This window comes from Phaseolus vulgaris, chromosome 11 (assembly GCF_000499845.2).
Source record: "Phaseolus vulgaris cultivar G19833 chromosome 11, P. vulgaris v2.0, whole genome shotgun sequence".
Lineage (NCBI taxonomy): Eukaryota > Viridiplantae > Streptophyta > Magnoliopsida > Fabales > Fabaceae > Phaseolus > Phaseolus vulgaris.
Genome location: NC_023749.2, coordinates 5,807,214 through 5,868,161, shown reverse-complemented (window position 1 = coordinate 5,868,161; position 60,948 = coordinate 5,807,214). Strand labels below are relative to the sequence as shown.

Below are 60,948 nucleotides of genomic sequence, written 5' to 3'. Positions count from 1 at the left end.
ATACCTTTTCTTTTGGTCAATATCTAGATAAATCATAGTGAGGTTATAAAATTACGTATTCCTAGTTTAGGATTACCCAAGAACAAATCGGGAGAATGTTCACCATTAAGAGCACTTTCTTCGCTATTCATGTATTATCAATCAACCAAATTCAACCAATCAGAACTGAACTTCTTAAGAGCCAAGTACTGGCCAGTGCAAAATCAACAATCACAATAGGGAGAAGCAGAACCTAAACTGAAATATAAACCCCTTTTAGATTTGAAATCCAAATATAAACTTCTGCAAATGAACAAAGTAAATTTTCAATAAAGAAGTCAAAAGACCGGCCAGAGCACTTAGAATACAGTTTGTTTTCCAAGTTATGACAAATGGCCATGCACAGAACATGGGACTGAAGAAAGGAGGAATATGGACAAGTTCCAATGCCATTCTTATACGCAGCAACAGTAACAGGTGAACCAATCCATTACACATTATATGTCCTCCAGTTCACAAAACCAGTATGAAGGGTCGCCAACAAATCACAACATTTCTTGTGACTTCCTTACACATCGGCTCACCTTTTTCTTGAAATCATCTCTCCTATCTCTCCACTCCTTCTGCAATACCATATCATACAGATCAGAACAAACTCAACAGAAATCCACACTATATATCAAGATGACAGGAAAAAAACACCACAAATAAAGAATTTGGTTGCCCCACGCAAAGCATTTCTACCAGAAAACATATTGGCAATGGTAATGTGAAATTCCCAGAACAAAAACGACTAAGAATAGTGCAGAAATACATGCTAGCTTTTATAGTAAAAAAAAGATATCACGAAAACCATCATAACAGGGTAAATACAAAACCAAATATGGAAAATGATTGAAATTGATATCCCAATTATTAATGTGGAAAACATAACAATTGCATACTAAACTATGAGAAACACTCAGATTTTATTGGCTTCTGAGCTTCACAGGTCTGAACATCAAGATTAAGGATTTTGCTTGGACCAGAGGGATAACTAACCTATTAAACCTTCATATTTAGCCATTGTACTTAATAAGAAAATGGAGACCATGCCTTGTCACGAGTTACATAGTTTAAATATCTTAGTCCATCAATCATACAATACAAAACAGTTCAGAATTTTTCTCAGATCAGAACAATTAGAGGGATGACTTCCACACATTCAATCTTAACATGTGGCCACTGTACTTATTAACTACTGGAAATTGGAGATCCCCCCTTGTCACAAGGTACATAGTTTAAATATCTCGGGTCAATTATACAAAACAATGGAGATGAAGATGGATGAAAAACCTAAGTGTTTTATGTGACTAAAAAAGTGCTGCTTCAGCTTAAACGTTTACAATGTTGGGTGAAAGTCAACAAGAGAATAAACTCAATGTAACAAAGATGAGAATGTTGCTTTTGGACAGATAGACATTACTATAATGCCTTGGGGGGTAGTTAGAATACCACATCTATTGAAGAAAATATGGAAGAATCTCACCTAGACCATCTGAAAATGTGCTTAGAAGACAGATAGCAATCCCAATTAGGAGAGTTGATCCTGTGGTTGTTAACCCTATTTCTTGAGGTAGACAAATACAAGATTTGGTGGCTGTTATTTAGTAACTTGTGGAAGTTGTTCATACTTAGAGAAGAAAACTCTTTCTTTAGGTCATTTCTGCTTAATAATTGGAGGACTATATCCTATTCAATTTCTAACTCGGTATCTCATCACTTACACCAACTAGCAATCAAGCTCAAGTATCTAGGAGAACATTTATCAAAGACGCTTCAATCAATACCTACTCAAATAATTATAGCATATACAGGATCAGAAGTAAACTAAGGCAATTGGTTTACAGTCCATAATAATATGGAAATAACTAACTATAAAAGGCAATTTACCAGTTAACTGTGCTTCGGCAGCATCTAATGAAATTCATACTAACATTTTCTTTACTAGGATACAAATAAGATGATGGGAAAAGACGAGTAGGTTACAGTAAAACAATCTAGTAAATAAGAAACGGTGGTCAAACTTACTGCAGCTTCAACATTTGCAGGAGATTCATCATTAGGGCTGGAAAGCATTGATATGATACTCAACACTATACTCTCTACCTGCAAGATAACAAATATATTGAAATATTAATACATTTGATTTAAAAAAACTTAAAACTTCACGAGTGACAAGTACATAAATTTGCTAATGGTCAACAAAATGCAATACCATTTTGAATGGACATCCAACAAAGTTATGAATAAGTTCTGACACATTTAATATTTGACATATGTACAAACATTTAGTTATTTCGTTTGATACATTTTTAGCTGAAAAGCTCTTGACTCAATCTTGGTCTTTCACTTCATAGTTATTCAAGCAATCCCAAACTTTGAATACTCTAATATTCAGCAGAGACTAATGATAAACATGAAAGATGCAACTCCAAACACAAGAGTTTGTGCATGGCTTCACTGTGGTTTCCAAACTGTTAATACGATTTCACCACCCATACGTTTCAACCCAATGCTTACCCAACTATTGTTCTCACCATAGCAATAGTGATGAGAAAAGTTGAAAAGCCTCAATAAGCTCCTCCACCAAGGTGAGATTGGTCTAGAAGATGGAAATTTATGCTAGTATTTCCACTTCCAAATGTAGGACTCGATCCTTCATTTGTAAGTTCTGGATTCTTCTCCCTCAATCATCCAGGTGGAGTTCATCATTTCTCCGAAATCCCTTGCCAAATGCAACTCCATTTTTTCCTTCACTTCCTCCCTCGGCACATTAAGAAAATGCCCATGAGCTATTGTACTAGATCAATACCTCTCAATGGTCCCACATAAAACTCAAACTTCTACTTAAAATATTTCATGGTAGTTGTTTGCTTCAAACCAAAAAGGTTGCTTCAAATGGATTTTGCATTATTGAAGAAGTCAAGAACCTTCTATTAATAAGTCCTTATGACTATAATGTTCTATTACCACTCTTCCTTCCTACTAACACAATAATCCTAGTGTCTCCATTAATCTTAATACTACACTAATCCCCAACATTAAGAATGTTATATTGGAACTTTTATCATCTAGATTCTCCATTTATGGAATGAAAGCTTAGAAAAATTATCCTTTCAGAATCTTCATGTTGCACTTTATTTGACAATTGATGGTATTAATATTATCTCCCTCTCTTTTTTCACGATGGGGAAGGAAGGTGAAGAGAGGGGAGGAAAGACGTATGGAGAGCTCCATTTTATGACAACTACTTAAACAGCGATTTAGCCCGTAATGCCAATGTCGCAATACAAAATTGATATGCAAACTCCCCAGCAATAAGCATAATAATATGAACGTCGGCAAACCCCAAGGAGAAAAACAACACAATTGATTTGCATCATACCAGTTTTTCCAATCTGGAAAGTGTTTACACGTTTTAGTTTTAACTATATCATTAAACAAGAGCATGCTGGACTTGAATGTAATCAAGATAAGGGGTATCAAATTTTAATTTAACCACTGAGTTGATTCATAGTCGTCAATATCCAAAACAAGTCATTGATGTAAAAAGGATAAGTAATTTATATTTTTCACATACTGTATGAACAGGTGTCCAACGTTCACTTGCAAGCTCATAACCATTTGGATCCTCACCAGGAGGATGAAGAATCGATATGCAAACCCGACCATCAGGATATACTGCAAATTGAAAGGCTTTCATGTAGTTTGTATCAAGGTAAAATAACATATTTAAAAAAAATTAAAGCACTCAACTCACCATTGGGATGCCATATCTCTGAGGAGAACTTCACTGAAGGTGGACTATTTGGATAATTGGATGGAAAACTCATAATAGCATTGAAAAAGCCCCCCTCGCTGTAATAAATTCAACCAATTGACAACAGGGAAAAAGGTTAGTAGAATTCCAACACTGAATAAGGGAAAGCAAACCCATGACATCAAAGAATATTTTGCAGGTACAATGAAAAGATAAATCCCAGTAGTAAATAGCAATTAAAAATTAAAAAAAAACACAATGAATTTCAGCAATTAGAGTAGGCAAGGAACAAGAAACGAAGTCATTAAATCAACAAAACAATCCAAGTGCGAATCAAATAAACAATTAAAAAAACCATCTTCGGGCAGAGAAAAAAAAAAAAACCTGCCCAGTAACCAAACCCCAAAGAAAAGACAGAGCAGAACCCAAATATCCAAACTTGGAATAGAAAATCTAGAAACAATTGCTTGAGAGAGTCTCAAGAGCAAAGGCATACTACAAAAATCAAAAGGAGATTGCTTACTATAGAGTATCTGGCGGTCCAATTATGGTGACACTCCATTCAAAAATGTTGATTTCGTCCACCAAACCGGCGGAGAAGCCGTCGACGGGGTTTTTGCAAAGATCTGCGAGGAAAGGGCAATCAGAACATCGCGGAGAATCCACGCCAAACAGGGCCCTATTACTGCGTGGGGATTCACAAAAGAAAAATGGAAAACCATGAGAGAGATAGAAATATACCTTTGAGCTGCTTTTGAAGGAGAAGGCTGGCCTGAGATGCCATGGAAGGAGAAGGCAAGAAGAGAAGAGAAAAAGATTGTGTAATCTTTTCAAAACCGACACCTCTTGATTGATTTGAAATTATTTATAACTATGAATGAATATGAATGAATGGGGGTTCAGGTCTTTCCAGGATTACACTGCCTGCGATCATTAGAACTCACCACCACCCATCTATACTTTGCTTAACCCAACCCGGCCCAAATGCCTCTTTCAACTGTTACAATCTTTTTGGTTCAAAAGAAAAAAATGGAGAAAGACACATTTCTCATTTTACCTTGGAGCAAATCTGGGAGGGAAACAAAACATTCTATTTTATTTTATTGATCTCAGAAATTCTCTACTTTAGTTATTCTAATTCAACAAAAGATTGGAGTGTCATCAAGGCAAAATGCTATGTTGCAAAATCTACCATTTCTAAACAATATAAAAAAAACTCAAAATGTTTGTGCCAAAAAAGAAATGATGGCTGAAAATGTTTGTTACAAAAAATAGAAAACTGATTTTTTTTCTGTTTTATATATTAGAAAAATATATTATTATTTTTGTGAAATAACATTTTAAATAATTTAAACAAAAATACCTATTGTTAAAGTAGACAGTCAATTGGATCGAGTTTGTGCTTTTTTTTTATTAGATTTAACTTAATCTGACTTAGTTTTAGTTGGATTGAATTGGAATGGAGTGATAGGTTTTTTAAAAAAAACTCTACTATATAATTTCAAAAACAACTTTTTTTTATATTTTTAGAATTATTTTTAAAATAATATACTCTTTTTTTAATAATTGAACACTTAAATATTTAAAAATACACGTTTAATTAATAAAATATTATTACTATTTAATTAATTAATAATTTTCATTAAATTATATTGAATTTTGATTTATTTTATAAATCCCTTCACCACCTATTAGATCGGATTATTTTAGGTTGAGTCTGGTTTAATTTTATCATAATTATAAGTTTTAATTAAATTTGCTACGGTTGGATTGTTACTCAGCTATAAAAAAAACATTATATATATATATATATTATTTTGAAATGATAGTTATTAAGGTTATTATTAAAGAAATATTTTGTATATAATATCAAATAAAACAAGTAAACAATTTGATATTTTTTAATTCATTAGGATTATATTACTCACTTAAATGTAATAAAAACATGTCATTCCTTAATGAAATTACTATCTATTTTATGGAATAAATGTTTACATTTTTTAATACTTGTATACAATTAAAAATAAGTCTATCAAAGATTAATTTAAATTTCTATCATGTTTTTGACACACACTAATCTATAATACATGTCTTGTTTATAATACGTACAAATTCATCCCCATTTAAAGAAAAGTTTTGTCAAATGTCACTTTTTCTAGTATTTTTTCAGGATACACTACCTTAACTATTTAATTATAGAAAGTTATCTATCTCATCACTTTTCAATTTAAATTCTGCATTTTTTATAATGTGAGAATTAGATTTTCCAAAACTGGTTACAATAAGTGAATAATGACTTACTGCAATTATAACAATTTTGATATTTTTGAGGTCATGTGTTACATAAAAAAAAAAACAAGAACATTAAATTCAAACAGAAAGGCAAAATCAATCTTTTGATATGTTCTTAAAATAATTAACCCTGCCACACCTTCTGGTAATTAACTCTTTCCATACATATATACCTTTTTTAAATTTAAATTGTATTGATACAAATTTAATTAATAACATGTTTAGTAGAACAATAATTTTTTTAGAAAACCTTTTAGACAGATTTTTATATTAACTTTGCATCACAAACTTCTCGATTATAAATATTAGAGATGGGTAAATTCTTCATCTATGTTTTAAAACATGAATAAAATGATTTTCTAATATGTAGATGAACACTATGCTTTGTATAGACCTTTTAAATTATAATAGGAACTTGTTTGGTGATATTAAAAATCATAAACTAACAAACAAACTCTTAAGAATAATGAATTCATAATAAGAGAATAGAGAAAAATGAGTGAAAGTATTTTAAAAAAAAAATAAAAAACATTTATTAAAGAAAGTAAAGATTTAAGTATTACAGTAAAGAAGTGAAGGCAAATTGCTAAATAAGGGAAACCAACATTCATAACAAAAGATAAAAAAAAAATAGTAAAAATAACCTAAACTTCTTTATCACATAAAGAGAAAATCAATAAGAATCATGAACCCTTTAAAAAGTATATAAACTAAATAACTAAATCATATGAGAGTATATGTCACAATCACAATAAGTCTTTCCTTCAATGTGCATGTTATCTTGATGTGGTTGGTGTCTAACAAAAAGAGTTTTTATCAAATGGGAATGGAATGATGTTGCAACATGAGAAGATATTTATTCACATCTAATATTTTTAAATTATCAAATATGTATTATATGGTTCAGATGGATAAGGTCACATTCAATATATGATAACATAATATAAATTTGGTAACAACCCAGATAACATAAATTTAACACGATTAATTAGTATTTGATGTTATGTTAATATAAAATTTAATAGCAATATTCATATTAAGTTCATTAATCTAATTATCTAATATCACTTTGTTTTGGGGAAAGACTTTTTTTTTTTTAGTTATGACGAGTACGATAATTTTTTTTACTTTTCATCCTTTAATATATATAAATAAATCTTTTAAATTTCAATATTTTTTATTTTTAATAATTTTGTTTTATAAATGATTTGAGTTTGGAAAACTTTTATAATAGAGAAAACAAATTTGTCATATTGTAGAAATCGGTTCTCTCTTTTGCTAAAGTCATTTATTAAAAAATTATTATTCCGTAAATATAATCAAGAAAATATAACGTCTCTTTAGTATTAATATTTCGAATATATTATTGTCATTTCAAAGTAATTACTGTTCATTACTAAAAATACATTTCAATTATCCTAATCTCAATTATAAGTAAATAGTCATACTAAAGAAAAAAAAAATCTCAATTATATTGATAATTTAAAAAATATTTAGAAGGAGTGTGAAATTAAATTTCATCCGATTCGAAATTAAGATTATTAGTTTATTTATGTGAGACCGAATTTTATCTCAAATTTCACTAAGAAATCATACAGACCAATAACTAATCATATATAAGGAAATAGATAAATCACTTCCAAATAAGTCAATCAAATACTTTTATTATAAGAATGAATAGTGAATGTCATAATAGAACAAATTGTCCACCTCCACGATAATAGAATACAAACTCTTAATACTATTTTTCTGCATTATATTTAAATTATATTAATATTGGTTTAAGCAATTTAAATTTTAATACAATTATTTTTATAAAAAATTATTATAACTTCAAATTAAAATTAATTAATATGACTCTAAACCGACTTTTTTTTTCTTATAATAAACCAATGTTATTCTTTAGAGTCTCAATATATTTACATAGTCAAACCTTAGGTCCTGTTGACAATATCTAGCATGACAACAATAATATTATAAATAACTTAATTTAATATTTTAATATTATATATAATTGTTAAATAGATGTAAGTAAAAATATAGTGTAGAAAATAGTTTTTTTCTTTCTAAATAAGGACACGCTAACACTCATAACAGTGCTCTATATTATTTTACACCTAAATAAAATATTTTATTATAATATAATATTTTAATATTTTATTTATAGAAAAAAACAGGACATATGTTTAATTTTGAATAATGGTGGCGGCCAAACTTTTTTTTATTTTGGGAGCTGACTGTAAAAAACTTCTTTATAAGTGTTGGAAGATATTTAAAGTGAAAAAGTTTCCCGAGACAAAAATAAAATAAAAATGGTTACAATTAAAGTTTAAGTTTTCGTTTAACATTCTTCATTTTATCTTTTCTATTAAAGTTTCTTGTTTACTTTTAAGATTTTAAATATAAAATATTACCAACTTATTTTTTTATTATGAATTAAATCTACTTTAATCAATTTTTTAAAATAATTAACATATTATTTTATATTACTTTTTAATTTTAACAATAAAAAAATATATTAAAATTATTATATATTATAACTTGACATATTACATCTCAACTAATAACAATCATTTATCATAGAAAAAAATATTATTAAAAAGGAAAAAAAAAATATAAAAAAATGACCAAAATCCATAACAAAAACATATGAGACTCAAATCAGATTATTAGTTTACATGAGACCGAATTTTATTTATTATATATATATTATTTTATATATGAATGTATATTATAATATAGAAAACGTAATATATATTATTTTTTTATAATATAAGAAAGGTGAAATAAGATTTTCAGATTTCAATGAAATCTTATTTGGCAAATGCGATTTTATTTTTTAAATATATTAAAATATATTATAATATTAAAAAAAGCAGATGAGATGTTTATTTTTTTATTTTTTTAATATAATAATAAATGATGATTGGTGTTTGAAGTGTCTGAGATATCAAATTGAAAACTTTTATAAAAAAATGTTCTTTTTAAATATATTTAATATATATATCTATTATTATTTTTTAAAATTCGTGTTATTTTTATTTATTTCATATTCCATATTGACAATTTATCCATCTTGAGAGAAAAAAAATCATTTTGGGAAAATAAAAAAATTGAACAAGTTTTGGTGAAAAACCTCCAGCGACACAAATCAACAAATAGGTATCTCAAGTCGACACCAAAAAAATTGACCTATCAAAGATATTGAGGACCAGACAAAATCCTCAGTGCTGTTCTGTTTTGATGCAGAATTTTTTTTTATTACATGTGATGAAATGGATGACATCTGTTGGTGATCCAATTTGCTAAAATAATGTTGTTGAAGAGTAATTTCACTTTTTCAATAATTTCTATAAATAATATTAACTGCATCATTGATTTACAATATCATATCATTCTATAAATGGTATGAAGTTGTTCTTTAGCCTAGTTAGCTTCATGAAATATTGAAATCAATAAAAGGTGGTAAATAGCTAATCTGACACGTGTTTAAACTTTCTAGTCAAGTTTCACTATTTTATTATGAAGATATTTACTGTGAGAAAAATTAATTATAACCCAACTTTTTAAATGAATTGAATTTGTGCTTTAGGTAAAGTTGACACGCACATTAAAAAAAAAAAGAGTTCCTAAACACATCATTATTCAGTAGGTCCAAATTTGGTGACACTACAAAATTTCACCAATTACGAAACACTGCATTGGATTAAACAATTCAAACTTATCGGAAAGTACACTCCAAATTTCCAAGTAACTTAATCCAACCCTTTCAAATGACATCTTTTAATATAAATAAAACCAGTAATTCAAATCAGTTCAAATTCATATTTCAACTAAATTTATCAGTTCAAAACTAACTGAAAAATAAATCATGAATTAATCATGTTGCTGACACGCCCCGTGCTTCTATCCAAAGAACAAAACTCTACCCACCTTTCCTTATCGTCGAATCATACGTGTATCACCTACTTGTTTTCAGCAAACAATAACCAAAACACAGAAAATAACAATCAAAACGTGGTAAAGGTAAAACCAGTTCGATTTGTCAGAAGTAAAAGAAAAAAGGACCGAAATCACGTGTTATACCAGGTACCTTTTGTTTTCTCCCATTAAAAAGAATCAAAATCTCGAGATATGGGCCAATTACGTGGATCGGTCTCTTTCTTTTCACATTGTACAATCATCACACTCTTACCACTATCATCAAACCAGTAGCGTCTACCACAGCAAGAGCAAGGAGAAGTTTAAAGATGCACAAACAAAGCTCAAGCTCTAGTCTTTAACCACACAACATAAATGTTACAACTTTTTAAGATAATGATTAACAAAACACTGCAACTACATTGAAGAAATTACAAGCATATTTTTTTTCTTATTTCATTTTGCCAACTTTCGTTACGAAGGAGACAAGGGTCGAGTCACCAAACAATGACCCAAACCTTAACAAAAGACTTTGGTCACTTTCAGTGGCAAAAGATGACCTTAAGTTCATGCGGGGAGGAACACTGGTGCAAGAGAGAGGGGTTGTCGTGCGCGTAGGTGAACGTGTTGGGGCACGCGTGCTTGAAGAAGGTGGAGTACACGGACTCACGGCACGTGTGGGGGCTGTTGAAGTGGTTCCTACAGCAGAGCTCGTCGGTGTGAAAAGCCTCGCACCCGCTCTTGCACGCCACGACGGGTCCGTGAACGGCGGGGACACGGTGCTGCAGCACGGAGGGACACGTGGCCAGCAACTCGGCGCGGCAACCAACCACCGGGCACACGCCTTTGCCCTCGTGCGGGGTCACGGTCATGGGGACGTTAAAACCGTCCACGAGGCTCACGCTGTAGGAGACGTAGTCGCCGTTGCCGTGGTGGGCCTCCACCTGCGCCAAGGAGGCGGGGGCGGCGCCACCAGCACCGTTGCACTGGAGACGGCCGCCGCAGTCTCCGCTGGAGCAGGAAAAGGCGGTGCCGGAGTAGGTGCAGCCGGTACGGGCCCAGACCCGGCCCGACCAGTGGACGTCGGGGACGGGGATGGATTGGTGGGTGAGGGTGTGGAGGGTGAAGCCACCGCCGGCGAGGACTGGGTGGCCGGCGTTGGGTTGAATGGCTGGCCAGACGGTGTAGTTGCAGTTGTTAACAAGGGTTAAGATAAGTGCAGCTGTGGGTGAGGTAAGGGTGGTGACAGCGAGGATGAAGAATGTGCATAGAAACAATGAAGAAGCCATGATTTAATTAGTAACTATGAAAATGGAAGCATGTAGAAGAAGTTATTTATAGAGTGTTTAGATGAAGGGAGTTGGTGGGTGTGTTACAGAGGGTTATATTTTTAGTCTGTGGGACGGAATTGCCCTTTCCCTCTGCATTTGAGTGCCTTTGAAGTTTCGAATTTTGAATTTGGAACGATGGAGAATAGGGGCAAAATTGATATACCAGGAAAGTGGGGAGGGTTTGGTTTTTGGGTGAATATTTTTGTGAAATTTTCCTCCGTACTAGTGAAAGTGGAAAATTTTATTTACCTCCCTCCCTCTCCTACAAATTAAAGAAAAAAACTCCCAAAATTTAATTCAATTTTTAACAATTTTTTACTGGAAAACATTTTTCTTTTTCTTATTTTTAAATATAAAAATATTATATGATATTATCTTAACGAATTCGACATTAAAATATTAATATCATAAAAATAAAAAATTAATTTCCTAATTAGAACCTGGTAGAATTTCCTAAATTCTAAAATAAATAATATCTCATATGATAATTTTATGACCATATTAATATTACCTGTCAGAAAATCTTAAAATATTTTAATTCACACAACCAAATTTTATTCCATCCTACGTCCTTTTGTAAATTTGTTCCTCTTACAAACATTTTAAATTTATTATTCTCCATTTTAATTAATTTTTTCAAATTAATTTTCAAAAATGGTTGGAAAGCAGGGATAAGATTGATCAGAGTGGGAATTCAAACTGGTGTTGAAACTAAAACCGAGGGCCTCCAACTTTCCAGCAACACTCCCATAGTCTTCAGTCAAAACTGAATGAATAAAAAAAAACCTTGATTAAAATGCAAATCTTTTTATAACTGTGTAAAAAAGTTAAGTTTAACATATAAATTTTATGTTATGTATTTTTATTTATTTTTTCTTTGTCGGTAATAAAAAATAAATAAATGTAAATCACTTCAGGGTGGTCAAACTCTTATACAAACATAAAATACCTAAGACATTTCATCTCAACACTCACACTGTCGGACGCCTAGAATTACAAAACACTCTCGACTCAACCCAAAAAATATGAGTTAAAAGATAAATCAAAAAATCATCGTCATACAAACCAAAAGTTCGAGACACCACTCGGTAAAGAAGAACAAATCTCCCTTTAACTTAATCCAAAACTAATTATTTATTTTAATATGTCAGTTTCTCATCTTTTAAGCTTGCGGTATATACATAGCTTCTCATTGGTCTAATTATTTTATAACCTCTACAATTAATTATCATAAATTTTTATATTTTATTATTGAATTGGGAAGAATTACAAGAATGTATGATAATATAGCTACGTTTAAATAGTATTTTTGGTCTTTTTGGTTTTGGTTTTTTTTCTTAGTTTAGGCTTTGTTGTTTTTTTGTTTACCAAAGCCCATTATAGTTTTTTTCCTTCCCTTTTGTAATATAAAAAAATATGGCATCAGCACATGCGAAGGGTTAATAAAATCAGATTTTGATTTTCCACTATTCTAATTGGTCTTTGTGCACCGCTTCTCTTCTTCTCCATCTTGCCACTTTTGATCAAGAATGATGCAGAACTTCAAGATGGTATCAGAGCGGGTATAACCCGCTCTGTTCCGCTGCCTCAATTTTTCTTTCTCCTCCTACGAATCTCTCCTCGTTTTCTTTTCCCCTTTCTTGGTTTCGTCTTCCTCATGGCTGCGACACAAGAAGCCAAGAATGATCCAAACAATGCATTCTACCTTCATCCAGGAGAAAGTCCAACGATGGTTTTAGTCACACCGCATCTTGATGGATCTAACTACCATTCTTGGAGTAGAGCAATGAAACGTGCCCTACTTTCAAAGAACAAGTTCAAATTTGTCAACGGGGAGATACCAGAACCTTCAAGTAGTGACAGTCAATACGAAGCGTGGGAGAGGTGCAACGTTATGGTGATCTCATGGATCACGCGAAGTCTAACAACACAGATAGCTCAAAGCACTTTGTATATTGATAGTGCAAAAGAACTGTGGGAAGACCTTAGAGAAAGATTTGCGAAAAGTAACCATTTTCGTGTTTCAGACCTATTACAAGAGATTAATTCCATCAAGCAAGGTGAAAGGAGTATCACAGATTATTACACTGACTCCAAAACTCTGTGGGAGGAGTTGGATTCTTTACGCCCTTTGTCAGCCTGTGTGTGCAAGACGAAGTGTGGTTGCGGGATGATGAAAACCATAGCAAATTATAAGGATTCTGAGCGGGTGATGTGCTTCTTGAAAGGATTGGGAGAAACATACAACACCGTTAAAACCCAAATCTTGCTAACAGAACCTCTACCAAGTATTAATCGTGTCTTTTCTTTAGTTTTACAACAAGAACGACATTTGAATGAGAGCATGGGAATAGACACGAAGGTCTTGATTAATAGCGCTAATCAACAAAGAACAAACAACAAAACCAACAACAGTAATCATGGGTGGCGCAACTATGGAAGAGGAAGAGGAAAAAACTATGGAAAACAATGTTCCTTCTGCAACAAGATGAACCACACCGCAAATGAGTGTTATTCCAAACATGGTTTCCCACCATGGATAAAACAAAGAAGTGTTGCGAACGCTTTTGAGAAGGATGAAGAAAATGAAGCTGAAAAAGGAAAATCTACCCATGAAGAAACTCTTAACGAACAGATTGTCAAAAGCTTTGGAACAGAACAGCTGCAACAACTTGTGGATATGATTCAAAATTCCAGGAATAAAGAGAAAGCGATAACAACACCATAGGAGAATATTCAAAAACGAGCAACAACTCAGGTAAGGAAGGTATAAGTAATTGGATTCTTGATACAGGAGCCACTGATCATGTGTCATGCTCCAATTCTTTCTTTATAAGCTATTACAAAATAAAACCTGTGAGAGTTAAGTTACCCAATAATCATACTGTTACTGCTATGTATGCTGGTACCGTGACTTTGTCAAAGAACATAACTCTACATAATGTCTTGTACATTCCAGAATTTACATTGAATATAATTTCTGTTCAGCGGCTAACAACATCCTTGAGATGCCAACTTGTTTTTTATCATAATATTTGTCAGATACAGGAGAAGCATTCTTTGAAGATGATTGGTCAAGCTGAAATACACAATGGACTCTACCATTTGCAAACAGAAAAAGGAGACGGGTTGATTTGTAGTATGTACAATAATAATGTTTTCAAATCTGATAATAAACTTGACATTTGGCATTGTAGAATGGGTCATCCCTCAAACAGAGTGTTGGATAAATTGGCTAAGAAATATTCTGATGTGCATTTTGATAATATGAATGTTTGTGTTCCTTGTCATTTAGCTAAACAACATAAACTGCCTTTTCCCCTTAGTAAAACTTTTAGTAAGCATGCTTTTGAACTTGTTCATATGGATATTTGGGGCCCTTTCGGTGTTACTTCTGTTCACGGACACAAATATTTTTTAACGATAGTAGATGATTATAGTAGATATACATGGGTTCACTTAATGAAAACCAAAAGTGAAGCTAGGGAATTCTTGCAGAATTTTATCATGTATGTTAGGAATCAATTCAATAAAGGCATAAAGGTTATTAGAACTGATAATGGGAAGGAGTTTTGCTGGAAGGATTTTTATGATTTACATGGTATTTTACATCAAACATCTTGTAATGAAACACCACAACAAAACTCCACTGTTGAAAGGAAGCATCAACATATTCTAAATATCACACATTGTCTTATGTTTCAATCTAACTTGCCTAAGGTTTTTTGGTCATATGCTGTTTTACATTCTGTGCATTTGATAAATTGTTTGCCATCTCCTGTTATACAAAACAAATGTCCTTATGAGCTAATGTATGAATGTATGCCTGACATCTCTGACATGAGAATTTTTGGGTGTTTATGTTTTGCTTCTACTCTTGAACAAAACAGACACAAGCTTGATCCTAGAGCACGAAAGTGCATTTTCCTTGGCTTCAAACAAGGTACTAAGGGGTATGTTGTTTTAGATATTAACTCTAGAGAGATTTTTGTATCAAGAAATGTAGTTTTCTATGAAACTTTCTTTTATAACATAAGTGATAGAGATGAGCAGGAAACTGTCCAAGAAAACAGTGACTTCACAGGACAAATATGTGATGATCTTCCTCTGCAAAATAAAGCTGAAAGATGTACTCAACATGAAGAATTGAGACGTTCAACTAGGATCAGGAAAACACCAGCATTCTTGGAGGATTATCATCACCAGATCATGATGGCACCATGTAGCAAGAAAGTAGAAGAAAACACAAAGGTGCGTTATCCACTTAGCTCTCTTTTATCCTACAAAAATCTTTCAGAAAACCAACTAAACTACTCTTTGTCCATATCCTCACAAACCGAGCCACAAAGTTATGAAGAAGCAAAACAGTTTCCTGAATGGGTAGAAGCCATGAAGGCAGAAATAGAAGCTCTTGAAGTCAACAAAACTTGGGAAATAATGGATCTTCCTCCTAACAAAGTACCCATCGGCTGTAAGTGGGTTTATAAGATTAAACGCAAAGCTGATGGAGAAATTGAGAGGTACAAGGCAAGACTTGTCGCCAAAGGGTATACACAACGTGAAGGCATAGATTACATGGAAACTTATTCACCTGTGGCCAGGCTCACTACTGTTCGAACTATCATTGTTGTAGCTGCTGCCATGGATTGGCACCTTGAACAGTTGGATGTGAATAATGCATTCTTGCATGGTGATTTGCAAGAGGAGGTCTATATGGAGTTGCCCCCTGGTGTAACCAGCAAAAGAACCCAACCAATCTGTCGCCTAACCAAATCCTTATATGGGTTAAAGCAAGCAAGTAAGCAATGGTATGACAAACTCACTACTTTTCTTCTTAGTATTAATTTTGCTTGTTCAAAGGCAGATAATTCTCTTTTTATTAAAGCTGCTGGAACATCCTTTATCGCTCTTCTCATATATGTTGATGATATATTAGTTGCTGGTAACAACATGAAAGATATAGAAGATGTTAAAAATTCCCTAAATACAGCTTTTAAAATAAAAGATCTTAGTCATTCAAAGTTTTTCTTAGGACTAGAAATTGCTAGAACCAAGAATGGCATCCATATCTGTCAGAGGAAATATGCACTCGAAATTTTAGCTGATGCAGGTATGTTGAATGCAAAGCCAGCAGTCACACCCATTACTAAGAAGAATGAAAAGCTTTTTGATCAAAATTCAACCGTGCATGACATTGGTACATACCGAAGGATCATTGGAAGGCTACTATATTTAGTTCATACAAGACCAGATATCAGTTTTTCTGTACAATTCCTAAGTCAGTTTGTTCAAGCACCTTCAAAATTGCATCACCAAGTTGTTCAGAGGATACTCATATATATAAAGGCTTCACCAGCGCAAGGTATTTACTATCCCAAAAATAATAATATTCAAATTAAAGCTTTTTCTGATTCTGACTGGGCCTCATGCATTACAACACGTCGATCCACTACTGGATTCCTTATTTACCTTGGAGAATCATTGCTGTCATGGAGAACCAAGAAGCAAAGTACAATGTCAAGATCTTCTTCTGAAGCTGAATATAGAGCTCTTGCAACTACTTGTTGTGAAGTACAATGGCTCAGCTATCTTCTTGAAGATCTTCATGTGATAACCAGCGACAATGCTAGCCTTTTCTGTGATAGCCAATCTGCACGTCACATTGCACATAACGATAGCTTTCATGAAAGAACTAGACACATAGACATTGATTGTCATGTGGTGAGGGAGAAGCTACAACAAGGTCTCTTCCAGTTACTTCCAATCAGTTCTGAAAATCAACCTGCAGACCTTCTCACAAAAGCACTTGACAAAGAAAGGTTTCATAAGCTACTCTCCAAGCTTGGTGTCTGCAACATTCATCCACCAGCTTGAGGGGGGTTTTAGTGTTTTTGGTCTTTTTGGTTTTGGTTTTTTTTCTTAGTTTGGGCTTTGTTGTTTTTTGTTTACCAAAGCCCATTATAGTTTTTTTCCTTCCCTTTTGTAATATAAAAAAATATGGCATCAGCAGATGCAAAGGGTTAATGAAATCAGATTTTGGTTTTCCACTATTCTAATTGGTCTCTGTGCACCGCTTCTCTTCTTCTCCATCTTGCCACTTTTGATCAAGAATGATGCAGAACTTTAAGATTTAAAGAAATAAGTATATATATTTTTATATATATTGAAGTGATTGATGTACGAAAACTCGAAATATAAAAAGAAATGTAATAAAAAATTAAACGGTAATTCTATTTTAAATAGTGATAATAATAAAATAAGTGATTGTGAAAAAATAATAAATTTCCTTTAGTTTCAAAAAGTGATTAATTTCTAAAAAAAGAAAAAATATTGTGTGAGAAAACTATTGTTTTTATATAGTTGTGAATCATTAAAAAAAATACGTGTATTGTTCAATACAAATTAAAAGTATTTGATGGTATTTGTTAGAAATGTGAAATTTAAATTTGATTAATAGTTATATCGAAGTTTCACCCACTAGTTTGAGGAAAGTTAGCTTATGTCCACTTCGTAATAAGTGTATTTTACTTTTAAATATTTTTGATGTTGTTTAAGTGTGATTTTGTATTAAATTAACAAAAAATTTCAACATAAAAATTCTAAATAGTTATTATTTTTAGTTAAGAAAAATCAACTTGATATAATTAATATAATTCTATATTTTGTATTTAGACTTTATCAAAGTTAAACGAGTATAAAAGTTTGTTGTAAATGTAATAACTGGATATAATGAATTAATTTGAGATCATATATATATTATAATTGTTTGTATAATGTATCTGGTGAAGTATGAAAATAAGAGTATTATGAATTATATGAATTTTATTAAATATTAATATTTTATACTTTTGTATGCTTGAATATAAAAAAATAACGTGGAAAAAAAAGATTGGTCACAGGTGTATATATAAATTGATAGATGGATATATACATGATAAAATTGGCACATGGCAAAAATAACGTTATGTGCAAATTCAACAAATTGATATGAATGACATTATCTTAAACAGCTTGTTCAATAAATATTTTGTGAAAGTTATAATTATAAGATGTCCCGAAAATAATTTAAATTAATTATGATAGTATTTATTCACATAAATGGAATCTCTATATAAATACTTATTAACAATATATTAATAAATAATTATTTTAAAAGATTGCTATTTACATTACTTACTTATAAGTCCAATTGCGTATTATTAGTTATCTAGGTATGTTTCACATGTGTTAGACTTTTTTATTTTATAAAAATTCAACAAACTAACATTATTATTAAATTTCACATTTCTATTAGGCTGACACTTCAAGTAACAACAATCATTTGTTACCACATGAAAAAAATATTATTAAAAGACAAAAGGGAAAGGAAATACAAAAAAATGTAGAAAGACTAAACTAAAACCCATATATTAACAAAAAAGGTACATAGTAATAGATACCTATTAATAAATAACTTAAAAAAAAATATAGATGAAAGCCTATTACAGGTGTTTCACCTATTACAAAACATCCAAGAAACAGTAATTCTAGTAGTAGATGCAACACAAACTAAGGTAGAATTCACATTCAAACCGTAAACTAGTAAGACATATCTTTTGAGTTTGTTCAATAACATATATAACTTCATAAAACTCAGCAATCAAAACAGTCATAACATTAAGAAATCACCAATAAATTTTTGCATATTCCCCCAAAAAATACCACCACAAGTAGTAAGCTTATGAGAACTTCTAAAAGCACCATCAATGTTTATTTTAACTCAACATAGAGAAAGAAATTATCATCTAACACGATTTGACAAATTTAAACTGAACTATAAACTAAATAAGATTGTTTGGTATTAAAAATTTAAATATTCAATTAAATATTTATATGAAAAAAATGGGTACTAGGATTTAAGTTATAAATTTAATTACAAAATGTATTAAAAAGTTAACCTTTATTTTTTTTTTATTATTATAAGTGTTAAGTAGTGTCCTAAGAAAATAATAAATAATAAATTAAAATAATCTGTACTTAAAGTACCTAAGAACATATTACAAGATCATAACAAGTATATTTTTATCAATTTAAATATTTTTTTCTATCTAATAATTCGTTCTTATTTCTCTTTTATTAAAATCCATTTAAAAAATGGAGTATTAACTTTTAAATTTTATTTATTTATTTCCAAATAGGGCTAAATTTGTGGGGATAAAGAAAGGAAGCATGTCATATAAAAGTTTGGTTAGTTGGTAACCACAAAAACGTTTCTCGAGATTGCAATAACAAACTACCTCTGTTTACTACATTACTATATATAGTTCATATTTTATATTTTTAGTCTTTGTTGATAATATAAAAAGTATTAGGTAAGATAATTAAGTAATAAAAATATTTAAATTGTAATATAAGTATACATTATTTAAAAATTATATTATCAATAAAAATTACACGATACCTAAATAACAAAGGAGTACAGAATAATAAAATGGTATTTTCATAAACCCTTTTTAAATTTAGCATTATACTATACTTGTTAAAGGATTATGTATTGGATGAAATGCTAAAGTATTTTTCTAGAAAACATCTATCACTGAATAATATAATGTTAATAGTATACTATGTTTTAAATTTTTATACATTTGAATCTACTTTGAAACAAATTAAGTATGGTTCTGTTTTAATCAATTACTCCTTTAGATCCTGCCATAAACCCCAGCATTTGTTTTTCATTTCTAACAACATGTGTGTATATTGTAAAATATCAAAAGTAATTTTTGAATATATTTTTATTCTTAAAAAACCTATATTGTATTATTCTAGTTGATTAAGATATTTTCATGTGTGTGATGGAACGTAAGAGAAAGTGATATTCTTACTAGAAAAGTGAAAAAATCATTATTTACTACTAAGGGTACACGTCCATATTGTGTATATTCATTTTTTTTTATTCTTATTATTATCATATATTACATAATATATATAAATAAATTTATGATATATATTTATAATATTTTTTTAATTTATATTATCGTAGTATATTTATATATATATATTAAATAGTAAATACACATAAATCTATGATAAAAAAAATATAAATAGACATACATACAAATTATAGTTATTTTTTTATTTAATTTTTTACATCAAGTCTTGTTACTCAAACTCAACATATGGTGGATTTTCAACCATAACACTAATTTCATGTTTATTTTTATGATTTTTTTTATGATAAACCTAATGAAAAGAGTGGAATAAAAGAATTATTTTAAAAACAAACTGTTTCTGTACAAATAATTATATTAACATATTATATAAATATATTTATTAATGAAAAATATATTCAAAATTATTTATAATATTTAAGGTACATTTTTCTAGATTTTTTAAATTTATAAAATATAGTTATATATCAATATATATACTAATTTTAAATTATTATTTTTTTAAGGTAAATAAATACGTTATAAGATTATTTTATTAAAGTGGAATTTAAAAGTTAAAATTATTTATTTTCTTTTGGGCACATACTTATAATTATATTAATTATAATCTTTTATTATTTAAACATTATAATTTAAAATTAATTTTAAAAATAAAAAATCAAATGATAAGAAATTAAGAAGAGATAAAAACTAAGAGATGAAAATATTAGAAAAAAAAACTTCACTTGATAATAACGGTTTCATGTCTAATCCCATGTTTAGTAAACAAATTTATGTATAAAAAAAACAGTTATAATGAAAAATTCCATATAGATATATATTATACTTATAAATTTTATTTTTATTTAATGTATTTTAAAATTTAAACAACATTTCTATAAATAATTAAATATAGTAAAACAGAGGAATTCAATTTTTAATTATAATTTTTTCTAGAAATATAATTACACAAAACAAACATCTTTAAATATGAATCACATAATAAAAATAAATGATAAAATATATTAAATTTATATACCAGTGTGATTAACATGTGAAATTTCACCTTCCATCTTATTACCTCAATAAATTAGATACTTATATTTTCTATTATTTAAGTTAAATTTTTTTGTTTTAACGGATAAAATTAATTACAATAATTAATTACGATAAGGATTTATAAAACATTTTTTTGTTTTGTTTATTGTGCAGAGGAGAGGATCTCCAAACGCCTCTTATTTCTCTGATATTTTTTAATTCTTGATTAATGTTTCAACGTTATGGTGTGAGAGTTTACATGCTATTAAGTCCACTTCTATCACTGTCTCAAAAAATTCAGTATTTCACTCGCTAACCATTTTTGCATAACCCTTCCTGAAATAAATGGATCAGTACAATAAAAATAATTTAACTTTGGGTCTTAAGATAGACCAATTATGACCTACACCTAATCTTCGAAAGAAAATGTTTGTTTTATCTTTACTTTTTTGGATATTTATATCCATAACATAAATAAGAATCTAGACATACAAATCCGTAATTGAAATGTGTCTTCCAGATATGATAATCTGGAACACAATAATGTCTTTCAGATGCTAAAATTTGAAAGTTTTTATTTTATTTTATTTTGAATGTGAAAATCCAGAAAAGATTACAAGGACAATTTGAAATTTAAAAATAATTATGGGTGCAAATCAAAATTGATCTGGGTGCAGGGAGAATTAAGCCTAAAACTATTTGGGTTCCATATATTCATGGCCCTTCAATCATGACGTCAGGGTTTTACATTATGCACCACCATAAATTTAACTGCACCCCTATATAATATGAAAATCTATTTTTACCATTTTAAAATTGTATTTCAGAATATACAGAAATATATATTTTTTAAACTTTTTAATATATTTATATTTATTTGAATTAATTTCAAACATAATTAATTTATTTAAAAGAGTATTTTTTGAGTTTTAAAATAATAATTTATTTAATATAAATACTTTTTTCAATAGGAACAATTTTCACAAAAATAAAGATTCTGAAATGATGATAATATCTCATTTATGATTAAACATATATTATAAAATACACAATCCGTAATATATATTTATTATAGATTGTATGATCTGAAATATATTTTTGGATCTAAAATCATATTATACACAACTCTAAACCATGCAGAACAAAAATACAATATAAACACTTATACTTCAACTATGGTGTACAGTGGTGATCAATGTACTTCCAGCAACCTCTCCCACTCACAACGGAGGAAGAAATTTTGGAAGGGATGTAGAGGGTGCAATGGAGAGTAAAAGAAGAGAGAGAGAAATGACAAGGTAGGTTAAATATAGATATAATCAGGGGTAGTTTGGTCTTTTCACAACGAGTATGAGGCACTTGAAATTTATAGAAGTGCAAAATGTAGAGCCATTAATCATGATATTAATGTAAAAGTGATGAAATAACAAGGCCCAACAAGTTATTGTAATGATCATGGACTCATATGAATGAGGATTCATTATAGGCTGTTTCTTTCTGCACCTCCGTATATTCTTCTCTCACTCTCATAAATTTTTATATTTTCAAAAAATACCCCTATGTAATATTCTGGATTAAGTAATTTGGAAGTCTTTTTTCAAATTCGTAATTAAATTATGGATTACATAATCTATAAGCTTTTTTTCAGATGCATAATTAGTTTTTGGATTATGTAATCTGGAAGTATTTTTTAGCTTATGGATTACATAATCTAAAAGTCTTTTTTTCAAATGCGTATCCGAATTACATAATCCGGAAGCTACTCTATGTAGGTGGCACAAGAAGGATAAAAAGATATTTTCACGTTGTGTATGAGAGTGGCAGAAGAATATGTGGAGGTGCAGGAAGAAACAATCTTCATTATTACAACTGAAGAATAAAAGATTGGAAAATAACATAAACTTTTCTACCACCATTTCAGCGTTACCAAACCATAACTATTAATCAACTCCCATGTATATTTAAAGACATAAACAAGTGTATGGACGATTATAATTAGGAAATACTTAACCAAACGTGCTACATAGCAAATTATTAAGAAGGAATGGTATATAAAGGATATCCATACGAAAACATCGTTATGTTGACACTTAAAACCTCAATAATCATATTTTTTAAAAGGAAACATATATATTAAAGAAAAAGCAAAAAACAAAAAAAAAACATCATGAAAACCTATATACATCAACAAAAATCTAAATTCTAGCAAACCATACCAATTATAAAGAACATAAAGTGATAATATGTGAAACTACATAAAATTATTCTTAGAATGAACACTTATATTTGGTAACTTATTAACACACTTGAAAAATAAGTGATGTTAAAATCAATAACTTAGTCCTAATTGGACAAGAATTTCAATGATTTCTAATATTCAATGAAGTAATAATAATAGGATTTTGAATTTTGAAAAGCTTATAAAACAAGTGTTGAATCACATTCAAAGTCATAGGTTAGTCTAACTCTAATAAATCTTCTTAATTCTATTGAATAGCTGTAGAATTTATTTATTTTACTCTTTTGTCTCTCTACCGCATACAACAGATGCATATATAAACTATTTAAATGTTAAAAGACACATAAATTAATATTATATATATATAATTAATATGATTTTGAGCTTTGTAAATATTAATAAATAGAAATAAAAGTTATTAAAATAGATATTAATGTTCAATTGAAAACTAAAGTTAATTTAGAATTTTTTTAAAAGGTTAAAGCTGAAGTAAGTAATTGAGAAACCAAAAGCTGAAGTCTGGATTAGTTTAACTTAAAATCATCGTCCTAATTTTAAGGGCGACACAACCGTTTGTTTGGTCGCTGCCATAACATTTTTGGCAAATTTGTTTTGGCAGCATTATCGTTCGGTGATTCATTTGATTCAATCACAATTCAAACAATCATCATAAAAACACTTGACTTTGTAACTAAAGATTTTCATCATGTCTCTCATAAGTCCGGTTATCTACCATGCTAATCGCTAGCTATAGCACTTAGTCAACTTCTTTACATAAACTTACAAACGGAATGAGAAAGCATTATATCAGCAAAACTCAATCTAATTCAGGCTAAATTCAGTGAACAAGGAAGAATATTTGCAAGCAGAATACACGTACTGTTAGAAATACAGGGGAGTGAACACTAAGATCAAATAATACCACTTTCACTTGTAGGGGAATACAAAGAAAAAAATTAAAAACTTTGTAGCTTTTTTCTTACTTTTACTGTGTTCAAAATACTCATTATCATCATCATATAGTATAACACTTCTTATTTACACTAGTAACGTAGTAAGATTTAAACCTCTCAATTTTGTTCAATGTTTTTTTACTTAATATTTAGTAAATATGTTAAGTTAGTATTTGTAATTACTCTAGTTGTTGATACGTAATTATCTTGAGTAAATATTTAATATGGGTTAGCTTATCTATTTAAAGTTACCAATTTTGGAGGGTAATATATAGATTTGATACGCTACAATATTGCTGAATTTTTTTAATTATTAGAAAGGATGCGGACATAACGGCGAAGCACTCAAGAGATAAATAATAGCAAGTACTTGTAAAATTATCATGGAAGCAATGATAACAGAGAAATGATAACGGAGAAGAAGTCAAACCACAATGAGGATAAAAACAGATTCTCGATCTTTTATAGTCAGTGCGTAATGGCATAGGATTCCCGGGCATCTTTTACAAACATTCTCACATCAAATTTCAAGTTTCGTCATGATTATATAATACCAAAAAATATAGCATATAAAACCAGCAAAATGCTTGTGACATGCTCATTAAGACTGCAACACTCTTACTCACTCGAAGTATGCCACTGATGAGAAGACAAATCTTCATCCATCTTCTCTTTGCATGGCTTCTGCTCCCAGCTTCTGCACTCAATCACGTCACTCCTGGTGTTCAGGCTACGCAGTCAGGTATTGCATTTGCACCTTCTTCTGCATATAGCTCTGAAACTATTTTCTTCTGTATGTTCGATTGTTCGTCTATTTAGTCAATCACAAACTGATGAGTAATGGTATCCCACGTCATTTTATATTTTTGTACCTAGTCTATTTCAAGTTCAGAACCCCACGGGCTATACCACAGTCGCAAACTAGGCATGCCATTCCTTCATGGGTTAGTAAATGCATGAGTATATTAATCATTTTACTTAATTGGCATGACAAAATTCTGATTTGAACAACCAAAATCACAGGTTAATGAAAAGAATCGTAAGAGTCCATCAGGGCCTAACCCAGTAGGGAATCAACGCCCGCCATCAAAACCATAGAGGTTGGAAACACGGATTCACCATCAGCGTTCAGTAGAGACATCAATAGCTGTTTGAGATCAATGGATTGGTATACACTAGCAACTCTACTGTTGGGAGCATTGTGTATGTACAAAATGGTAATTAATTGAAAATTTGTACTTTATTAGCTACAGCTAATGCATGGACCTCGCATAAAGGAAAGCAATTATCAATTTATTAACTAACCAGCTTTGTGTTAAGTTTATTGAACACTTCCTGACCTAAGCAGTACATGTTGACAAATAAGAAGTGTACACAGACACACAAGGCCTTAACCAAAATCCCTTCCCCGATTTAATAGATCAGTTCTGATTTCGAAAACCTCTCTTGCTCTACAGATCCATATTCCGCTTCATATTATTTTATAACAATGAATTCAGATTCCATTTAACAATATTTTTTCCATATACAAGACTACTGTGCTGTTAACAGTCAGAAGCCTACAATTTTTGTAATGCAAGTTTTTATGCTCCCTAGTTTCCTGGGAAGGGGATCTTGGCTGAAAGAGATTTAACACAACAAAAAAAGATATTATGCTGGAATAAATTACGTATATTTAATCAATTGCCAACCCAAAAATGGTATAATCTCTGGAGATATACAAAACTCACTATAACTACAAACAACCGTATATGGCGGTCCTTTATACAGCACGCTTCCGCTTCGAACGCTTGCTTCTTCTGTCCCTAGAATTAATTTGAACCTCTTCACCAACTTTAGAAGCATAGGCTCCTTCTGCAACTTCCTGTTCCTGTAACAAGGTAACTTAGCATTGGGAATTTTATCTAATAATGAACATTCTAAACAATCTTAAAACAAATATAACAAAGTCATGGTAATTTTCTTCTGAAAAAAAGGACAGCTGTATAATCTCAAGCCCACGTAACAGTTTGGGACGGAAATCAGGGAGGGGATTGGTCAGGTGGTTCTAGGAGAGCAGGGGAGGAATTAAAAAGAGCAGTGCTTTAGATCGTTCTCCTGTAGTTTCCCACCACTTTGTTAAAAGTAAAACAAGACTTCAAGACATCTCCTTTTCAATCTGAGCTACAGGAATTATATTTTAAGGTCGAGCTTCTCTTTTTAACGGGAGACATATCTTTCCACGCTATTGATTTTCAGCAGTTGAGAAATTAGATTTGAGTTCATTTAGTATTTAATCTCTACTCACATTGTGACGTGTAGCAAGGCTTTGGGGTTATGGTGTTGGGTAAGTGAGGGGAGCTGAAAATCCTGGGAAGATCTTCGACAACGGGCTAAGAACCATATATGCAGTCTAAACAGCATGTTAAACTCATAAGCTCAAGGCATGAGGTATATGAGTCTTTGATACTTGTATATTATTATTCAACTTCCACATTCTCAATCCACACTTGAGCCTCACCATAGTATGTAGTGCTAAATAGTTTATGGTTTATCCTCTGAAAACAGAATTACAACTAAAAGGGTAAAATTAGAAAATCCTATAAATGCTACCAGAGATGGCCTAGAGAACTGTTAACAGCCCTTATACCCCCACTCTCAACCTTTCCACCATTTACTTAAATCTTTTTCCCCCGTTTTCATTCTTGTCTTTACTCTACCCCCCAACCCCCTTCTCTCTCCATTCATCCCCAAGTCTTCCATAGGTAGATTCCACCCCATTCACACCCAAACCGTCCAACTTGTTACTCCATCTCGCTCTCCCCCAACTGCATCTCCATCTGATCCTTCCTCGATTCAAATTATTCCAACAATCTTAGCTACACTCTTCCAGCTAGAAATTTGGGTAGAAGGCCCATCAAATGACTAACTTTACTTTCCTTAGTTAACATCACTGTCACTTTATATATACAGCAGAATCAGTACGCGAAAAGACTAAACACTGATCATGTGCAATACAAAATTGAAATAGGTAAAGAAAATTTCAAACTTCAATCTATGGCTGGAGAGTTATTTTTTCACACATGCAGGAAAATGAACAAGATGTTTCATCTTAGAAAAAATTGGAAATCAAGGATAGTTAGACATTGTTCTTTGTATAAAATTGAATTTATAAAGATTCCTGCGCAATATCAAAATCATGTTAATAAACTCCACAAATGAAATACCTTGTTGTCACTTTCTATATCCGAGCCATCATCAGAAGCAGAAACAGAAGCCAGTGGCTGAACATCTTCCACTGGCAGTGCCTTGGTTAACTTGTTCTTCTTTTCCCCTTCTTTTAATTGCTTAAACCTGTAGATCACCAATTTGTTATCCAACAGGAGTTAAAACTCTGCATATGTAAAAGAAAAAATCACTAACCTTTCACCGCCTTTTGCTGGTTGCGAATCTGATCTTTTAGCTCGTCCTGCAGTAATAATCCCACTGGCATTTTCAGTCACAACAGGCTTTGCACCCCCCAATTTGCGCAACCATACTTGTTGAGCTGTGCTCAGGAGATTGTTTATAAACCTAGTAAAAGAAACACAAAACCAATCAGCAAAGAAATTTTCTTTTATTCCCATTAGAACACAAGCGAAGTTGTCAAGACCATCTCCCAATCTAAAATGTAATCATGATATGCTATTATTTCCACCAAAAAGAATTTAAGCTCTCATGCATTTGCTCTCTGTATTTTTTTTTGTTGCATGCATATCAAGGAAATTGTTTCTGAAATAAGAAGAGCGGTACAGATACAATTACTAAAGTTTTCTTACCAAATTGGACATACCTAGATAGTGTAGAAGATAAATATATTTGCAACCAATAATAAATAAACCAAAGAATGTTTGAAGTTATGGCAAAATCATGAAAAATAAAAATATATAGATTGGAAAAGACGGTATCAACATAGTTTTTGAAAAAACTAACCAGTAAATTGTTAATCCTGATGGGACAGATAGTGAAAAGTAGCCGATCATGAGTGGAAGAAACTTTAAAACAAGAAGTTGATTCTTTTGGGAAGGATCTGTCTGTCAAAAGAAATCTTTTAGGCCTGCCTTGTGATAACCAAATAAATGAAACAGACGAGAACTGATGTTGTTTACCTCAGGTGGTTTCATGATTTCCATTGAAACAAATTGAGAAACAACAAGAAGAATGGGTAAAATAAGATATGCTGCAGTATCTTGCCAACCCAAAGGTGGATGCCCATCCTGAATAACAGATGTTTGTTATGATTGTATAAAGATAAAAAAGAGTACAAAATCATTTTTACAAAGTTGCTATTTATTTCCTCTTGATACACAACTTCAACAAGTGAGCAATCCATCTATAACAATGAGAGAACAGTCTTCTGGCTAAAAGATCATATGCCAAACTCATAGGAATTGGGAAAAAAAGGCCAACTACAACTTATTATTTCACCTACAAAGAAAAAGATGTCTTCCTTACCACAAATGGAAAAAGCCAAGAAATTCCAGCTCCACTTTGTCTAGCAGCAATGGTAGTAGGACCAGCCAAAGAGGGTATCCAAAAGAAACCCTCAGTTAATAGTCCCTTCAAAATAAAAGTTTTCCATAATAGCAAAAGAAACATTTTCTGTGAATAATTTGTCCATCAAAATCTCTGCTCAAATAATAAAAGCTTACAGCATTAATTAGTAATTACCTCATTGGCCACATTTGATAATGCTTGGTAGAGACCAATCCAGACTGGAATTGTGGCCAAAGTAGGTAAACAGCCTATACAAATTGATGCCAATGCAGTAGAAGTTGAGTCTATAAGTCAGTAGTTGAATAAAATATGTACAAAATCCAACTAAGATAACATGGCTGTTTGCTGAATATTAAAACAAAGGTCAGGGGCAATATGGATGAACAAAATAAAATCAAATAATTACTGTTGCTATAAGCACTCCTACTTCAAAACCATATATTTGTGGTCATCATACATAAGCAAAGCCGTTTCATTATGATCATAGAAGCTCTATTACCTTCATAATTATTACACAGGACCAATGTTTATTAGCTTCATGAAAGGTATTATTATTCCGAAACACTGTTGAGGAAGATGCACCGAAATTAAGGGCAAAAGTACCTGCCAATGGGTTAACCCCAGCCTGCCGATATAGCCTTGATGTCTCAAGTTGTATTCTTTCCTTAAAAAGAGGTCAACAAAATGAATAGTTTAGAAAGAACAATGTTATAAGATAAGACGAAATCAATACTTACTCAAGATCAAAATGGATGCTTAATAGCCAACACCCCTCACCTGATTGCCAGCATATCTTTCTTGAATAGCCTTAATTTTTGGTTGAAGATTTTGCATAGCCAATGTAGATTCAACCTGTAGATTTAATTAAAATCCACAGTTCTTGTAGTCAAGCAAAACATATGTTAATTGAGAGATCAAATTCATATATAGTTTGTGACTTTTTCAAAATATTTTCATTCAGTATGTCAGGCTTTGAAGAACAAAATATTCCGGTCACTTCAATGTGATGGGAAAAGACTGTTTCAAACAAAGTGATTTACATAATTTAAAGGCTGCAGTAAATTTGCAAATTTATCATGCTTCCTTTGGCCCTAGAAAATGCTTAATTTGTACCAACCTGTTGCTTTGTCAAGGGAAGTGTCGCAGCCTTAACTATAACAGTGAGTAATATGATAGCAAATCCATATGTATAAGGCACATGCACAGCAGAAAGACCATCCTTCAACACCTAAAAACCAGAAAGAAAAAACAAATAAGCATTAAAAACACATAAGTACCTGAATAACAACATGCGAACATTTCATAATAAAATGTTAAATCCATCAAATTATTATAACAAGAGAAGTAACCTAGCTTCCTATTTGTTAGGTAGTTTGTTTTCCTCTTATCTTTTGTTATAAATAACATTAATTGTAAACAAAGGGCCATGCCAAGTGAATTGTGTAGTTCGTAAAATGTCTCGCAGAAATTAGAATACCATTATAAACAAACAGCACTATTTACTATTCCAAATATAGCTTCCCATGAAACAAATAATATATCACAGCGTGAAGCTAAAAAGCAAGCATTGAACACATATCCTGCAAAATATCATCTCAGGAACACAAGTTGCCAGGAATTTAACAATATTAACATCATTCTCTATTCTCTAGGTTCTATTCGAATGAACTTCTCTACAAATTTATTGGGGAAGAATATAAAAAGGTAAAATGAATCGAGGTTTTCCTATTTAACTAAATCACTTTTACACTTAACTTCTATTGAAGTTCTCTCATCTGATTTCTCTAAAAGCTGAGGTGTACAAGTTGATTAAGCATGTGAGAGAAGATGCTAATATTGCAGCATGAAGCTGAAAAGCGAGCATTGAACACATGTCCTGCAAAATATCATCTCAGGAACACAAGTTGCCAGGAATTTAACAATATTAGCATCATTCTCTATTCTCTAGGTTCTATTCGAACGAACTTCCCTAATTTATTGGTGAAGAGTATAAAAAGGTAAAATGTATCGAGGTTTTCCTATTTAACTAAGTAAACTTTTACACTTAACTTCGATTGAAGTTCTCTCATCTGATTTCTCTAAAAGCTGAGGTGTATAAGTTGATTAAGCATGTGAGAGAAGCTTCTTCTTCTATAAGAGAACTTTATCCAAGCAAGAGTCTAGTAAACCTCAGTCTTGGTTAAATAAATAAAGTTCTCAATGAACATTCACATGAGAAGAACATGGTAAAGTTCTCCCGTAAATTAATTAGCTTATGCATGGATTAATCTAAAGAAGCTCATTTCTCCAAAAGTCAATTTTAAGTAATGCATGAACTAATTTTAACTTACACAGAATAAGCTTAATTCATATTTAGCATATTAACTCCTTATTTTCTTCTTACATAGAAGTCTATCCAAACATCACTTAGTTCAACATCAACGATCTCTCTCCTTAGTAAGAACTCAACGACCGAGAGTATCTTAACAACATCTAAGCAAGCCACACAATCTCGAGAAAACAAGTTCGATGAATATCGAGGCTCGTGCTCCGCACGTGAAGCGTCGCACAACTCGTTAAGTCTTAACAAAGGCCAAATAATCCTTACACAGGAAGTTAAAACTAACATACAGGAGTACGAAGTTTACCTTGAGAACGGCCTCCATGGCTTCGGAGATGAAGCCGAACCAGCCTCCGTTCTTCTGCACAGCAACATCAGTGGTGGAAGCGGCCGGGTCCGCTGCAACCGCAGCGTCCGCGAGCGTGTAAAGAAGGCCTTCAGCTCTGGTGGCTATACCGGCGAAATCAATGGAGTGGCTTATGGAGTGGATAGGGGGGATTTGGTGGAGGCTGACATGGACCTTGGTGACAAGCCTGGTGGTGGTGCGGTGGTGGCGATGGAGCGAGGGAAGCGGCGTGCCAAGGAACGAAGGAGACGAAATGAGCGTATTCGCCATGGATGAGAAGCTTTTGAAGGAGATGATTGTACAGAGGATGGTTCAGCTTCTCATAACGGATTAGAGATGATGGAATATTTTCCTAATTATCCCCATTTCCTGCGAGGCAATGACAAGGCGCACGATGGTTAGAGCCAGATTTTCCTCTCCGATTTCAGCCACCGACTGAGTGACACGTCACAAGATTAGGGGTTCTATGGTCATTTTACAGATATTTAATTTCAGCTAATGGAAAATGGCAACTTTTCTCATAATCATTCTACTAGATAAATTTTATTATATTTTTACTTATATAAAAGGAGTGATATTCATTCAAAAACATAAAACTATAGTTTTAAGAAAATTACATTAATAGATAAAACAATTTTAATATATACGATTTTGTGAAAAAAAGGTGATTTAAAATAAAATTGCACGTTTTTTATTTGATTTTTTATGAATTAAAAAGCAAAACAAATTGCATTTTCTTTTAGGTATGTAGATATAATCTTTTTCTTTTGTTAACTATTATTAGGATACGAGTTAGGTGACTCATTTTTAATAAAGGAAACATATACTTATATAGGTAAGTCATCATGTGTTTTTAGTACATTCACAAACAACATATTATTAAGTCATGAACCACAATTTATCATTAATTACATTTAATAATTCATAATTATCATTCTTAAAATACATTCTACATTGTTAATTAAATATTATTTTTTAATTTTTGTATATATTATGTGCAAATATACATAATATTTATCTAATAAAAACATTTTAATTTCATTTTATAAGTTTTTAAATGATACATTCTTGTTACAAAGGAGATTTGTCTCACTTTACCCAAAATCAAAGAGAATAAACTTTAATTTTTACTTGAGAAAAAATTGTCTTGCTCTTATTTTTTATTGATTGAAAACATCATAATACTAAATTAAGCATGAATTTTAACATGCAACTAAAATTCAAATTTCAAATTCTTTTTCTGCAAACATGCTTCATAATTTTATTATAATCTACCATTTCACTCAAAACCCTAGTCTCAGCACCATCAACTCAAATTATAATTGAACTATAAAATTTAAAACCAATATTGATCAATCCATCAATCTCAATTATTTAATCCTACATAAAGGAACTACTCAATTTATTTAAAGTCTGATTAACTTTGTAATAGACAATTTTTCATAATTAATCCAATCTCAACTCAAACTCAACTTCACACCAAATCCAAATCCAAATCAAATAAAAATAAAATAAAATAATCAATTATCTTAAGTATCTTTATCAGGTGGACATTTTCTCTCGAATTACATAAATATCAAGGTTTACTATGATCAGTTTATTCTTAAAAGATCTAAACAGTTAGAAAACACCTAAAATAACAAAACATCAAATGATTTTGATTAAACTAACTTATAAATTCCTTTTAGAAATCTGATCTTCAAAATATATAATAATTAAGTATCGAATTAAGTAAAATCACCAAACTGAATAGAAGAAAACTATTATAAAAAAATCGTCCTTAATTTTTAACCATTTCTTGCGTGAACTTATTTCTTCTTACAAAAACAAAGTGATAAATAATGAGTGAATTTTGAATAGATAACTTGTTGGGTTTTTAATTGTGTATTTGAATCTATAAGATAAGAGTACTTTCTTTTTCTAATTAGTATTTTTTTTGTTAAAAATGTTAAATTAAAAGATTAATTTATTATACTTGAAGAATAAACATGACTTATATGAAGAATATTGGAATTTTTTTTATATAAAAACATTATATTAAAGTTGTTATAATATCAAAATAATATATACATGTTGTTGAGACTTTGATCGGGTGATGATATAAGGACATTCTTGATAATATTTTAATACAAAATTGGATTTTATTGTTGTTGAGGATGACAAACTATATATAAAGTTATAGTAAATTTTAAATCCTCATGTACTGTTTCATGCAGTGTTTCCATGTATGAATTTTGGAAAACTCATTTGAAAATAATATTTGTGGTAGAACTTAGAGAATTTTTTATTGTCATGTATTAATATATTTAATTCATATTTGTTTTAAACTTTGGATATATTATTTACAGTTAATTCTACAAATTAAAATAATATACATGATATTTGATTGAGCCATTTTGAACTATAATAGAGTTTGTATTAATACACTTCATACAAAAAAAAAAAGTGCAAATATAAGTTGAAAGTGTACTAAAAACAAGAACAATAACATATATGAGTTGAATGTGTATATTGAAAAACAACTAAATTGGATGTTGGTATAATATGTATTCGAATCATGTATTTAAATAAAGAAAACTTGTATGGTTAAGTGATTATGTATATAGATTTAATAAATAAAATTCAAATATGGCATAAAGATTTGAATGATTGTATCATTTGAAAAGCAGTGAAATGTTATAAAATAGAAACATGTTGTTGAGTCTAGATTTGAACCCAATAATGATATAGGACATGTTTGATTATCAGTTTAATACAAGATTGAATTTCACTTTTAAAATTCACTCTTGTTAAGAATGCTATTCTTTACATAAAAATCATAATAAAATTTAAATTCTCATGTGGTGTTTACATTATGAATTTTAGAAAACTCCTTTTGAAAGTAACATTTATTGTATAACTATTTTTTTATTGTCCTAAATTGATATTTTTAATCCAGGTTTGCTTTGGACTTTGGAAAAACCACATATAATTAACCATGGTTAAAAGGGCTAAAAGGTTGATTTGGTAAGTACAATCTCACCGAAGCTGATAATTGTTCTTGCCGTTTGTTTATTTTCAATGTAATACTCTAATTATTATATAAATATTGGTTATTTAATAAGAAATTGAGAGTGTCAGAGAGAAGATTAATCACAACGCATAACTTATTACATCTTTATAATTATTCATAATATATTACAAAATCATATAATTTTTTTTACATTAATAACATCAAATTAGAAAACTATCTATATATTTTATATATAATAAGGATATTAAAATTAACATTCTAAAGAATATCTCCTCAAATTTTCCTGAACAATTCTTAGTGGGCAAATTTTGCTTCTACTCATACAACAAAAAAATAAAAAAATAGTGAGGTCTTTCTAAGCCTTAAATATCAATCTTAATAAAGTTAACATACAATACAAACATAAGACTTAATCTCACTTATCAGATATATGGATCCATAATCCACTTTTAATGATCCACTATGAACATAAAAAGTTACTTGGGAAGTGATTAGGTAGTTGAGTATTTTTCATTAAGAATATTAGTACAATTATAATTTTTATCGAGAATATCGATAATTTGTCCTCCCATAAAGAGATATGTTTTCACTACCTAATATTGGTGATGTTGAGCATATATAAGTGAATAGTCTCGAATTTGACCTACGAATATCCTAGTCAATAACGTTATTTTGAACTATACAAATATTCACCTACTTGGTAAATACTTCCTTATACCATACCACGGTCTCTGCCTTTAATCCTATAAGGTACCAAATTATGACTTTCCAAACACAAAAACTCATACATCTCAACCCAAAACAACGAATTTTATTACTCTTTTTCATTTCACTTACTCTTAGAAACTTTCAAAAATCACATGACATGATGAATATTAAGATGCATCTTATTTGTCTTAACCAATAATTTATACACATCATTCAAACAAATACAAAAAGTATAAAAACAATAATAAAGGATATAGGTAACTTTCTTTTATCAAGTTCATTAAATAAATAATAATAATAATTACATTTACTTTTTTATATATATATTTCTTTGAATTATAAAAATATGAAATTTCAAAAAATATAAAATAAAATAAGAATGAAAGCAAAAGGTTTAAATAATTAGGTATGGATTAACATATTATAAAAAAATAAAATAACAAAATACAAACTAATAAATAAGACCAATACATAACTAGATAACTAAAGATAAATTAATCAACATAACCATAAATTGAAAAAGAGGACTAGTACCGAAGATAATTTCAATTTCCTATAGTAGTTTTAAAAAAAAATCAATCTGGTCCCAAGTTTTTTTAAAAAATATGCAATTTGATTCCTTTTGTTAGATTGACATTAATTACATTAAGTGGTGATGAGTTGACAAACAATGTGACACATTTATGCATAGATCGAGTCCACATATTATGCCATGTTTATAATTAATTATATTTATTTTTAACTTTTAAATATTATCTCTCCATATGCATAAACCATAATCCCAACCTCATTAGCAAATATTACTTATTTATCTATACAAACTCTAATCCAAACTCATAAATGAAATCACAACTCTTACAAGTTTAATTTCTTGTGATTTCCGTCTTTTGGTTTATCAAGCAATATGATGTGATGTTCAATACCCATTTATTGTTGTCGTTTTGGACATTGGCGACTAGAAGGGACCAAATTGTATTTTTTTTTTAAATTTGGGACCAAATTGATTTTTTTCAAAAATCAGTGTAGTAAATTGAATATTAACCCTAAATGTAGAGAAAAATAATAATTAAATATAAATTAAACTACATAAATATCAATAAGTAAATAAACAACTGGAGATAATTAAATTACATAAATATAAATAAATAAACAAACCAGTAACTGAAAATAAATTATTTTACACAAATATAAATAAATAATGATTAGTACATAATTAAATATTAAATTAAATATATATAAAAAAACCAAAATATTTATAATTTAAAATAAATAAAAGTTAATAAAACACACATAAATTCATTAAAATTAATATATAAAGAGTTTAACATCAATTCCATACATTTGATTGGAGTGCACACTAAAATTGTTTTTTTTAAAGTCATGATTACATTTATCACTTTTTATCTTTTTTTTTCTTATCTATTAGAAGGTTATCTTAAATAATTTTTTTTAATAATTAATTAAATTTATTATATTTAATTATTATTACTATTTTTATTTTGTTTAGTCACAATTTTTTAAAAAAAATATATGTAATTTATTTTCTAATATTCAAACTTTATTTAGATAAAATATGATATATATATATATTAATTTTTTTTAATTTTCAGAAATAATATTTCAAAATAACATGTTTTAACATTCTTGTTACTATCAATCCATTTTACTTACACAAATCTTTCGCTTAATCCAAGTTTCTTAAAATTATTGAGATATTATCTAACATATTAATTTATTATATTTGAAAGGATTAAATTAAGAATTATCTTAATATACTTTTAAAGGAAAAAACATAGTAGAGAAGGAGGATTGAAAAAAATGGAAAAATTTAACGTTGAGTAATGAGTGGATTTAGTGCAATCCAATTGGTCTGTTATCTAAAAGGCACAGAAGACGTTATTGTCTCGGCCAATAGCGCGGGAGAATGACAAATACAATCTATCCAATAAGTAAGAAAAGGCGACGGCTCCTTGTCAACGGTTAAGAATCTTAGTTTAAGCGCGTGGGATAGAACGCGTGCCACGCCACCGCGGATTCGAAATCGGAAAATTCTGGAACCACCTAGAGGATGTAGGAGATACCCCACACACCCCACGCAATACTTCGCTTTTTCCCAACTCCAATTCCATTAAGAAACCTAATATCCAACCGTCCAAAATTCCTGATCCAACGGTTCACACCTCACAGAACCTTCCAGAATTCGAACTGGTTCTTTAAAACACACCCCTTCCCTCCTTCCTCCTCAATTCATTTCAAATTGCCGTAAGTTTTTGATTCCTTACCCTAGAGTTCGAGTTCAGATTCCGTTAGGAAAACAGTTGTGAGAAGAATATGGCTGGTAAAGGCGAGGGTCCTGCGATCGGAATCGATCTGGGAACCACCTACTCTTGTGTTGGCGTTTGGCAACACGATCGTGTTGAAATCATAGCCAACGATCAGGGTAACAGAACTACCCCATCCTACGTCGCTTTCACCGACTCAGAACGGTTGATCGGCGATGCGGCGAAGAACCAGGTCGCTATGAACCCAATCAACACCGTTTTCGGTAAGCACCTTAAGTCATCCTCTATTACCTTGGTTATCCGCAGTATTCGTCACTTTAATTGATATCTTAGTCAAGTTGTCGTGATTTATATCGATCTAGGTCAAATTCTAAGTTAGTCAGTAATATTGTCATGATTATTTCGTTTTTATTTATTTAAGAAAAATAAAATAGAGAAGTTCGGTTTTTTTAAGGTTGATTTAGCTTATTCACTCCTTAAAAGTGAAGCTGTACATTCTTTTAGTTTTAAGATTTTTCCTTGATAAAAATATCCCGTGCAAAAGAATCTTTGGTTATGCAATTAGGTAGTAGTTGATTTTGGTGGTTGCATGCATGCTAAAAAATTGATTTTTAGGCGTTATACCGATGCTAATCACTTAATTTAACTGGATTCGTTTTTGCATGATTAGATCGAAGCACTTAATTGAACTGTTTTAGATATTGGCTGACAAAAGGACTTACTTGAGCTGTTTTGGGTTTCTGTGATTATTTTTGTTAAATTGAATTACCCATGCAAAACATCCTTGGTTATTATACATTTTTTTTTTTGCGAATCTTTTTCTGATTGTATTGATTTGATTTGGCGCGTGCAGATGCTAAGCGTTTGATTGGTAGGCGTTTTACTGATGCTGCTGTACAGAGTGACATGAAATTGTGGCCGTTCAAAGTGATTGCTGGTCCCGGTGACAAACCTATGATTGTGGTGAATTACAAGGGGGAGGAGAAGCAGTTTTCTGCGGAAGAGATATCTTCCATGGTTCTAATTAAGATGAAGGAGATTGCGGAGGCTTTTCTCGGATCCACAGTGAAGAATGCCGTGGTCACTGTCCCTGCTTACTTCAATGACTCACAGCGTCAAGCTACCAAGGACGCTGGGGTCATTTCAGGGCTCAATGTTATGCGTATTATCAATGAACCTACTGCGGCTGCCATTGCTTACGGGCTTGACAAAAAGGCCACTTCCTCTGGGGAGAAGAACGTTCTCATATTTGACCTTGGTGGTGGGACTTTCGATGTGTCCCTTCTCACCATTGAGGAAGGAATTTTCGAGGTGAAAGCCACCGCTGGTGATACTCACTTGGGAGGTGAAGATTTTGATAACAGAATGGTGAACCATTTTGTCCAGGAATTCAAGAGGAAGAACAAGAAGGATATCAGTGGTAATGCGCGAGCATTGAGGAGGTTGAGAACTGCATGTGAGAGGGCGAAGAGGACTCTCTCTTCCACCGCTCAAACCACCATTGAGATTGATTCCTTGTATGAGGGTATTGACTTCTACACAACCATCACCCGTGCCAGATTTGAAGAGCTGAACATGGATCTCTTCAGGAAATGCATGGAGCCCGTGGAGAAGTGTTTGCGGGATGCAAAGATGGATAAGAACAGCGTCCATGATGTTGTTCTTGTCGGTGGTTCCACTAGGATCCCCAAGGTTCAACAGCTATTGCAGGACTTCTTCAATGGGAAGGAGCTTTGCAAGAGCATCAACCCCGATGAAGCTGTTGCCTATGGTGCTGCAGTGCAGGCTGCTATTCTCAGTGGTGAGGGTAATGAAAAAGTGCAGGATCTTCTGTTGTTGGATGTTAGCCCTCTCTCCCTTGGTTTGGAGACAGCAGGAGGTGTCATGACTGTGTTGATTCCCAGAAACACAACCATTCCCACCAAGAAGGAGCAGGTGTTTTCAACCTACTCCGACAACCAGCCTGGTGTGTTGATTCAGGTCTATGAAGGTGAACGTACGAGGACTCGCGATAACAATTTGCTCGGAAAATTCGAGCTGTCTGGAATTCCTCCTGCCCCCAGAGGTGTTCCCCAAATCAATGTCTGCTTTGACATGGATGCCAACGGTATATTGAACGTGTCTGCAGAGGACAAGACCACTGGACAGAAGAACAAGATAACAATTACCAACGACAAGGGTAGGCTTTCCAAGGAGGAAATTGAAAAGATGGTGCAGGAAGCTGAGAAATACAAGGCAGAGGACGAGGAGCATAAGAAAAAAGTGGAGGCCAAAAATTCGTTGGAAAATTATGCCTATAACATGAGGAACACAATTAAAGATGAGAAGATTGCTTCCAAGCTGCCTGCAGAAGATAAGAAGAAAATTGAAGATGCGATTGATCAAGCTATTCAATGGCTCGATGGGAACCAACTTGGTGAGGCTGATGAATTTGAGGACAAGATGAAGGAGTTGGAGAGCCTTTGCAATCCCATCATCGCTAAGATGTACCAAGGTGCTGGTGGTGAGGCTGGTGGAGCCATGGATGAGGATGGTCCTGCTTCTGGCAGTGGAAGCACTGCTGGACCCAAAATTGAGGAAGTTGATTAAGCGGAACAATTGCCATGGGTTGTTCTTGATTTTGCCAAGACCCTTATATTTTATATGGTGTCAGAATGTTTCTATTAGAATTTTAGTTTACTTTTTCTCCCCTTTTTTTTTTTTGAATGTACTTCTTCCCGTTTCAATTTACACAATGATATGAAGTTTGCTCATTTATAGGGTGGCGCTTCAATATTGGCTTTTAAATGTTAAATGAGTTATTATGATTGCTGGCCAAAGTGAAACTGAGAACATTACAAGTGGTTGGATAATGACTTACTGTGATTATTTGACTTGGGGGCATATGCTGCAGCATCTGCATAAGATATAGAACAGGTCCTTGTGTTCTGAAAATGTTTGTATGAAACTAAAATACTCAAATTATCCCGTCTTTTGAGAGTTTAGAATGTTTTTATGCTGCTTAACTTGTAGATGGAGGTGACCCAATTAATAAATTATACAAATTTAATAAAAATCTTGAGAAACTTCCCTAAACAAACAACCTTATGCTCTAAGTGATTTACTTTGAAGTTACTTTTTCAGCTAATTAATTTTTTTAATTCCTTTATTGTGTTAGTACGGAAATTTAGTTGTATGGCGTGTTTCTGAAAACTTTTTTTAAAATTCTCATACGATTTTCATTTATTGATTAAAATATTTTCAAATAAAAATTCTAAATTATCTTTAAATTTTTTATAATAGAAATAATAGTTAATTATTGTTAGTGAATTTCTTTCACGCTCACATCTAATGATCCTAGAATAATTGTTAAACAAATTATTATTAAAAAAACTTCTTTTTATCTTATCATTAAAAAAACAATTATTTTTTATTTTTTATTCATTATCCCTCATAACTGTTTGGTATAATTGTTTGGTATCCTTGTTTGGTACATGGTATATCTTTATCATTTACTGACAACACCTAACTAAATATACGCAAGTGCATTATAAAAAACACTTTTGTGAATGGATTAATTGTCATTAATATAATATTTATTGTCATAGCTAAAATATTAAACGCTCCATAGTGTTTGGACTAGTAAAAATTATTAGTTTAAAAAAAGTCCACATGAATAGTTTTCTTTAGTGTCAATCATATATGAGAGAAGAAGAAATGAAAAGATAAAATAAACGGAAGAGAAGGTTTTTTTTTTTTTTTATGTTTTAAGCTTAAGATAAAATAAACGGAAGAGAAGTAAAAAAATTATTTATGTTTTAAGTTTTTTTTAGCTTTGTATTTTTAATTATAATAAAATATAATTGTATTTTTCACATTAATTTGTTTCTTTTAATCCTTTTTAAAATACAATAAAATAAATATTTCTGTTGTATATTATTCTAAGATACACAATGGACAGTGTTAAACTTCTTAGCATCAGAAATACGTTTATGTTTTGTGTTAGCTAAAATGTATTTTTATTGTACTAGGAATTATATTTTAAAAATGGGATGAATCATTCAATCAGTTAATATACAGGTTTAAGATTCAGTACAGATTTTTTTAATAATTAAAAGACAGAAATATATTCAAAAGATATAATATTATAATTTTATGATGTTAGAAACTAAAATATATAGGTTAACAATTAAAATATACGTAAAATATGTTTTTTTTATTTAAATTGAAATTTTAATAATATGCATCAATATTATTAATAATAAGTAGAACAAAAAAGGAAATGATATATATTTAGTAGTTTTTTTTTATTTTTTAGGAAAAAAATTTAAAATTATGATTTTTCAATTTTTTTAATCTAGTTTTTTATTAGTGTGACTGGTTAATTTGGTTTGATTTTTATAAAATAGGTTAGGAGTGTTGTCATCCACTCACACCAGAAGCATATTTTCGGTTTCATATTATATAACAAAAACTCGATTCTATTGTGTATGGAAGGAACACTCCTAAGAGAATTGAAACACGTTTTCTTATTGTGTATATAAGAAAACTATGTTTTTATCGAAAGTATTTTAACTTAAAAAGAAAAAGCAAAATATGAAATAAAAATAGTAAAAAATAAGGTGTGAATAAGAAGCCCGCCAAGTAATTGTTATATCGTATAAAATTATTGGCCCAATTTTAACTCTACGCATACCATGTGTTTGAGGACTGTTTCCTTTTGCACCTCTCCATAGCTTCTTCGGTATCCCGTAGGTCAGACAAAATGATCATTTTATTTTAAAAAAAAATATTTTAAATTCTATAATTTAAAAATGTAATTTTATTTATTTATTTATTTACATGTTCCAAATTATAGAATCTAAAAATATTTTCGCCGGATTTAGCAATTTAGAATATTATTTATTTTAAAAAATACATTTTAAATTATAAAATCTGAAAATTTTCTCAAATTCAAAAATACCTTTGTATTCTATAACCAGAATTTCATAATTAAAAGATAGATAAGTAAAATATTAGTACAAAAGAAATAATTTTTTTTTATTTACACCCTAACTATTAGTAGGTACTCAAAATTAAGAAAAATAGGTTAAAAAAATTCTAAAAACATAAACAAACTTGCATAAAACAACACTGTTTTTGCAATTCTAAATCCGTCCAATTTGCTTTGGCGCTCTATAGGAAACTTCCTATACTAAAAAAAACACTATAGTAATAATCTTTTTGAATTTTTTTTTATAAAATTATGATATTTTCAAATTTTAGTTGTTACTGAATCTTTTCATTGTCAAAATTCCAATGACTACATCAACTAGTAAAATTACAATTATAATATAAAAAGCAGTTAGTGAAGAAGAAAAAAGTTGTGAAAGTGAAGAAACATGTTTCGTTAGTGCTATGAAATCAGAACTTACAACATTGGTTACTATAAGAACAAATGTGTATGTGTTCTAGTTAATTATAAAAATGTCATTACATTACTTTTAGAGATAATTTCATTAGAACCAATGTAATATGACATCTTTATTTTTCATTCTTACACTAATGATTATTGTTTATGCTTTTTCGAGAAATAAAAGAATAAAATTTAATGTTTATTTTTTTAAAATGAATTTTAATATCAGTTGTAACAAGAATCAGATGTAATATAATATAATTTTTTTTCACCAATTCTAACATCTAATATAATATATCTAACATGTACTTCCTAATTAAAATAAACATAATCATTAATAAGTTAAAGATATATATTAGTTACTTACAAAATATCTAAAGAGATGGGTTTTACCCAATAAAATATTTAAAATATTCAAAACAACATCTACTTCTAAACTCGTTCTATAAACCACTTTATCTTATAACATCGTATCTTATTGTATACAATATAATTATCATAATTATAAAACTCGTGTAATTTAATTAAGTGGCAAAAACAAAAATATAACTTTTATATTACACCCGTTTACAAAACACAACCATTTCACATTTTATCATACAACAAATTTGTTTATTAATCACATTCTAACTTCAATTTAAGATCTTAAGAAAATATAATTTCAATTTCAAAATTCATATATACCCATGACAATACAAGTAACATTCGGTTTTATTCAAATTAGTTTAGCTTAAGTAAATAAATAAAAAATCTTTACTTTAAGAAAAACACTCTAGAATTATTTCTATAAAAATTTCAACCTACACTAACAAGAAAGTCTAATTAAAAACCCAACCACACCGCTACATACTTAAACTATCAATAATAGAATTAGTTTTTAGTTCAAATCCTTAACTACAAAATACTAACCATCAATATTTGTTGATCTATATGCATTATATTAATGCATGTTGATATATAGTACATTTAAATTTGGATGATTCGGATTAGTTTATTAGGAGGAGTAATGTGCTCATTGAATTATTCTTTTGTAGAAGAGTTTGAAACATCCTCAAATGTTGCTTTTTAATTTAATTATTTTAGCCGTAAAAAAGTGTATAAAAAATGAAATAAAAAATTTAATATACAAGAAAAAATAATTTTTTATATTATATATAAATTTTACAATTTTAATATAATAAGTATCCATTAAACAATCATATTAAGCTTTCTCATCTAATAAAAACAAGTTTGCACACACTACAACAAAATCATTAATAACTAATTTTAGAGATAAAAAAATAATTAATCACTAATTTAGAAACTAAACAAGATATTGATAGTTAAAACCTTAGTAATTAATTAGATACCAATTAAGAAACTAGTTTATAAATTTAGAGACTATTTTAGATATAATTTTTTTAGTCTCTAAAATAATATCTATATTTATCAATAAAGTGATTAATTATTTTTTATTTCTAAATTAATTTGTATTTAATAATTTTCTAGTAATGACACTGTTGAATTCAAAAGTTCAAAGATAATGATAGATTAATGTTAAAATGTTTGAATGATGCTGATAAAAGAATGTTTACAAAATTTATTTGAAGTTTTGTTGATTACTTTAGAAACATAAATATATTTTTATCGTTATTTTTTTTCTAGCAATAAAGAAGGAAATAAAATGAGATTTTAAACATGGCAATTACTTCCTGCACCAAATAATTGCACCCATTTTCAGTGTGAAAAGACGAAAATACCCTTAAATAAATTGATGTTGCATATAAAAATATATTCCGAACCTCTTTTCCACAATGTTTCGGAGTTTTTTTTTAATGTTTTCTGTTTTTTTTTTTTTTCAAAATGGGATTTTGATTTTGAATTCTATTTTAAATATTCATTTCTAGAACAAATAATCTCTTTCGGATCTATTTTTTTTAATATGTATTATTTTTAATTTTGGATTTTCATGTGGGTGCAAATTTAAAAGGAGTGGGTGTAGGAAGAATTTACCTAAAATTAAGCAAGAAAAGTTTGTATTAGACAATTTATAATTCACCCATATTCAACAACCCTTAATTTGTATTTGTGGCACAATACAAATTTCAATAGCATTTATCACTTTACTATTAAATAATATCTTTATATAATTTCAAATTCCCCAAAGATAACTACTAACCATATACAACTATTTAACAGTTGCATATACTACAGTTGCTCTAAATGTCATTTATGAAGATATACAGTTGCTCTAAATATATATAAAAAAATCTAAGTTTGATTTGTATATATAAAATAGAAATAAATAAAAAATTTAAAAGTAGTTACTCAAATAAATGAATAAATAAAAAAATAAAAAAATTAATGATTGACAAACCTTAACTTAAAAAAAATACACTAATACAAATAATTTAAAAAGATAAGTTGATGAAAATAAAAAGTGCAATAAATTATTTAGAAAAAGTAAGATGAGTATATATTATGATGATGATTATTATTGTTATTGTAGTGTGGGTTGAATGGGTGCATATTCAGAGGTGAGGATGCATGGTTTCACCAATCTGCATCGAATTCCGTGGCCCTGAGGCGAAGGGATTGGTGCTTCAATTCCCTTCGCCCCCGCCTCTGCTTCCGCATTTCACGAGGCCACGCTCGCCACCTATCTACTTCTCCTCATCACACAATCATATCTCATTATCTTTCATTTCAAATTCTCACACAAACACTTTTTCTGCTTAATATCATTTCACATCTTCCTTCTGTATTATAGTAATGTTAATGTCTTTTTAGCAGATTGATGAAATAGGAAAAAATTGAATAGTCCAGTAATAAAATGTGTTACTACTACTAGTATTTACAGGAACCTAACAGTGTGAAAAAGAAGAGAAAAAAGTGAGTATATATGATTATAGTGGAAAAGTGAAAAGTCAGAGCAGTGATCACAAATAGTAGTACTAGAACAACAATATAGTCAGCGCAAAAGCCAGTTATTATGCAGGAATTGAATTGAGAATTGAATAGCATGATCACTCTCACTCTCTTACCCATCAGCTCCACTTTTTCTCCCTATATATTTTCGTTGACCGTATATGCTAGTAGGATGCAGCAGTAGCAGCAGCAGCATGCAGAGACATTTATGGCACATACGTCCAACCAATATCCATCAACTTGGTGTTTGCGTTATCCTTTCTTTATCTGCATGCGCCAAAACGCACTGCCACCTTAATTCCAGTAATCTATCTCAGCACGCATCTTCATCTTCTCACATGCACCACCACCACCATCCACCACCACCCTTTTCGACCCATTGCTCTCTTTCAATGTTCAAACCCTTTATCTGGTTACATCTACGTTTCTGCTCCTGCTTTTTCTGCTTTCTAATATCCATGCTCTATTTTATTCTCATATATATCTCCTCTGTTCTTCTTTTGTTTTCCTTCTTTTAAGGATTTGGTTTTCAACTTTTTGGTGCCTACTTATCTAGCAAAAAGAACATTCCGCCAAATATATAAAATCAAATCTTAGGCCAATTACCTTTTCCAAGGTAGACTATGATTTTTTTTCTTTCTCACCCATGCCTTTTGAGATTACAGAACGATTCCATTCCATGGTAGTCTAATTGTTTAGACTACAGATCATTTGAGAATACCATAAGGAAATAGTAGAAACATGTCTAAACAAAAAATATGAGAAATACTATAGTGTATCTGTAGCATGTTAAAATATTCCATATCTAACTTTTCGTCATCAACTTCAATATAAAAAAAAGATACTACGGATCCCAGAAGTTTGACAAGACCCGTTCTCTCTTTTCTGTTGATTTTGACATACGGGTAATATATTGATTCCTAAACGTGGATATTTCTTTGGCTCCGCAAGACTCGTAAAAGAAAAATGCAGCATAAATACATAATGTAATCCACCTTCTGACACTCCGTTTCTCTATGCAGTATACTTTTTTATCGAGTGAAAAATTTACGTGCATTCAACTTAATTACGTTTTTCAGATTACCAAAATCACATAAATTTTAACTGAAGAGCGAAAATATTAAAACGATGCTCAAAAAACGAGAGTGCATTATAAAAGAAGCCTGACTTACTATCTTCTACTAATAATTTACACACAAAGAACCCTTTTTTTGAAAAAGTTAGTGTATTAGCATCGTCTCATTTATGCTCGGTTCTTCATGTGTATAACTTGGAATTTGAATTCGGCGGTTGTTTCACTTTCTTTTTCTTCATATGCATGTTGACCTGTTAGAAGGTTCAGGCACTCGATGTTTCTTCTTGCACTAGTTTGGGTTATTATCCACGCTGTACGAGTGCTTTGGATTTTACAAAACTAGTTCTATTTCCCCACATATAAAGTGGTAATCCAAATTATATTTGATGCGATTTTTTGGGAAAAAAGAACTGTGCTGGTGGAAAGCAATGCTGTGCCCACTGTAATCACGTTGAATGAGTTGTTACAGTGAAATAAAACACATTAACAGCTAATGAAGCACTATTACTCCTAGCTGGTGCATGCAAAATGACAAAAAATCTTCACGCCAGAACTGTTTTTCTTGACAACCCAATGCAAACTAATATTTAACTGGTATCCCATACGTTAGTCCTATGCATGACAATTTTTTGGTCTTGGGGGGTCATAAGCATAATCATGCCAATTGCATGACAGTTTGGAGAAAAAAAAGAGAATGTAGATGAAATTGGACCACAAGTGGTGGGCATGTTAGGAATTGAAACGCTAAGAAGGGTGGTCCAATTGGGGCACTATAGCAGACAAAAAAAGGCATGAGAACACACAGTGGCAAACAATGGTTTTATAGAATACTAGTAATAATTAAGATGATGTAGTAATATTGTGACCACTAAAAGATGGGAAGTTCACAGTTTCACAGTCACCTTCATACTCGTTCTGAGTGAGGCTAGATAGCTAGACGTTTGAACCTCATTCATTCATTCATTCATCTCTCTCCTCTGAGCCTATCTGCTCTCACTTCAATTCCCAAAGCCTAGCCTTCACCTACACCTTACAACCCAACCGGCTGTCTTTTTCCATCAATGACTTTTATGCCCTTCCTTTCCTTCAATGGCGTAACCTACGTTCTTCTCTCTCTTTCTCTCCATCTATCTATCTGTCATTCCCGAGATACAAGACATTATGGGCTTAGGAAAGAGAGAGAGGTAGTAGTAGAAATCAACGTTAATCTTAAACAGCGTCGTTAAATCTGCTATGTATGCACCAAAATCAATGGCACGAAGGGGGGCCGTTTGGGCAATTATTGTCTTCTCGTAAGAATTCTACACGTCTTGGAACGAAGACGACGAAACCTAAGCCTCTCTCTGTGCCGCTAACCGCCATGTTTTCAGAGATGTTCTGCACCAAAAACAATACGCATGTTAATCCTCTCTCTCAACTCTCAACCATTTTGTTTCTCCCTACCTACTCTATAAAAAGAGCGATTCACAAGCCATGAGAATAAGAGGAGCACCCAGTGGTGTGGTGTGGTGTAGTAGAGTACTAGTAATTTTAGTAGTGGAGTAGTAGCACTAATAATCAAATCAAAACAACCCTTTAATTACCTCTCCTACTATAATACTATCCAAACCCCATTAGCATTGATTCATATTATTATTTGGTGAAGAGAGAAAGAACTTGAGATGGAGAGTGAAAATGAGGAGTTGGAGATGGGAGGGTCTAACGGGGTTGCAGCCAGTTCACGGTGGAACCCTACAAAAGAGCAAATAAGCATGCTAGAGAACCTGTATAAGCAGGGAATAAAGACTCCCAGTGCTGAGGAGATACAGCAGATAACTGCTAGGCTTAGGGCGTATGGTCACATCGAAGGAAAGAATGTCTTCTACTGGTTTCAAAATCACAAAGCTAGGCAGAGACAGAAGCAGAAGCAAGAAACCATCGCTTACTTCAATCGCTTTCTTCATACTCCCCAGCCCTTTTTTTCTCCGCCAATTTGCCCAAATGGTTCCTTCATTTCCTTTCTCATCATTCATTATTTTATTCAATCATGCAAACTATACACATTCCCTTTTTATCTTTATATCTTCACTCATCTCTTTCTGCCTTTGCCTTTTAATTGATTAAATACTGTTTGATTGTTAAGTCACCAATTCGTCTCTTCATGCAAATGTGCTTGGTGTATGTGTGTTAAGTAAAAAAAAGTAACAAAACTAAAAACTCTCAGAATACTATTGAGTAGAAGATTATGTGTATTCTTTAAAGATAAATCCTCTTCTAACCAGGTTATATCTCTGAATCATATCAGCTGAGATCTACATACTGCGGTTCTTTTCAATAGTATTTATTTCTCAAGAAGCACTGAAATCATCTTAAAAGTCACTGTCTCCACTTTTATGTGTATAGCCAAATCATGATAGAAGGACAGCTGTTTCTTTTGCTTTCTGTTTTTTCTTTTGTTTTTTTTTTCCAAAAGGCCTTTTTTCACACATATATATAGTTTTTCAAAATTCAAACTGTTACATCTCTTTGTGATTAGTGAGTTATTTATTTTACATAAGCTTGGTAATTGAGGGTGCTTTTGGTTTTCAGGCCTGTGCCCTCCATATTGTGTACCTCAGGCGCAGAGTGAAAATGGTTTTTACCCCCCACATCCAAAGGTGCTTGTACCAGTAGGTTTTAGGAGAAGCCCGTCTGAGATATTTGTGCCCACAGACATGTCAAACATGATCAGCAATGGCCCTCTGGCATACGAAGCCATGCAACAGAGAATCTCGGATTGTAACTTCAGCTACAGTAACCAAGAAACCTTGGATCTCTTTCCTCTGCACCCAACTGGTATTTTGGAAGGGAAAACAACATACCAGGTGTCTTCTCTGGCTTCAGTTTCTGCTGATAGTTCCAGTGATACACCTCCTGCTCCTTCTCCTGATATCAATGAAGATGATCCTTCCCCACTTAACCAACCCTTCTTTGATTTTTTTACTACTTCTGGTCAAGGTTCTTAAGAGACTTCTTTTATGTCATTGGCTTGAACTTTTAATTCCCATGGCTCATCACTGAAATGGGTTTATTATGCCTTTCAGTTTATTGAATGAGATTGGTGTCTCATTTTTCTTCTCTTTTTAATATATTACTATTAATAACTTACATATCCTTGTCAACCTCTCGTATATGTTGCTGTCATATTTACTGTCACCGTTTCACTCATGAAATGATTCTTTTTGCTGACTGTTAATTAAAAGCAAATGAAATTGGTCTTTAACGTCTCTGTTTTGGGAGTTTTTATATTATTATCTATCTTCATAGATTTGAAAGATTTAAATAGGACAAGGAACAATGATTTTTTTTTAGAAAAATGAAAGATAAAAACAACTCGAATATTAAATGACTCATAAATGATATCTAATAAGAGAAAAATAAAATAAAAATCATCAATATATGATAGGTAAAAAGAGAGATAAAGAAAAATTACAGGGATTTAAAAATAAAAGGTGTTCATCAATTATTGGTTTTTAAGATTTCTGTTTTCGGATCTATCCTATGTTTCTCGGCTAAAATATTTCTTACTGACTTTTTTTGGTCTATTCTATAACCATACAAAGTTTCACAGACACGATTCTGTGTTCTTTTAATACTTTTTCGAATTCTTTTTTAGTCTATATTTTCCAGGTCAAATTTTGAAGACACGTGGTTTTTTTATTTGGGTAAAAAAATTGAACATGTTTAGAAATTAATTTTAACATACCTAAGGTAAATTAAATTATCACTTACCATTATAATGGTCAAAGAAATTGGATATCCATATTTAGGATACTAGTTAGAGTTGAATATTTAAGAGGCTAATGAATTGAAAGAATTTCCGTTGTGACTAGACACTTTAACTCAATTTGTCCAGAGACTATGTGCATAATAACAGTTTTTAATTTTTATTGTGTGGGAATATTCTGAAATAATTATAATTGCAAGTTAGTATTTGATTCAATGAGTTGAGATACTCTTTAACACGACAATAAAAATAATTCAAGAAGGTAATATTTTGAATAAATAGTTTCTATTTTAGTTATTTCCAAAAGAAAAGTAAGCAATAGACAAAGAAAAACTTAGTACATATTTGGTTGTAATTATTTTTGAATTTTTTAAAAATCTCTTTCCTTAGTGAAAAAAAAAAAAAGTAAATGATTTTTGCTCGAAATATACTAAAACGACCAAAACACTTAGAACAAAAAAACAGTTGAAGTTGTGCTTGTTCAAAAATCGCAATTCTGAATCCAATTTTTGTTCTAAGGCAATAAAAAGAATTGGTAGCTAAAGCTATGGTTGAAGAACTTGAGTTGGTGGTCCCAAACCTACACTCCTTCTGAAAAGAGACAATGTCACCCTACTGCTACTATATACTAAATATTCATCTATTCCTAGTTCCAAACGAATCCAAACCTTTTCTTTCCAATTGCATATATAACATTTTCTCCAACCACTCTCATCACTAACAATAAATAAATAAAGATTTATTATTCATAATTTATAATTCAATCTCATAAAATCGGCTTATAAGATGAGGTTTGCATTTACTTATATCCAATGAAATGTACTAATATCTAATCGATATGTGATCTCCAACACACCCTTCTCACGCCAAGACTACCAACTCATGCGTGATGAAACTATATATTATATAGATAATTCAATGATTGTCTGATGACTGTCTGATAGCGGATGAGTGATACGATAAACCCAACAAACAATCATTAAAATAAACTCGAAATGATTTTGATAGTATATTAAGTTGAATTTTAAACTTAACTTAACCCTATACAACCCACTTATAAAGTGAAGTTTTTACTCATTTATAATTTTGTTTAATAATGTCAAAATTGTAGGTTAAACTCTTATGGTTTGTATGAGCAGGGAAATTTGAGTAGAAGCACATGTGCAGAGAGTGATGATCATATGCTTTAGAGAATGTGCAGTAAATGGGTGTGTGGATGGTTTATTAGGAGGCTCACGGGCTAGCTTTTTGTGGATAAACTACCACACGTTATGTACTGTTGTGTATGCCCATGTTGAAGCTTAAGAGGATGATTCTAGTTTTACGAAGATATATTAATTACTTTTTATGATAAATTTTAAACTTAATTTAATTTTATAAAATTAATTTATAATGTGAAATTTATATTCTTTTATATACTATAATATGATAATATTTTTAGTTGATATAACCCATCTCCTAATATTAAAAATAAAACATCTATATTAGGATTTAATTTTATTTTTAATTGATATAAAAAATTTAATATTTTTTTTACAATAAAAATTTATATTGTCAGTAAATATATAATAATATTTATAGTAAGATTTGGAAGATAACGGTGGTTAAGTTATTTTTTTTCATAAATTGGAGGATTTTAGTAAAATTGAGTTGTAAACTATTTATTTGTTTGCATCCCACAATCAATTCTTTCTCAACTATAGTAATATAGATGAATTTACAAAATGTTTATTTCCATCCTACAAAATCATGTCATTTATTGGTATATTGCTTTACACAAAACTATACAACACTTTGAAAACATGATTTGATTATAGAATGGATTAGAGGTTGTCTCAAATCAAAATCTATTTCAGTCATAGTTAATGATAGTTCAATTGAAAAATATTCTAAAATTTTTTTTAGGCTAGGTGATTCGTTAGTATCTGATGACTTGTTATAGCAAATGTACCGTATTGTCAGAACGGACACTACAAAAAAAAAATCAATATTATTTATGGATTTTTATCCACGAACCTGAATCCGTAGATAAATTAAGCATTACTTACGGATATTACCTACAAACAACATTACCTACGAACATTACCCTCAAATTATGAATTCGTACGTAAATTCAGTATTACGTACCAACTATTACACACAAATCTTATTACTTACCAACTTTTACCTACGAATCTCTATTACCTATCAACTATTATCTACGAATTTCTATTACTTACGAACTATCACCCACGAATCTCTATTACCTACAAACTATTATCATAATAATTATATACATAATATTAAAAATATTATTATAATATGAATAGTTATAAAATCATAATTAATATTCATAAATAATAATAATCATAACTAATAAGTATACATATTATTAATATTATTAATATTATAAAATTAATAAAATTAATAATATTGATAATAATAATAATAATAATAATAATAATAATGATATTAAAAATATGAATAATGTTATTAATTATATTAATAATAATAATAATAATAATAATAATAATATAATAAAACTTGATTGGTGTAGGTTTAAAGCTTCTTTGTCCATTTCTACATTTATAAGAGACTTTGGCTTACAAAGGTTGTAAGGGAAAACATTATAAGAAGGAGTAAAGGTGGGTAAGAGAGAAGTTGATGTGAATACGTTACAATTTGTAGATGTACCAAAGGAAGAAGGGAGTTTATGAGTTAAGCTAAAGAACAAGAAAGTTGGTTCGATAGGAACATAAAAATAGAAGATAGGAATAAATGATAAGGGTAGATTCTCGAGGACAAGTGGTTGAGAGAGGATAATCTCAAAGACAAATGTTATAGATAATATAGTGTCTCCAAGAAGATCACATTAAATCAACTAGGAAGTTGGAAGGGTAGTACTTGGGAATGGAGTTTAAAATGGAGAACACAATTGTTTAAATGAGAGAGGAATCAAGCAGGGGAGTTGGAACAAAAGATAGCTATAAAATCCCTAAATAGGGAATGTGGGGATGTATGGATCTAGAAGGGAGATGAACACCAAGTATTATGTCAAATTTGTGTATAAGTTAATTAGTGAGGGTGCTCAAGGAGAAGAAGAGGAGTTTTTCAAAAGGTCTTGGAAAACAAAAAGCAACACCCTCATCACTTTTTCATGTTTGGAGAGAGTAATATAATACACATTAAGAAAATCATTAACTAAAAACTCATTTTAGAGATTAAAATGATCGATTAAATTAGAGATTATTTTATAAATTAAATAATTATTGGTATTTTAAGTAATTTTTATTTTTAATAAAAAAATTATAAAGTAGTTTCTAAATTAATATCTAATTGTCAAGATTTTAGTTACTAAGTACTATTAATCTTTTAAAGACTAATTTAGAATATAAAATATTAGTATCTAAAACCTTGATAGCTAATTTAGATACCAATATAAAAATTTCTTTACAAATTTTCATTACTAATAGAAATCACTTTAGATATCAACCATTTTGTAATCTCTAAAATAATATATAACTTAATCAATATAGTGACTATTATTTTATTTTTCTAAATTTATTTGTTATTTAATTCAAATCAAAATCAAGTACCAAACAATACAGGGCAGGCATGTTTTTTTTAGAAGAAAGCTATACCATCCTAAAAAAATAAAAATAAAATGTCAAATATTTCTCACAAGTTTAGGAGTTTAATTGATAAGTTTATCATTTCATTATTACTATAGTACCATTTGTAATTCCCACTATAAATATATGCAATATTTGTACAGTGTAGCCTACTTCGTTCGGGCCGGGTCAGAGAATGGGTCAATTGTTTTTTCACCCAATGATTTTGACTTGTATCCAACTATCTTTTAAGAATTATCAATTATTTTAAAATTGGAAATCTGGATTTAAAAAATATGTTTTGAAAAAGAAAATTTGGAATATTTTTTTTTTTCTAAAAATAAAATTTCAGAATAAATAATATATGTCAGTAAAACAAATCTGGAAGACAAATAATATATTCTAGAAAAAGGATTTTTGAAAACAAAATTCCTAGAACATATTCTAGAAAAAATTCCAAAAAAAAAACATAATCTAGAAAGATTATTCCAGAAAAGCCTAATTGAGAAAAGTGTTTGAGAAATTCAAATTTAAAAATATATTTAAAAATATTAAATTCGGAGTACATTTTGACTTACATCCTCCACTTTTATTTAAAACTAAAAAGAGAATATTTTAATTATTTCAAATGGGGTGTAAGTTTAAATTTATTGGGTACAGTAAAAAAAAACCTGGAAATGGATATGGGAACCTGAGGCCCACGAACCCCTTTGAAATAGGCTCACAAGTCTTTTGAACAACAATTACTTGTTCCTATGTGGATTTGGACCCACTACGTTATAAGTTTGTCATCCTCATTGAATTTAGGTCTAAGCATAATTTAATTTCGACTTAATTTCCAGAATGTACGAAACAATTCAAAAATTTATTTTTCAAAAGAAAAACAATTTTGTTTTTGCAAAGATAAAATAAGATTGTACAAAAATAAATTTCCTAGGCTGTACAGAAGATAAGTGGCTTAGTAAGGAAGAATAATTTGATAAATCATTAAAAGAAAGAAGAAGAAAAAATTACAACTTTAGATACATGGAAGCCACAGTTTGCACATTTTTTCTTTTCTAATTGATATATAGATTCGTTGGTTTGTATGAGGATGATCTGATGACGTATTCATTTAAGTTGTATGATTGTTTGTCCCAGATGTCTTCTTCTATATTAGCTAGGAGAGTTCTGTGTAGACAGACTTGAGAGTAAGTCTAGTGAACAAGGTTATGGTTGAGTTCATATATAAGGGTTATAAGGGTTGAATCACCCTAAAGTGATTCATATTTATTCATTTTTTATTATTGATAAAAAAAAATATTTATTCATTTTTTTATTATTGATAAAAAAAATACATGGAAAAATTATTTTATACTGTTGAACTAAATACCAATAAACTTGGAAGTATGTTTATTTAGTTTTCTTTTTTTGAGAACGCAGATCCTTTTCAATAAATAATAATAGATCAACTAAAAATGTAAAGGTTTTACACCATGTTATGGTATTATATATTTATGATTTATTTTAATAACTATTTTAAAATTCATATCAAGATCTAAGATTTTTAATGAATCAAACCAACTCAAAATTAGTTTGAGATTCAATTAGTTAATTTGTTTGTTCAACCTGACTATGAATCAATTGAAAATAAAACTAATAAATGAGTTTTTCTATCAACAGTAAAAAAATAATAAATAAAATAAATCATTCATTTTAATCTTTATAAAAAAAAGTATGTTCTTTAAATCCAACATAAACAAATAAGAAAAAAAAGTTCATGAAAATTTGACACTTGTCCATGTTCAACATTTTACTTGTACCATCATGAATATTCATGATGTTAACAATCTTCTATATGGTCGTTAAAAAAGACATTAAACAAAATCAACATTCATATTTCATTTTCTTACTCCTTCATTACATATGATTTGTATTCTCAATATCCCTTTCATAAATGACACAATTTAACTTTTCGAGTAGAATGTTTCTATGTATAGTTAAATTCACTGAACAAATTCAAGACAATAATTTTTTTTTAATTTCTATTTAGATCAATTTTTTTATGAAATAAATATAAGAACAAAAAAGTGTAACAGTCAAGATTTTAAATTGAATTAAGCTAATAAGATAAATCTTATTGTTTATTAGCTTGAATCGAACCAAATTGAAAAAAATAGTTTTTTTATAAAAATTAAGAAATTTCTTCTTAAGTCAGTTCTAACGACTCAATTCATTTGTAACCCTACTAAGAGTTTTATTTGTTTTTATTGGATGGCAAGGGAAAAAATAAAATAGCCCACAAGTGAGAATTAAACATGTATTTTTTAGTAGTCATTCAATATAATAATGGGATAAACCTTTTGCTATTGCATAAAAGTTCTAGAATTTTCAATAGCCTTTTGCCAAGATGCATTCCTTTCACCACCAAAGACTATAGACTGCATGACACCATTCAGCAAATTTAGAACTAAGTTTGAGTGATATTATTATTTATTCTGAAATCCATCTTCATCACATCCTCTCCAATGTTTGTCCTTCTTGGTGTTCGAGCCAAAAGGAAGCAGCAGAGAAATTTAATATACATATATACCTTAAGTATAATGATCTTTATGTAGTTCCTAGAAAAATTCTCTTGAATATATTAACGTGAAACTAAGATTTACACCTGGATTGATTAAAGATTTAACATAAAAACTTACATGTAGAAGTGGCGTGAATGAGTAGGAAATGTTGATGACGATAAAGTTATTTTATAATATATAAGTGGGTTGAAATTTTATTTTGTGAGTTGATTTTATAAGATTTAGTTAAATTTAAAAAATTTATTTTTAATATGATATTAGAATTATTTATAATTTATTATATCGAGAGTTTGTTGAACCGAATCACGTGTTATATATATATATAATTTTTATCATTCATAAATATATATACATTGACTAGAACACTACAAGAAAATCATGAAATAGAAACCAATTTTTAAAAACAAAAAATAATTAGTTGTTATAGTGACTAAATTAGAGATTAAAAAAATTTTGATTTCTAAATTAGTTTCTATTATTGTTAAATGGTTTCTAAATTGGTGTCTAATTAGCAACCAAAGTTTTTGCTACCAAATTTAGAATCTAAATAATTGGTAGCAAAAATCTTGGTTCCTAATTAGACATCAATTTAGAAACCATTTAACAATAATAGAAACTAATTTTGGTGAAAAATTCATCTTATAAGTGAGTTGAAATCTTATTTTGTGAGTTTGTTCTATAAGATTTAATTAAACGGTTCATTTTTTAATATGATCTTAAGAATATTTATAATTATTATATCGGGAGTTTGTTGAGCTGGTCAGATCACATACTATTCATATATAGTCTCATGACAAGTTGACATTCATACCACTCTTAAATATATTCTTATGCCTGAGTTGACATGTTTAAACATAGAAAGATACATTAAAGATCCTATATAGAGATAAGATTTTGATGAAAAATTGATCTTATAAAGATTGTTTGAGGCGATATTATATATATAATTGAAATGATTGAGGGCAGATAGATGGAAGAGGTACGTAGTATAGTTTCCTTTGCAGCGTTTGTGTGGGGAAAGCACGTATGTTTGCTTTTTGACGCCCCCACTTGAGCCCTGATGACTCTGAAGCTAACAAGGTCCCACACTCATCTTCTTTTCTGATCTGTATTTCTCATGCACGTGCATGCCTCACTTTGTAGTTTCTACCATTATTTCTCTTTCTCTTTATGCGTGGCCTCCAGACATACACATATACAAATTTTCTATCAGATGAAGGATTAAGGCTGCAATTTGGTGGCTTTACAACTAAAAATAGGGGAAATTAAGTGGTAAGCTTTTGGCATGAAAATGAGGAAAAAAGCAGGAAGCTGTCAAAACAGATAGGGAATTAGATTCCAACACCACCAACCCTCTCATCCAATCAAACCTTTCTTTAACCCTTCAAAACTTAGATTCATTCGCGTTTAAGATACACATTATTTATACCAATTCACTTTCCCATCTTAAATCTCTCAACCGATAAACATCCACATCACTACCTTTCATCTTTCTCTATATCACATACAATTATATCTATATATTCATTTAAGCCTCAATTTCATAAAACTGGTTCAAAGTAATAATGTTTGTATTCACTTATATACAATGAAATGTCCTAATCTCTAGTTAATATGGAATCTGTAACACTTCCATCAAACTATATCATCTATTTATTTTTCAATTAAAACTTTGCTTTGAATATTTCACATGGCGTATCTAAGATTTTAATTCTTAAAAACAAAAATTACTTAAGAAATTTCAAACATTTTTTCAAGTAATGTTATAGACTTTCTTTTTAAAAAAAGGTACAATTTAAATTTATTATTGTTCCTCAAGAATATGAAATAATTTATTTTGGTATGCTGTATAATAAATTTCTTTTTATTATAAAAATTGACACTTGTAAAAATAATTTTCCTTTTTATTTTTTCCATGTTCCTTTCCTTAGACTAGCCCTACATAAGAGTAGATCTCTAAAGCACAACTCTAATCATGGTGTTTCCCTTAAAAAAAAGTTTTTTTGCCTTTCTTTTCATTGTATTTGTGGCATGTAATAGAGTTGAATCTTCAATAATAATAATAATAATAATAAAAATAATATAGATGGATAGATAGTTATGGTCAACATATATATCGTTTTCATTCACATTTTTTTTTTAAAATAATGAGCTAAGAGTTTGTTTTCACAGAAAAGTGATAATAAGTTCACCTTTTCAAAAGAAGGACAAGTTGAATGCTTTACGTCTACTGAGCATTTTCGAGGAAAAAAAATTGAGTGGACGTAATTTCAAATCGATGAGGTGCGTCTAATTAAGGGTGTGTGTCGAATTGTAGTATTTTTGGAGTTTTAATATTTAGTACACACTTACTCAAGAACAACAAAAAATGGAACCTTAGTCTCTCGTCACAATCCTACACAAGTCAAATAATATAAAAACTGTCTACTGCATATGGTAAATAATATATATATTTTTTATGAATTGTTACACCTGCTACATTAAAAATAAATTAGCACTTTTTGGTTAGTTAAGAAAATCACTAGTTGAAAATAATTTAAATTCAACGCTAAAGTATTAAAATATCAATATTATGTTTTATTTATTAAATTAATAATTGATAAAGTACATATTAATAATAATAATAATAATATATGGTTGATAATAAATGAATCTAATAAATTGATGTTAAATATTAAAAGCTAAATTCGCGTTTTATTGTGCTGATTCTAATAAATATATATAGTTGCAGTTATCCATATTAATTGTTTTGATAAATAATATTTTTATTGCATCTGTTTCTATAGATCGGATATTTACTCTATCCAATATAAAGTATCTTCCAGACATATATATCAATAGGTCAAACGATTCTCCCTCCTTAACAAAGTAGTTGTCGACTGATATATAAATATGGATTAACACTGCATTATCTAGACAAAAATTGTTCATAAAAAAGGGTAAAAGCAAATCAAGATGCTTGATTTTTTTATTTATTTATCAGCATCAAGATGCTTATACGTCAAAACATTTCAAAAAAGTATTTAACTAAGAAGACCACACTTTAATTCATTTAAATAACTTTAATACTTAACAGACTGATTTTGTTGTATAAATCGTAATATATTAAATTTACATTATAAAATTTTTAAATTATATATTTGTTGGTATAAATACTAACTATGTAAGTTTTAAGTTTATATATAGTTTTTTAAATAATTTAATAAGAGACCTTCTAGTATTTTTATTTTTCTTCTTTTCACTAGCATGATAATAATTTGTGTTAGAGATAAAATATTTTAATAAATATGTAAATTTTATTTTATAAATAAATTATATAAAGTTGAGTTAAAGTTACTTCTTAACCTAATATTAGACCTATTTAAAATCTTTATTAATAAAAATTTGATGAATTTATCTTGTCGTTTGGTGCTTTCTATTCACTACAAGAAAATCATGAAATAGAAACTAATTTTAGTGACAAAAATAATTAGTTGTTATAGTAACTAAATTATAAATTATTTTAGAAACTAAAAAAAAATTGATTTCTAAATTAGTTTATATTATTGTTACATGATTTTTAAATTGGTATATAATTAGCTATCGAGGTTTTTCTACCAAATTTAGAATATAAATGATTGATAGTTTTTGCTACCAAATTTAGAATATAAATGATTGGTAGTTAAAACTTTGGTAGTTAATTAGATACCAATTTAAAAACTATTTAACAATAATAAAAATTAATTTAAAAATTAAAATTTTTTAGTATCTAAAATAATCTATAATTTAATCATTATAATAACTAATTATTTTTTATCACTAAAATTAATTTTAGAATTTTGTTACAGTCCTAGGTTGTTATACTAAAGATATAGTCAGAATAATCAATGCAAAATGCATCACGAAATTAATGATTGAGTGAATGGTAAGGTAAATAGAGTGGGACCTTTAGATTTAATCTGCTGAGTATTATCAGATTGAGAGTATCCTATGCTAATTAAACTAGCTTTTTGTCACTTCCCCTTAGAAACACTTTATGACATAATGCTTTAAAAGTAAAAGATTCAAG

At 29.9% G+C, this 60,948-nt stretch overlaps 6 protein-coding genes across 7 annotated transcripts; 3 read left to right on the top strand and 3 right to left on the bottom strand.

The window, feature by feature from the left end:
- Positions 1-238: 238 nt before the first annotated feature.
- On the bottom strand, positions 239-4,941 carry LOC137821320 (ubiquitin-conjugating enzyme E2 7-like). Its single transcript, XM_068625887.1, has 6 exons — positions 4,523-4,941; positions 4,305-4,407; positions 3,782-3,879; positions 3,602-3,702; positions 2,050-2,127; positions 239-602 (listed from the first exon to the last, which is right to left on the bottom strand). The coding sequence occupies exons 1-6, from the start codon at positions 4,563-4,565 to the stop codon at positions 525-527; spliced, it is 501 nt and encodes a 166-aa protein (XP_068481988.1). The 5' UTR covers positions 4,566-4,941; the 3' UTR covers positions 239-524.
- A 5,383-nt stretch (positions 4,942-10,324) lies between these two features.
- On the bottom strand, positions 10,325-11,313 carry LOC137826782 (osmotin-like protein). The gene has a single exon (XM_068632923.1). It carries the CDS (start codon positions 11,281-11,283, stop codon positions 10,537-10,539), a length of 747 nt encoding a protein of 248 aa, XP_068489024.1. The 5' UTR covers positions 11,284-11,313; the 3' UTR covers positions 10,325-10,536.
- Positions 11,314-25,024: 13,711 nt separating this feature from the next.
- On the top strand, positions 25,025-25,761 carry LOC137821238 (CLAVATA3/ESR (CLE)-related protein 46). Its single transcript, XM_068625772.1, has 3 exons — positions 25,025-25,203; positions 25,338-25,405; positions 25,485-25,761. Exons 1-3 carry the CDS (start codon positions 25,056-25,058, stop codon positions 25,557-25,559), a joined length of 291 nt encoding a protein of 96 aa, XP_068481873.1. The 5' UTR covers positions 25,025-25,055; the 3' UTR covers positions 25,560-25,761.
- Positions 25,762-26,089: 328 nt separating this feature from the next.
- Positions 26,090-32,086, bottom strand: LOC137821107 (inner membrane protein PPF-1, chloroplastic). 2 transcript variants are annotated; one of them, XM_068625578.1, is made up of 11 exons: positions 31,604-32,086; positions 30,094-30,204; positions 29,754-29,828; positions 29,580-29,640; positions 29,151-29,224; positions 28,935-29,039; positions 28,589-28,696; positions 28,413-28,513; positions 27,864-28,013; positions 27,668-27,794; positions 26,090-26,331 (listed from the first exon to the last, which is right to left on the bottom strand). In XM_068625578.1, exons 1-11 carry the CDS (start codon positions 31,910-31,912, stop codon positions 26,224-26,226), a joined length of 1,329 nt encoding a protein of 442 aa, XP_068481679.1. In that variant the 5' UTR covers positions 31,913-32,086; the 3' UTR covers positions 26,090-26,223. The 2 variants fall into 2 exon arrangements, with proteins under 2 accessions (XP_068481679.1, XP_068481759.1); XM_068625658.1 differs by having other exon boundaries at positions 26,090-26,325.
- Positions 32,087-37,282: 5,196 nt separating this feature from the next.
- On the top strand, positions 37,283-40,432 carry LOC137821020 (heat shock cognate 70 kDa protein 2). Its single transcript, XM_068625460.1, has 2 exons — positions 37,283-37,908; positions 38,499-40,432. Exons 1-2 carry the CDS (start codon positions 37,695-37,697, stop codon positions 40,232-40,234), a joined length of 1,950 nt encoding a protein of 649 aa, XP_068481561.1. The 5' UTR covers positions 37,283-37,694; the 3' UTR covers positions 40,235-40,432.
- A 7,419-nt stretch (positions 40,433-47,851) lies between these two features.
- Positions 47,852-50,127, top strand: LOC137823045 (WUSCHEL-related homeobox 2). Its single transcript, XM_068628152.1, has 2 exons — positions 47,852-48,984; positions 49,570-50,127. Exons 1-2 carry the CDS (start codon positions 48,663-48,665, stop codon positions 49,983-49,985), a joined length of 738 nt encoding a protein of 245 aa, XP_068484253.1. The 5' UTR covers positions 47,852-48,662; the 3' UTR covers positions 49,986-50,127.
- The last annotated feature ends 10,821 nt before the right edge of the window (positions 50,128-60,948 follow it).

Excerpts from the sequence above, each read along its gene's own strand:
- LOC137821238 (XM_068625772.1), top strand. The coding sequence starts at position 25,056 with ATGCTCATTAAGACTGCAACACTCTTACTCACTCGAAGTATGCCACTG. Across the intron at positions 25,204-25,337 it reads TGTTCAGGCTACGCAGTCAG|TCTATTTCAAGTTCAGAACC; the intron begins GTATTGCATTTG and ends TTTTGTACCTAG. Across the intron at positions 25,406-25,484 it reads GGCATGCCATTCCTTCATGG|GTTAATGAAAAGAATCGTAA; the intron begins GTTAGTAAATGC and ends CCAAAATCACAG.
- LOC137821320 (XM_068625887.1), bottom strand. The coding sequence starts at position 4,565 with ATGGCATCTCAGGCCAGCCTTCTCCTTCAAAAGCAGCTCAAAG. Across the intron at positions 3,703-3,781 it reads AGAGATATGGCATCCCAATG|TATATCCTGATGGTCGGGTT; the intron begins GTGAGTTGAGTG and ends TTCAATTTGCAG. Across the intron at positions 603-2,049 it reads CTGCAAATGTTGAAGCTGCA|AAGGAGTGGAGAGATAGGAG; the intron begins GTAAGTTTGACC and ends ATGGTATTGCAG.
- LOC137826782 (XM_068632923.1), bottom strand. The coding sequence starts at position 11,283 with ATGGCTTCTTCATTGTTTCTATGCACATTCTTCATCCTCGCTGTCACC.
- LOC137821107 (XM_068625578.1), bottom strand. The coding sequence starts at position 31,912 with ATGGCGAATACGCTCATTTCGTCTCCTTCGTTCCTTGGCACGCCGCTT. Across the intron at positions 29,040-29,150 it reads TATCAAATGTGGCCAATGAG|GGACTATTAACTGAGGGTTT; the intron begins GTAATTACTAAT and ends TTTATTTTGAAG. Across the intron at positions 26,332-27,667 it reads ATATAGAAAGTGACAACAAG|GAACAGGAAGTTGCAGAAGG; the intron begins GTATTTCATTTG and ends ACCTTGTTACAG.
- LOC137821020 (XM_068625460.1), top strand. The coding sequence starts at position 37,695 with ATGGCTGGTAAAGGCGAGGGTCCTGCGATCGGAATCGATCTGGGAACC. Across the intron at positions 37,909-38,498 it reads CCCAATCAACACCGTTTTCG|ATGCTAAGCGTTTGATTGGT; the intron begins GTAAGCACCTTA and ends TGGCGCGTGCAG.
- LOC137823045 (XM_068628152.1), top strand. The coding sequence starts at position 48,663 with ATGGAGAGTGAAAATGAGGAGTTGGAGATGGGAGGGTCTAACGGGGTT. Across the intron at positions 48,985-49,569 it reads TCCGCCAATTTGCCCAAATG|GCCTGTGCCCTCCATATTGT; the intron begins GTTCCTTCATTT and ends TTTGGTTTTCAG.